Genomic DNA, 72089 nt, shown 5'->3' with positions numbered 1-72089 from the left:
TGGTGATGGACAGGGAAGCCTGGTATGCTGCATTCCATGGCGTCAAAAGGAGTCAGACACAACTGTGTGACAGAACTGAACTGAACTGAACAGATTTAGGTACTTCTAAACTTATTTATAACACAGAAGCAGACTCATAGACTTCAAAAATATAGCCACGGCCTCCAAAGGGGAAAGGTAGGGTAGTGAGGGATAAATTAGGTGTTAGGATTAACATGCACACATTATTATATATAAAACAGATAAGCAACCAAGATCTACTGTATGGCACAGAGAACTATACTCAATATTCTGTAATAAACTATATGGAAAAAGAATCTGAAAAGGAATGATTATATATATATATACACACACACATATACATATGTGTGTGTGAATCACTCTGCTGTACACTTGAAATTAACACAACATTGTAAATCAACTATGTGCATGCTAAGTTGTTTCAAACACGTCAGACTCTTTACAACCCTATGAACTGTAGCCCATCAGGTCCTTCTGTCCATGGAATTCTCCAGGAAAGGATACTTGAGTGGGTTGCCATTTCCTTCTCCAAGGGATCTTCCCAACCCAGGTATTAAACTCGTGTCTCTTGCATTTCCTGCATTGGCAGGCAGGTTCTTTACCACTATTGCCACCTGGGAAGCCACTATACTAAGTAAAGTTAAAAAGAAAAAGCCCAAATACAGCTGGCCAATTCTAAATAAATTGTTTTTCATAATAAAATAAACACACACATGCATACAAAAAGTAGGAACGGGGGTGGGCACAAATCCATAGCATATACTACATATGCCAAGGTCTTCTTGCTGTGAACTGAATACTTTCACCAGAAATTTTTCAGTCTTTAGAATTTTCCCTGACTGCTTTTTTGCCCTTCCCTCATGTTTGTATCTAAAAGGACTTTCCCGGTGGCTTAGACGGTAAAGCATCTGTCTACAATGTGGGAGACCTGGGTTCAATCCCTGGGGCGGGAAGTTCCCTGGAGAAGGAAATGGCAACCCACTCCAGTGCTCTTGCCTAGAAAATCCCATGGACAGAGGAGCCTGGTGTCCATGGGATCACAAAGAGTCAGACACGACTGAGCAACTTCACTTTCACTTTCTTTCTTTAATGTTTGTATCTAAAGGAGTGTAGATGAGGTCTTCATTTTCCTGGGCTGGATGGTACTAATAGTGAGCCTTTCTTTTTCAGTTACAAGAACTGAGTTGTAGTCAGAGGTTAAAAAATTATAGATTCCTGTTTGTCAATTTCTATAGATTTCACTAGGTGTGTAAATGTCTTTTCAAATAATTCAGAACTAGTAACTGCAATTACAATAGATATCAGTTCATATCTTTAACATGCACCTTATTTGAAAACAAAAACAAAAACCAAACAGCCTTCTCCCTACCATTAGCAGGTGTTTTTCTTCTACAATGGTTAAAGGGGAAAATTAGTGTTTTTTTCTCCTTATCCCAGTCTGAGAATAAAATTTACAATATTTGCAATTGATGGCTATATTACAGAAGAATGAGCACAGTTTAAAACAAGAGCATAACAAAATCTTCACTATCTTCCTTCTGTATTTTAATTCATCCCATTCTAGACTTTATAGTGTGCCATTTAGAATGACCTACTCTGAAATCCAATTTCAGTATTATGAAGAGTTTGTGTATTGTGTGATATAAAAATGACTTTTCATCTATATTAACAGTGGAATATATATTTATGTAACAGAATGTTATGCTAATACCTCATCAGGTATGTCTTGATCTGGGAGCTCAAGTAATTATATTAAAGCTTTACCTCTGTATTTTGTGGGTGCCCTTTGAAGTTCTTGCATTGAATTTGATGATAGATGCTCTTTAAATGGCCATCATGAGCTTAATGTTACCCTCTAGATGGAACTCCTAACCTGAAATAGAAATGACCTTTCACAAAGCCTACACATTAATTCCAAGGAATATTTGGGTTATCTTGGCTTGTAATTTTTTCCTACCCTTGTATAAGGGGTTGGGAATGATCTAATTCATGATCTGTTCAAATTACAGAAAGTATTGCCTCTTTATAATTGAGCCTCAGATAAGGTTAGGAAATGTGATTTTTCTGTTTAGTTTTATTGAGGTTTAATTGACATACAAAACTGTGAGCTATTTAAATTGTACATCATGGTGACTTGATATATATTGTCAAAAGATTCTTCCCATCTATTTAATAAGTATATTCATTACTCCACTTTTTTTTTTCTTTCGTGTGTGTGTGTGTGTCAATATTTTAGCAACTAGGAATCAAGAATCACTAGAACAAGGAAAAATATCAAGGCACGAGTCCATAAAAAGGGGGCCAGTGTCTGAATATCTATGTCAGTGGAAATAGCCTTAAAGAGACTGAGAAGGACTGGATCTTTATTTCTTTTAATGTTTAAAATTAATTTTATTGGAATATCGTTGCTTTATAATGTTATGTTCATTTTTATTGAACAGAAAAATGAATCTGCCATACATATGCATATATCCCCTCCCTTTTGGACTTCCTTCCCATTTAGGTTACCACAGAGCAGTAAGTAGAGTTCCCTATGCTGTGCAGTATATTCTCACTAGTCATCTATGTTCTCATTAATCATCTATGTTGCACATCGTATCAGTAGTGTATGTGTGCCAGTGTCAGCCTTCCAATTCATTCCATCCCCTTTTCCCTGTTGGTATCCATGCATTTGTTTTCTTAATTTGTGTCTCCATTTCTGCTATCAAATAAGATAATCTATACCATTTTTCTGGATTCCCCATGCATGCATAAATATACAATATTTGTATTCTTCTTCTGACTTATTTCACTCAGTATGACCTTTGTTAGGTCCATCTATGTCTCCACAAATGATCCAATTCTATTCCTTTTTGTGGCTGTCCATTGTATATATGTACCACATCTTAGTTATCTATTCCTCCATTGGTGGACATTTAGATTGTTTCCACATCCTGACTATTGTAAACAGTGCCTTTAAAATCAAAGGTCTTGCTGTCTAAATCATTGTCAGCACATTTTAGCACTCTGACAATGTCATTCTATTGTCTTCTAGACTCTACTTTTCCTGATTTGAAGTCAGCTGTTAATATTTTGCTCCCAACTCTAAATTATTTTCCTCTTACTATTTTAACTAGTTTCCCTTATTTTTGACTTTTGCCAATTTTACTATGATGTGTATACATATGCATGTTAATTTTCTACTGCTACTGTAACAAATTACCACAAACTTAATGGCTGAAAACAACACAGATCAATTATCTTATAGTTCCTGAGGTTATAGTTTTGAAAGGCATCTTACCAGACTGAAATCAATGTGTGGGTGGTGCTCTGTTCCTTCAGGGGAGAATCTATTTCTTTTTTTTCCAGTTTATGCAATCCATCTGCAGTCCCTGACTTGTGGTTCTTTCTTTCATCTTCAAAGCAGCTCACTCCAGCTTTACTTCCATTGTCATATGCCATTTTTATTTTTATTTAATTATGTTTTAATTGAAGGATAGTTGCTTTACAGAATTTTGTTTTTTTCTGTCAAATTTTAACAGCCATAAATATGCATATGTCCTCTCCCTCTTGAACTTCCCTCCCATCTCTCTCCCCATCCCACCCCTGCAGGTTGATACAGAGCCCCTGTTTGAATTCTCTGAGACATACTGCCAATTCCCACTGGTATCTATTTTGCATATGGTAATGTAAGTTTCCATGTTACACTATCCATAAATCTCATTATTTCGACCCATCAAGCTCCCTCTTATTGTGTAGGGCCATCGTGGATAATGCAGAATAATCTTTATATTTCAAAATTCTTAATTCAAGTACTTCTGCAATCTCTTTTGCCATGTAAAGTAACTTATTAATGGATTCTGGACGTTAAGACATGAACATCTTTGGGGAGTACTATATCTAGAGTGCCACAATGTGGTGTGCTGTTTTTATTTTACTTTGAATTTATTGAGTTCATGGGGCTGTAAATCAATGTTTTAAACAAATCTGGACATTTTTAGTCATTATTATTTTGAGTTTTATTTCCACTCCCCACCCCCACTTTTGAAACCATGATTTCACACAAACTTTGGAACACTTAATATATTCTAACAGATTTGTGAGTTTCCATTCATTTTCTTTTCATCTTTATTTCTTTGTTCTTCAGAGTGATAACTAATCTATAATTAAGTTTACTGCTTCTTTCTTCCACAAACTCAGGTTTCCTTTTGATTCTAACTTGTGAAATTTCCATTGCTATTATTATAACTTTTGTCTCTAGAATTTCCATGTGGTTCTTTCTTAAAGTTTTCTGTTAACTTTTTTTATTTATTAATTCAATAATGGAATAATTTTCTTTCCTTCTTTGAACATAATTGTAATGTTTTCTTCGAAGAAATTTCTTCACTAAATTATTGTCTGGACCCATTTAGAATCAGTTTCTGGTCACTGCTTTTCTTCCATTTATGAGTTTCATATTTCAGTTTTGTTTGAAAAATGCAAATTAAAACTACGGTGAGTAACTGCATTAAACAGGTCAGAATGCCATCGACTCATCAGTCCAGTTTTGATGCAGGATACAGGATGCTTGGGGCTGGTGCACTGGGATGACCCAGAGGTATGGTATGGGAAGGGAGGTGGGAGGGGGGTTCAGGATTGGGAACATGTGTACACCCGTGGTGGATTCATATTGATGCATGGCAAAACCAATACAATATTGTAAAGTACTTAGACTCTAATTAAAATAAATAAATTTTAAAAAAATCTACAAATAACAAGTGCTGGAGAGGGTGTGGAGACGGGAACCCTCCTTCACTGTAGGAGGGAATGTAAGTTGGTACAGCTATTATGGAAAACAGTATGGAGATTCTTTTTTTTTTTTTTGGAGATTCTTCAGAAAACTAAAAATAGAATTACAATATGATACAGCAATCCCACTTCTGGCAGATAAACAAACATAACTATAATCCAAAAAGACATAAGTACACTTATGTTCATAGCAGCACTATTGACAGTACCCGAAACATGGAAACAATCTAAATTCCATTGACAGATAAATGGATAAAGTAGATGTGGTACAAATATACAATGGAATACTGCTCAGCTATAAAAAAGAATGAAATAATGCCATTTATTGAAACATGGATGGACCCAAAGATTGTCATACTGAGTGAAATAAGTCAGAAAGAGAAAGAGAAGTATTATACAATATTACTTATATGTGGAATCTAAAATATGATGCAAATGAACTTATCTGCAAAACAGAAATAGATTCATAGACACAAAGAACAGAATTGTGGTTGCCAAGGGTAGGGGGAAAGGGAGAGGGATGGACTGGGAGTTTGGTATTGGGAATAGATGTGAACTATTACATTTAGAATGGACAAAGAGCAAAGGCCTAACGTGTAGCACTATACTCTCCATCCTGTGATAAACTATAATGGAAAAAAAAATAGTTAAAAAGATTGTATATATATGTATAATTGAGGCACTTTCCTATATAGTACAGGACAATGTACAACGTTGTAAGTCACCTATACATCAATAAAAAAAGAAAAATAATAGAGTATAATTTGCTTCCTACCTTAAAAGGTAAATAATAAAAATATTATGAAATTAAATGTATAAATGAACATTTGGAGTAATGGCATATCTGAGTGCAGATAAATCATCACTAAAATTGAGGTAAGTTATTACAGATTAATATTATTATTGGCTTATTATCCCCTTACATTATTTAAGGAAATGATAATAATATTATCTTTTTTTTAATTTTATTTTTTAACTTTACAATATTGTATTGGTTTTGCCATATATTGAAATGAATCCGCCACAGGTATACATGTGTTCCCCATCCTGAACCCTTCTCCCTCCTCCCTCCACATACTATCCCTCTGGGTCATCCCATTGCACCAGCCCCAAGCATCCAGTATCGGGTATCGAACCTGGACTGGCGACTCGTTTCATATATGATATTATACATATTTCAATGCCGTTCTCCCAAATCATCCCACCCTCCCCCTCTCCCACAGAGCCCAAAAGACTGTTCTATACATCAGTGTCTCTTTTGCTGTCTCATATACAGGGTTATTGTTACCATCTTTCTAAATTCCATATATATGCGTTAGTATATTGTATTGGTGTTTTTCTTTCTGGCTTACTTCACTCTGTATAATAGGCTCAAGTCATTATCTTGATTTCTATTTTATTTTTATTGGACCATTCACTGGGCATTTGTATAGTAAATTTAATAAAGCTCTGATCATTAGCAGTCGTTTGCTTTAGTAACAATAATTTACACTCAGGGTGTCTCTTAAGTAATGAAATAATATAAATTAGACACAGAAACAAGGAAAAACATAACATATCTATAGTGAAATAGTTAGCTTAGAATATCTCAAGCTAAAAAAAATAATAATAATATCTCAAGCTAGCCATTACCAGAACACTATTAGTTTAGCTTATTATTATTATTATTATTGGAATTCCTTTGTTTATCATGCTGGCAAGTGCTGTGACAGCCACAAGTTAGGTTTAGTACTTAAGGACACATGAAAACCCAACAGTGTACAGCAATAGGTTCTCAGAAAAATCTCAGGGGATATCATTTCTAATCATGACTCCATCACTGACAGTTCATCTATTTGATTATGAACAGGTCTGTTTCTCTCCCAATATTTTCTTTTGAAACATTATACATCAGAAGTAATGGTAAACTATAAATAATCACTCCAAGAAAAATCACATATGTTGTTCAACTTGTTTCTACAATTTTTATTTAAACAATTATATTTAAATTGCACAATTAAAACTTACCACAGAATTTGAATCAATGAGAAAAATGGTTACTATATAGTATATAAAATATAAAGAGTATAACCTCTTTCATTTGATTCTCCATAGACATTTTATACACTAATAGAGAGAAGAAATCCCATGATCTATTTTATGCAGTTCCACCAAAGACTTAATTTTAAATTCTCTAAACACTGAGTCCTCAGGGCCTTTTGGAGAGTTTAATTATTTGAGGGACTATATCTGAGATAATTTTACTTGCTCCATTTTACCTCTACAATGAAGAGAAACGAGTACCAGTAAGTATTGCACCTCCCTCTGTGGGATGGCAAATACAAAGTTAAGAAAATAAATTGCCTTCTCTGTGCTATCTGTTGAAGTAATGCTTAATAGTAGGGGGTCTCCCTCTGATCTCTCGTTAACCGCCTTTAGAAACAGTTCACCGCAGTTCTGAAGTGGGGCTCTAGGAATGTTATAATTGGGGCAGAATACAAGGATTCTACTTAGTGTGATAGCTTGAGGAAAACCCAAGAAGATTAGAGTATCAGAGGCTATTTATTATAGGAAAAATAACCAAAAAAGCAGCCCAAATTTATCATATTCTAATACATTTTCCCCTCAGGTATATCATGGATGCAAGCAAACTTCAACAGCAGTTTTTTTTTTTTTTTTTTTTTTTTTTACAATCAGGCTATTATGATTTTCATTTTATTATTCATTTATTTTACATGGAAAGCTGCAAACAAGTTTACTCACAGTTTTTGCATACCCATTAGGCACTGATGAATGATACTGTATTCTTTCCTCACTTTAACCTCAGACCATTTTTCCTCCATAATCAAATCAACTCTGCCACTCATAAATTTGAGAAGAATAATCAGAAAATGATTTTTTTAAAGTACAGGATAAAGAGTTTTGCTCTTAGGTAATAAAATAATTGATATCATATCAATTATTTTTTGCTAGGCTCCTGCTGAGATTTTGAATATACTATTTTTCTCACTTTGAACCTCATTTTCTAGTTTGAGAAAATCATAGCACAAACAAGTTTGACCAGCTATAATTGCCAAATTCAGGTTTTAAAGCTCAATAAGTCTGACTATAAGATTCATATAATTGTAACATTAAACAAATTACTAACAGGATGAAATATTTTATCATGTACCATCATATAATGATGGGCTGACTAAAAATTAGGACCTATCTATGGATCTTTTTATATCTATCTGTATCTCTATAATTTGGAGATATATATATATATATATATATATATATATATATATATAATTTGAAATCTATCTATATTTATAAATTATAGTTACTATAGTTTAAAAAAATAGGGCTTCCTTGATGGCTCAGTCAGTAAAGAATCCACCTGGAAAAAAAAAAACATAATAATACTGGAGTGGATTGCCATGCCTTCCTCCAGGGTATCTTCCCAATCCCGGGATCATACCCAGGTCTCCCGTATTGCAGGCAGATGCTTTACTGTCTGAGCCATCAGGGAAGCTCCTACCTCATTTTAGAAAAAGCATATAGGAGTAACACTGGGATCTAGGGAAAGCATAGATCCTTTTAATCCTCACATTAAACTTGACACAAGAAGTATAGTTTATAAAATTACTGTCATACTGTTCAGTTCAGTTCAGTTGCTCAGGTGTGTCTGAATCTTTGTGACTCCATGAACTGCAGCATGCCAGGCTTCCCTGTCCATCACCAACGGCTGGAGCTTTCTCAAACTCATGGTCACTGAGTCAGTGATGCCATCCAACCATCTTATCCTCTGTCATCCCTTTCTCCTCCTGTCCTCAATCTTACCCAATATCAGGGTCTTTTCCAATGAGTCAGTTCTTCACATCAGGTAATGAAAGTATTGGAGTTTCAGCTTCAGCGTCCTTCCAATGAACACTCAGGACTGATCTTTAGGATGGACTGGTTGGATCTCCTTGATGTCCAAGGGACTCTCAAGAGTCTTCTCTAACACCACAGTTCAAAAGCATCAATCCTTTGGCACTCAGTTTTCTTTATGTTTGAGCTCTCACATCCATATGACTATTGGAAAAAACATAGCTTAGCTTTCACTAGACGGACTTTTGTTGGTAGGGTAATGTCTCTGCTTTTTTTTTTTTTTTAAACTTTACAATATTGTATTAGTTTTGCCAAATATCGAAATGAATCCGCCACAGGTATACCTGTGTTCCCCATCCTAAACCCTCCTCCCTCCTTCCTCCCCATACCCTCCCTCTGGGTCATCCCAGTGCACCAGCTCCAAGCATCCAATGTCTCTGCTTTTTAATATGCTGTGTAGGTTGGTTATGCTTTTCTTCCAAGGAGGAACTGTGTTTTCATTTCATGGTTGCAGTCACATCTGCAGTGATTTTGGACCCCCAAAATTTTATAATTTATATGAGTACTGACAAACTGTACTTCCAACTTAAAAGCATTTGGTCTGTGAAAGTACAGTTAAGAGAATGAAAATATGTGCAAGCTACACTAATAGAAAATATATAAAACTACACATATAATAAAGATAGTATCTATCCTTTGTTAGATTGTGTAAAGTGTTGTCAAAACTCAAGAGGTAAAAATGATCCAATTAGAAAATGAGCAAAGGATAAGAAGGGACATTTCCCCACAGATGATATACAGATGGCAAATGAGTTACATGAAAACATGTTGAACTTTGTTAAACTTTGGGAAAATGCAAATTGAAACCACAACGGATATCACATCTATCTCTAGGGCTTCTAAAAAACAGCTAGCAACAATTCTAAATGTTGGTAAGAACAGACAGCAACTCAAACATTGCTGATAGGAATATGAAACGAGAAGCTTCTAGAAAACAGTTTAGTTTCTTAAATAACTCAGCATGCAACTACCATACAATCCAATAATCGCAATTTTAGACATTAATCCTAGAGAAATAAAAATATGTATCAACATAAAAACTTGAAAATAAATGTTTATAAAAGCTTTAGTCATAACAGTCAAAAACTGGAAACAACTTAGATCTCTCTCAAAGGATAAATAGTTAAACAAAGTGTCCTACAGCGAGTGATGTCAGCATCAAGACAGTATGAGAGCCCCTCCTATCTGCCCCATCATTTAAGAACTAAAATTCAGCATCCATCTATGAACAAAGGTATCTCTGTTGGAGATACTGAATCAAACACCATCTTCCAAGGGACCTGGGAGAAGTAAGGACCGGAGAAGAGTATCACCCACCTGTGCACCAGGCAGACAGAACTCAGTAAAGCAGCAAAACCAGTAGGAATCTGTGAACCTGCTCAATCTTTTTTGGCCACAGTCATGGAAAACTGGAGAGTGCTAACTTGGTCACATACCTGCAGACAAAGGAAACTTTGTAGAAGTCCAAGTTACTAAGGACAGCTTCCAGCACTTCACTGCAATAAGAAAGATATATACAAGTTTGGACACACTGGAGAGGGTAAGAAGAACTTTGTCATCATCACCTGTCCCCCAGGAGGTGCAGTGTGCAGTTGAACTAGTCAATGGTGACTTTTCCCCTGGGAGATGGGAGAGCATAAGTGAGCTCCTGACTTCCCTAGTTTGCAGGACACTGCTATAAAAACTCATTTCTCTCCCATAGCACCAAGTATGAAGGTGGAATCCCCAGGACTAGGAGGAGGAAGGGGTTCCTGAGAGAGGAAGATAAGAATACTATTGTTTGTTAAATGGATGTGGTCCCTCTTGTGTTCTGACCTCTAGCAGGAAACCCATCCATGAGTCACTGGAAAATCCTCACACAAGGATGACCCTTACCAGGCCCGCATGGCAACAGTGATGTGCTAACTGTCAACCCAAACGGCCTCCCACTCTGAGACCAGCTCCTTGTGTTTGCTTCTGTGGGCTGCAGGGAGAACGAGTTTTGGTAGAAAGGGAGTACACACAGAAAAAAGGCCAGGGTCTGTGGTCAAAGAAGAAACATACAAATGAACTGAAGTGCTGCCTTTAAGAAAACAAGAGATAGGTTTTTCAGCAGCTGGTCTGGTAAGTAGTAAGATCTAGAGAAAATATAAAAGCGTTAAGAATTCTGTCACAAGAGGGAGCAAGGAGCATGGAATAGGTGTATCCAAACAAGGTAGGAGAAAGACCTAGATATAAATTGGACCAATGGCAAGTATTAATATCTCCCACCTGAAGAAAACTAGTAAAGATCAGAGAAGGTGTCAGAGAGGACTGAAGGACTTAATGATAAAAGACCCACTTCAACTTTAAAGAAACAGAGAAATAAACCATGCAGACAGAAAAACTTATTCAGTGCTGTTCAACTCATCAAAAATATAACAACTGTAAATATATATACACCCAACATTAGAACACCTGTTTATAGTAAGTAAATATTAATAGAACTGAAACGATAGGCAATGATACATGAATAGAGGGGATTTGAATACCTCCCTTTCAACAATCAATAGATCATCCATACAGAAAATCAACAAGTAAATGTTGGACTCGAACTGTACTTTAAGTGGATCATATATACATCATATATATATTACACATATATGTATATTCATCCAACAGCAGCAGAATACATATTATTCTCAAGTGCACATGGAACAGTCTCCATGATAGATCCTGAGATTGGGCAAAAAAGTCATAGAAAGTTTAGAAATATTAAAATCAAAGCAAGTGTCTTCTCTGATCACAATGGTATGAAACTATAAATCAACATTAAGAGGAAAAGTTGGAAAATTTACAGAATTGAAATGTTGAAATTAAACAACACACATTGAAACTAAACAACACGTTCCTGAAAAACCAGTGGATCAAAGAAGAAATCAAAAAGGGAACTCAGATAATACTGAGAAAGAAATGAAAATGGACACACCACACACCAAAACCTAAGAAACACTGCAAAAGTAGTTCTTAGCAAAAGTTTATAGCAATAAATGCATATATTAAGAAAACAGAGATAACTCAAACCACCTAAGTAAGTTGCTGACTGCTGATCTCCAACCCAGTAGGGCACTGCCTGTGACATTACAGTCATTAAATATCCTGAATACCATTCCTGCACAAACTTTATAACAGAAAGTCCAGATAAATATCTGTGAAGTCTTGTCATTGTCTAAAGTAGAGTCATGGGCTAACTTGACTCACAAAAATACCATAGGTTATGTGGCTTGTAAATAACAGACTTTATTTCTTATAATTCTGGAGGCTAGCAGTCCAGTATCAGGGTGCCAGTATAGTCAGATTCTGGTGAGAACTGAATTCCTGGTTTGTAGAAAGCAGCTTCTAGTTGTAACCTCACAAGGTGGAAGGGAGGAAGGAGATCTTTCAGAATTTACCTACAAAGGTACTATTCAAGCCCTCCTATTCATGAGGGCTTCCCATTCACACCCTAATCAAATCCCAAAGACTTCATTTCCTATAGCATCATCTTGAGGGTTAGGATATCAATATAAGAATTTTGGGAAGACACAAATATTGCAACATGTAGACATGTCCAAAAATAATTACAGTAGTTTTTGGAAAAGATAATAGCAAACCCTGGAAACAAAGAATTATTTATAAAATAACAGATTAATTAAATTACTATGAATTTATATGCTGTTATACTATATAAAAGAAAAAGTCACAGAAAAAAAAAGTAGTGTGATATTTATATGAAAGGCCTTAACATGGAATGCATTCCTTAGAGTATGAAATGGCAACCCACTCCAGTATTCTTGTCTGAGAAATCCCATGGACAGAGGAGCCTGGTGAGCTACAGTCCATGAAGTCACAGAATTGGACACAGCTGAGCTACTGAGGACACAACACGGAATGCAGTCTGATACATTTAAAATTCTACCATGGGTGCCAGTGTCCTCCATCATATGATATTTTTTTCTAAATTAAGAACAACTCTTGATAAAGATTCAGGTCAAAGTACAAACTTTGATAAACTTGATAAAGATTTGATAAAACTTGCTAAAGATTCAGGTCAAAGTACAATGTAAATGCATTCCTGGAAAATTCAGTGAAAAGAATTAAAGCTATGCAAAAGCATGTTTTCATAGGTTATTTCATTAGGATTTATTGTTGTTTCATCACTTCAATCATGTCAGACTCTTTTTAACCCCATGGATTGTAGCCCTCCAGGCATTTTCAAGCCAAGAAGTCTCGAATGAGTTGCCATTTCTTACTCCAGGGGATCTTCCTGATCCAGGGATCAAACCCAAGTGTCTTGCCTCTTCTACATTGGCAGGGGGATTCTTTAACACTGAGATACCAGGGAAGCCCAAATTAAGATTTAGGATCAGAAAATTATAAACTATTTTTCACAAAATATTCATATTTTCTACACAAGTGAATATATGACTCTCCTGATCATTTCAGGAAGGCTAGAGTTAGAACTCCTGGTTCTTGACAACTGACTATCAATAAGGATCCCCAATCATTATAATAACCAAAGGACACCTAACTTTTCCAACATGACCTCAGGTGATTATCAGCTGCAAGGAGGACCACTTCACTAGTTACCAAGTAAAATCTAAGTGATGTAGGTTTTTTTTAATGAACAGAATATGGCAAATAGTGACGCAGCTAGAGTGAAACATTGATAGATGAGTAAAGACCTATGGACAGGCTAAATGTTAGACATCTTTCCTTGGGAAATTTTTATTTTGGGGTTGCCATGGGAATAAAATTGGAGAAAATACTTTATAGTTAAAAAAATATCTTCATAAGCTTGTCTCTCTGAGACTAATTTGTTCTGGGCATTGCTTGACATCCATGGTTTGGTAGCTTGAAATGTAGGCAATAACACATCCTGAAGCTGTTTGAACCAAATCATGTCCTCTCTACTCTATACTATCCTGAGATATAAAGTTGCCAGGATTAATGTCAAGATGAGCACTTCTGGCAACAGCTGGGGTTTCCATCCCCTGGTATCCAGTAAATCTGGTCTAATGGTTCTAAGAAATGGTATGTAGAAGAAGAAACGGGCTCACAATGCATCAGACATGACTGAACGGCTGAACAACAACAGTCTACATTAGAAATGAGACACTTAAATAAAAATATATGGCATTAACTTAGTAGACATCAAATACTTAAATTTGCAAGTGGACAAAGCAATAATCTTTATTGCACTGTAGATAAATATTTTATCAAAACTTAAGTAAACAGAACCATGGTGCTCTGGTCTTAGTGTCGGTTGCTTCTATTCTAGTTTTGGAAATCGTAGAAATAGCTTGTAAACAGAAATGAAAGGAATATGTCTGCTCAGGGTGATCTGTTTTCTACAATCTGGGTACGGTTTGCTGTTTTAAAACCACCTATATCACAAAAAGAAACAATGATAAAGAGGTGCTCATAATGGTGTCATTAACATGAGTGCTCCATGAAATCTTTTAAGCACCTCCACATAGAGTCCTATACCAAGCATCAGGGCCAACACAGCAAAGATCTGAATAGGAGTGTTATTTACCTCAGATGGCCTCAGAAGAGCTACCAGTCAGTTGTTGGTGGTGGTGGCCATAATACTGAGTCCAGTGAATAAAAGACCAGGGTCTTGAGGCTTTAAGGATGTTTAGCATTTGCCTATGATTGCCTGTTTGCAGAACTGCCCTAATTTTGGGGAATTTATTGCCACAGAGATAAAAAGTCTAATCTGAAATATTCTCTGGTTATTCAATCCCTAAAGAAACTCTTGGGCCCTCAAAAATACCACAACAGGATAGAGGCTGTAAAAGCTTTGTAGCCACCAAGACAGGTGTACACTCAACGCCTGCTTCTGTTTTTGCTGTGGAGGTGACTGAGCTATAGATCATCCCAAAAGCAGAATCAAGGTCTCTGGAGAAAGTTGGCAATGAGATTTCTTCCCCCAAAGGAAGCAGGCAGTACCAAATGGGCTAACGAGGAATTATGTCTCCCGCACAGAAAGATCTGTACTATTTCAGCTTGGTGGAATTTGATCAGGGCTGAGGAGCACTGACTGCTGTTTCCCGTAGCAGTCTCCTCCAAATAGGTCTTTTCAGTACAATGTTGATTTTTTAAAAATGTTTATACGTGTTATAGTGATGGGATATGGAACTCAAAATTATGAAAGTGTACTTTTAAATTAAACTACACTTAATAGAAACAAAAAGTCAGACAATTTTCAGTAGCAAATTCCTCGAGAGAATGGAAATCTTAATGTTTTTAATGCAAGTGATTAGATGCCTTATAGAAACTTGTATTTATGTTTTAAATAAAAATTTATTTTTAATTTACTCATTAATCTTGATAGCTCAGATGGTAAAGAATCTGCCTGCAATACAGGAGACCTGAGTTCGATCCCTGGGTCAAAAGGTCCCCTGGAGAGAGAAACAGCAACCCACTCCAGAATTATTACCTGGAGTATTCTCAGGACAGAGAAGCCTGGTAGGATACAATCCATGGAACTGCGAAGAGGTGGACATGACTGAGCAACTTTCATACACATTAACCTTGCAATTTTCAACAAGGTTAAAAATTAATTGGTTGAAAATTACAATAATAACTTGTAATAACTGTATCGACCAATAACATATTTCTCATATTATCTTGGTATTGGAAAAATCCTTACTGCCATTCTACCAAGGACCTATTGTAGTGAAAATTTAAAGTTTTTGACTACAGCAAATATATTTTTAAAACACCATACAGACCTTCCATTATTGCTTCATAAATGGAGACATAGGACCCATCACTTCATGGCAAATAGATGGGGAAACAGTGGAAAACTTAATTTGGGGGACTCCAAAATCACTGCAGATAGAGACTGAAGCCATGAAATTAAAAGATACTTAATCCTTGGAAGGAAAATTATGACCAACTTAGACAGCATATTAAAAAGCAGAGACATCCCTTTGCCAACAAAGGTCCGTCTAGTCAAGGCTATGGTTTTTCCAGTAGTCATGTATGGATATTGCTGCTGCTGCTACGTTGCTTCAGTCATGTCCAACTCTGTGCCACCCTATAGATGGCAGCCCACCAGGCTGCCCCGTCCCTGGGATTCTCCAGGCAAGAACACTGGAGTGGGTTGCCATTTCCTTCTCCAATGCATGAAAGTGAAAAGTGAAAGTGAAGTCGCTCAGTCGTGTCCGACTCCTAGCGACCCCATGGACTGCAGCCTACCAGGCTTCTCCGTCCATGGGATTTTCCAGGCAAGAGTACTGGAGTGGGGTGCCATTGCCTTCTCCAGTATAGATATTAGAGTTGGACTATAAGGAAAGCTGAGCACTGAAGAACTGATGCTTTTGAACTGTGGTGTTGGATAAGACTTTTAAGAGTCCCTTAGACTGCAAGGAGATCCAACCAGTCCATCCTAAAGGTGATCAGACCTGAGTGTTCATTGGAAGGACTGATGTTGAAGCTGAAACTCCAATACTTTGGCCACCTGGTGCAAAGAGCTGACTCATTTGAAAAGACCCTGATGCTGGGAACGATTGAGGGCAGGAGGAAAAGGGGAAGACAGAGAATGAGATCGTTGGATGGCATCACTGACTCGATGGACTTTGTTTGGGTGGACTCTGGGAGTTGGTGATGGACAGGGAGGCCCAGCATGCTGCGGTTCATGGGGTCACAGACAGTCAGACACAACTGAACGATGACTGAACTGAACTGAACTGAACTTAAAAGTTCTCTGTGGGCTTCCCAGGTGGCACATTTGTAAAGAATCTGCCTGCCAATGCAGGAGCCACAGGTTCAATCCCTGGGGAAGATCCTGGAATAGGAAAAGGAAACCAACAGCAGTATTCTTGACTGAACTGAAGACTCCCTGGAATTTCAGGCTCTCCTTGAAGGAATATTGTAGCATATTATAAACTTAAGCATATTATAAAAATATCTTAAACTTTAAGTTGAGGAGCATGAAAAATGAACATTCTCTGGCAACAACCATACTAACCGATTGAAATTTTTATTTCATAGACTCAAAATCTACATTTGTACAAGCTCTTAAGGTTATCATGAGGTCCATTGAAGTTAGAGAATAATCATATTAAAATGTAAAGTCATCTTTTGTTGCTGTTGCTTTTTTTTAATCTGTCATTTCATTTTCTGAAATTAAAATTAAGCACCGTGGCAAACCCCACTTAAGCACCGTAATAAATTCTAGGAGAAGACAGATTGTGCCGACACTTTGCTACTCATATGCTTTGTTTGCCCCTGTGTTTGTATTTGGAGAAGGCAATGGCACCCCACTCCAGAACTCTTGCCTGGAAAATACCATGGATGGAGGAGCCTGGTAGGCTGCAGTCCATGGGGCCGCTAAGAGTCGGACAAGACTGAGCGACTTCACTTTCTCTTTTCACTTTCATGCATTGGAGAAGGAAATGGCAACCCACTCCAGTGTTCTTGCCTGGAGAATCCCAGGGATGGGGCAGCCTGGTGGGCTGCCATCTATGGGGTCACACAGAGTCGAACACGACTGAGGTGACTTAGCAGCAGTAGCAGTGTTTGTATTTCCTCTTCTTTATTTTCTCCCCTCTAGCTGATATTACAGATTTATTAAGAAACATGATGAAAAATAGGATCTAACTTGACTGTAGCTGGAGGAAATCTCTCTCTTCCTAGGGGCATGACAATCTTTACACAACAGGAGTATTTGGAGGTGGCAGCTAAAGATGTAGTGTTTTATATCTTATTTCTCTACTCCTAGTATGTTATGTGTGAATTCCCTCATCAAATTTCTTTTTAAAATATCTTATAGTACCATAAATTGTCATAAAATCTTAAACTTTTCTCTTTTAACATGATTTTTTAACACTGATATATCTTATCTGAATGTTAACGACCTTTAATTTTGGGTCTTTGAGTTAGTTTTAAATTTCATGTTTATATTCTTATTTTTAAACATCTGTTTAATTTATTAAAATATTAATGTGAATAAATTTTATAATTAAAAGGAGCCATACACCCCAATGTTTACTGCAGCACTATTTATGACAGCCATGACATGGAAGCAACGTAAATGTCCATCTAAAGATGAATGGATAAAGATGTGGAATATTACTAGAATATTACTCAGCCACAAAAAAATAATGAAATAATACCATTTGCAGCAACATGAATGGATCTAGAGGTTATCACACTATGTGAAGCAAGCCAGACAGGAAAAGACAAATATCATATGGTACTTTATATATAGAATCTAAAAAATAAATACAAATATCATATGGTACTTTATATATAGAATCTAAAAAAGAAATACAAATGCATTTGTTTATAAAGCAGTAAGAGACCCACAGACATAGAAAACAAACTTGTGGCTAAGTGGAAAGAGGGAGAAGGATAAATTAGGAGTTTGGGATTAACATATACACTCTACTATACACAAAATAGATAAGCAATAAGGACTACCATATAACACAGGGGATTATACTCAATATTTTGTAATTATCTATAAGGGAAAAGAATCTGAAAAATTACATATACACACACACATAAACATATATACACACACACATATATAAAGCTGAATTTCTGTGCTGTACACCTAAAGCTAATCAAACATTGTAAATCAACTATACTTTAATAAAAAGGACTAATGTTTTTATAATTAATGCCATTTCCATCCTACATTTCTTTATCTATAATTTTCCAATACTTTACTATCCACTTCTAATTTAAAAATACTTTTCCATCTTTTATGTTTTCCTTTTATGTGTTTACACTAATTTTTTTTCCATGTTTTATATGTTGCTCTGTTTTTAATAAAGGATAGCAAGGAAGAACATGACAGCAGTTGTTGTGAAGAAGATAGCTGACTGTGAATTAGTCTTCTTACTTCAGGTTTTCTTAGCACACAGCTCTTTGGTTTTTCCCTTGGTTTTTTCAATATACTGAAAAATATCACTATGACTCTGGAGACTCACTGTTCATCCCTGCCCTACTGTACTTCTTGAAATTGTAGCATCTGTTTATTAAGGGTTTTATTTTCAGATATTTCAGCCTGCCTAATCATTACAAATACAGCAACATAGTTAATCTCTATTCTCATTAATAAGGGTAATGAAGATTATAAAGTTGGCAAAATATCTCCAAAAGGGTCTTACAAGCAAGGTATTTTAAAGATATGTTCTATCAGACATTCAATCAAAGATACAACCAGTGTTATTTAAATGATGTTACCTCTTGAGAGGGAGGAGAGACAAGTCTAGACAATTTTGGTGGTTGGTTTTTCTGCCCATTTTTAGTAGTTTAGTGGAGAAACAGTTCAGCAGGTTGAGCTGAATCAAGAAGACATTAGGCTGATTCCAGTTGCTGAGCTCAGGAGAAATATTCATGAAGATATCTCCTGGATCAGGGACTTCCATATTCCCATGACTCCTAGTGTCTCCTACCCCTATCTGCATAAATAAGTGGGATGACTATGAGTGTCTCTCAGTTGGGATATTGGCCATGGTACCTGCAGACCATCTTGTGAGTACTGATAATCTGGGACTTCATGTATGCCCTACCAATTTATTACTAGTAATTTTTTTTTTTTTGGCAAATAAACTCACTCTGTATTTCCATGATGTAGTGCTAGTGGTACTTGTTCTGATGGCCTAAGTAAGCATGTCAGGAAAGCATTACTTTTTACCTTTGCAAGTGATGTTTCTTAAAGACTATTAAGAACTCGGGATGATCCGGCTTACAAATACACAAATATGCACATGCTTACCCACAAAAACAAGCAGTTTTTCATTTATATACAAACCTAAAGAAGTTTCTAAGCTTTCACTGAATTTATACTTATAGGATTACTGGCATTTGTCATTGTCCTAAAAACTGGCTTTTCTAATCATGATATTTATTTTCAACTGAAATATGTGACCTATGGGAACAGTTTACAAGCAATGAGAGTTAGCATTTCCTTTCTCTGCTTTTACTTCTTACAAAAAGTAAAAATATTTGATTCTGTATCCTTATATCCGGGGCTTCCCTGGTGGTTCAGTGATAAAGAATCTGCCTGCCAAGCCAGATACTCAGGTTCAATTCTTGAGTAGGGAAAATCCCCTGTCGAAGGAACTGGCAACTCACTCCAGTATTCTTGCTTGGGAAATCCCATGGACCAAGGACCCTGACAGGCTATAGTCCATGGGGTTGCAAAGAGTCAGACACGACTTAATGACTAAACAACAACAAATTCTCATTTCCACATGTCTATGAAACTGACCTTTGTAAACATATTTTAATTTAACAATGAGAAATTAAATTCAGGTTTATGTTCCGAGATAGTCTGCCTACAGAGTATAAGGGGAACTGTTTATAGCTTATCTGCCCAGTTATATCAATGCAAACAGTTATACAGGATAATTTGTACAATTTTCTCTAATGATATGCAGAAACTCATAAATTCTGCGATCTTGAAATGTTTACAACATGGCCCATTTAAAAAGAGCACCTATATTATAAAGGTCATGATAAATTTAAAAAAATTAAATGAGATAATTTAAATGTATTAAAAGACCCACGTTGCTGTCTATATATCTTAACATAGGTGCTGAACTGAATGACTCCTCTTTTTGTGTGTCACAAATGGCAACCCACTCCAGTGTTCTTGCCTGGAGAATCCCAGTGACGGGGGAGCCTGGTGGGCTGCCATCTATGGGATCGCACAGAGTCGGACACGACTGAAGCGACTTAGCAGCAGCAGCAGCAGCAGCAGAATTTAATGTTAAGATTTGATTTCCATAATGGCTATACATTTGGCCCTCTGTCAAGTTCTCTCTGCAAAAGGTTGTCTGCTTCATTACTAAAAGTAAAAAAAAATGGGCAAAAATATACAATGGAAAAAAGACAATCTCTTTAACCAGTGGTGCTGGGAAAACTGGTCAACCACCTATAGAAGAATGAAACTAGAACACTTTCTAACACCATACACAAAAAATAAACTCAAAATGGATTAAAGATCTAAATGTAAGATTAGAAACTATAAAACTCTTAGAGGAAAACATAGGCAGAACATTCTCTTACATAAAAGACAGCAAAATCTTCTATGACCCACCTCCCAGAGTAATGGAAATAAAAACAAAAACAAACAAATGGGACCTAATTAAACTTAAAAATTTTTACACAGTGAATGAAACTATAAGCAAGGTGAAAAGACAGCCTTTAGAATAAGAGAAAATAATAGCAAATGAAACAACTGACAAAGAATTATTCTCAAAAATATACAAGCAGCTCATGCAGTTCAATACCAGAAAAATAAACGACCCAATCAAAAAGTGGGCCAAAGAACTAAATGTATATTTCTCCAAAGACATACAAATGGATAACAAACAGATGAAAAGATGCTCAACATCACTCATTATCACAGAAATGCAAACCAAAACCACAATGAGGTACCATCTCATGCCTGTCAGAATGGCTGCCATCAAAAAGTTTACAAACAATAAATTCTGGAGAAGGTGTGGAGAAAAGGCAACCCTCTTATACTGTTGTTAGGAATGCAAACTAGTACAGCCACTATGGAGAACAGTGTGGAGATTCCTTTAAAAATTGAAAATAGAACTCCCATACAACCCAGCAATCCCACTGCTGGGCATATACACTGAGGAAAACAGAATTGAAAGAGACACACTGTACTCCAATGTTCATTGAAGCACTGTTTATAATAGCTAGGACATGGAAGCAAGCTAGATGTCAACCAGCAGATGAATGGATAAGGAAGTTGTGATGCATATACACAATGGAATATTCCTCATTGGAACATAAAAAAGAATGCATTTGAATCAGCTCTAATGAGATGGATGAAACTGGGGCCTATTATACAGAGTGAAGTAAGTCAGAAAGAGAAACACCAATATAGTATATTAACACATATATATGGAATTTAGAAAGATGGTAATAACGATCTTATATGCAAGACAGCAAAAGAGACCAGATGCAAACAGACTTTTGGACTATGTGGGAGAAAGCGAGTGCGGGATGATTTGAGAGAATAGCAATGAAACATGTACATTACCATATGTAAAATATGACAAGTTTGATGCATGAAACAGGGCACTCAAAGCCAGTGCTCTGGGACAACCCAGAGGATGGGGTGGGGAGGTAGGTGGGAGGGGTGTTTAGGATGGGAGGACACATATACACCCATAGCTGATTCATGTTGATGTATGGCAAAAACCACTACAATATTGTAAAGTAATTAGCCTCCAATTAAAATAAATAAAATTTAAAAATAACTAGATTACTTTAAGGGCAAAAAGTAAAAGTAACTGTTAGCTGTGGTTTTTCAAATAGCTAGGTTTCCAACTCACAGTGATTGATTACTCAACAAGTGTAAGTGTTTTTATATATTATCCCCCTTTTTGTTAATTTTTCATTGTTTTAATGACAAAAATTAAGGAAAATGTATAAGTAGTGACTTTCAAATCTAAGCTTTAATCAAATGTTTAATCAAGCTAGAGTGAACACAATATAATAATAATCAGGATGAATAACTTATAAGTATAGCCATAGTTATCTTATTTTTATGTAAATTTACATCATATATTTACCAGTCACTCAGTTTTTCCCCACTCTTTGTGACTCCATGGATTGTAGCTCACCAGGCTCCTCTGTCTTTGGATTCTCCAGGCAAAATACTGGAGTGGGTAGCCATTCCCTTCTCCAAGGGATCTTCCCGACCCAAGGATCAAACCTGGGTCTCCTGCTGCTGCTGCTGCTAAGTTGCTTCAGTCGTGTCCAACTCTGTGTGACACCATAGATGGCAGCCCACCAGGCTTCCCCGTCCCTGGGATTCTCCAGGCAGTCCAGGCTGATTCTTAACAGTCTGAGCCACCAGGAGAGCCCATATTTACCAGTAGGAACAACTGAAATTAGCTGTAGTCTGTAATAATAAAATCATATTTAGAGAAAAATCTTACAAATCCTAGGCAGAATTTGCTCTCATAGAGGGAAATTTCATTAAATGTATGAATTTTTTTTAATTAATTTTATTTTATTTTTAAACTTTACATAATTGTATTAGTTTTGCCAAATATCAAAATGAATCCACCACAGGTATACATGTGTTGAATTTTTAACCTGCTCTTCATAAAAAAATAGATTCAGTCCTACACCATTGGCTTATTTGTAAGTACATATTGCAAATACTTATTTTCAGTGATTAAGAAGTTTATCGTTTACATTAGTATTTATCATATACTTCCTTAGCACACTTACCATACTTCGTAAAAGACCTCAGCAAGGTAATTTTTACACCTGAATAGAGGCATCAGGTTTTAACAATGATATTCACTATAGTCAGATATTGAACTGTGTTTATGTTGTGCTGTTACTATCATCATCTTCAGTGCAGCTCTTATTTCAATGTTTTCTCGTGGTCAGTTGTTCCTGCTTTGTGTTCAGGGTAGGGACTGGAGTCCTAGGATTTCTCTCCATTTGACTGCTGCCTGCTCAGCTTTCAGCTATTACTGCTCTCCTGACCACAGGCAGGGTCTCTCTTCATGATGTTGGCCCTCCACCCTGGGTAGCTTCAGGGTTGTTTGTACTTGATGCAAAGTCTGTGATGAGGGCAACAATGTTCTCTATTGACTTGGGTCAGCTACAGTCTTAGAGAGATTCCCATTTTGGGGGGCTGATGTTATTGGAGCCTTCCCTTCCCCCAGTCCATTCTATTTCAATGACATCTCCATCTTTGTAAGACAGGGTATTCCATTGTCCTCTGAAATATGCACTCTGATGTGTTCAAGACAAGGTGAAACCAGAGACAGGCAGGCAAAGAGAAAAGATCACAAGGACACTGCAAGAATGTGGCTGTCTGCCAACGAAAGAGGGAGGCTTCAGAAGAAACCAACCTGACTGACACTTCTATCTGGACTTCTAACTTCCAGAACTGTGAGAAAATACATTTCTGGTATTTAAGCAAAACAAAAACAACAAAAAAGATAAGCTATGTTTTTGTAGGTTACATATTTGTTTCTATAGTCTACAGTTAGCTTATTGGAAGCAACATCATTTACAGTGTTGTATGCCTTAAATCTCTGGTTGCTTTTTAGTTTTTTTTTTCTTTTACTTAAATTCTAGAAATGTGATTATGGTGCATCTTCTTCATGTGGCTTTCTTCATGTTTCTTCATCTTAGAGCTATGTTGAACTTAAGATTCTTTACCATCTGAGCCACCAGAGAAGCCCGTAGGTTTGACAGTCAGCTTAATGAACCCCCAAAGATAGCCAAGTCCAAAGCCACAGAAACTGTTAATATGTTACATGGAAAATGAGAATTAAGATGGCAGATGGAACTAAGGAATTAAGGAAAATAATCTGACTTTAAGGCAAGGACATTATCAATGATGATCCAGAAGGTCCAGTGTAATGTTAACATTAAAAACAAAAGGGAGGACAGATTTAAGAAGTTCCTGAGCAGACAAAATTATTTAAGCTACATAAATGAAACTAAGCTGTTTATTTTATGAAAGTAAATGAAACATTATTTTTGTAAATAATGCTTTTTGATAATCATAAAGGCAATTGTAGTTATCTCCCTAAAAATGGTATGCCATAATCACTTTTAACCAATCCCATGAAATCTGGAAACTCTCTTTATAATAGCCAATCATTATGTATTGTATGGATTAAACTAAAGATCCCACATGTTGCAGCTAAGACCCAACACAGTTAAATACATTGTTGCTATTTAGTCTAAGTCATGACCAACTCTTTGCAATGCCTTGGACAAAAGTACTGAATATAGGCAGGAATACTGAAGTAGGTTGCCATTTACTTCTCCAGGGGAATCTTCCTGACCCATGAATTGAACCCACATCTCCTACATTGGCAGATGGGTTCTTTACCACTGAGTCACCATGGAAGCCCAAAATAAATAAATAAATAGTTAAAAAAAGAACAAAATTCTTCATTTTCACTTTATACTCATTCTGAAGCTTCATGGTCTTGAGCTCCACATCAGTTTTTATTTTCAGAAGTCCCTATTTTTGAACTGATGTTAAATGCACAATAGATCCTTAATAAATCCTACTTATTAAGTTAGTGGTTTTATTTTTCACTATTTCTATATTTTTGAAAGTAATTTTAAGGGTATTTAAAAATGGAAACTGAAAAAAATAAAAATGGAAACTGAAGATAGAAAAGTCATCAGAACGACACAGTATGAGAAATGTTCAGTGGCCAATGATGGCTTTGAAGATGGAAAAGGAGCACCAGCCAAAGAATGAATGCAACTTTTAAGAGCTGGAAAGAGCAAAAAATAACCCAGTTCCTCCCTCACACCTCCACAAGGGAATGTAATACTGCTGACATCTTGATATTAGGCCACTGATACTCAGTTTGGACTTCAGATCATTAGAAATTAAATATAAAACATTTGTGTTATTTTAAGCCACAGACCTGTGATAACTTGCTACAGTAGCAATGAGAAACTAATTCAGCAATTTTTAATTTTTTTCAAAAACAAATGCATTTTTCTTCAAATTGTATGTATGCGTGCATGCTAAGTCGCTTCAGTCATGTCTGCTTCTGTGCAACTCTACAGACTGCAGCCTGCCAGGCTCCTCTGTCCATGGAATTCTCCAGGCCAGAATAGTTGGGTGGGAAGCCATGCCCTTCCCCATAGGATCTTCCTGACCCACCAATAGATCTGAGTCTCTTGTCTCCTGCACCGGCAGGAGGGTTCTTTACCACTAGCGCCACTTGGGAAGCCCTCAAATAGTATAATCGTTATTAATTCAAATATATTTTCCACTTTCCTCCTCCAACTCTTTCTCCTCCTCCTCCAACTGTCATCTTCTTCTGGGAGTCCAAATGTATGATGTTAGACAACTGATTAACCTACAACTCACTGGTGCTCTGTTCACTGTTCCTTTTTCTGTGTTTTAGTCTGTTATTTCTCTGTCATCTATTTGGATAATCTCTTTTGTAATGTCTTTAAGTACAGTAATATATTTTTCTATAATGCCGTTCAGTGTACTTTTCATTTAAGATATATTTTTCACTACTAGTAGTTTCATGTTGCTCCTCCCCAAGTTTTTTGTCTACTTTGTCTATACTCACAATAAGGGTATTATTACCCAAGTCTGTCTTTCCTATCATCTGAATGGTTTCTCTGTCTGTTCCTGTTGACTGATTTTATTCTGCTTATGAGTCTATTTTTATACTTCTGTGGATGACTGGTGACTTTTTTATTTAGTTCTAGCCATCTTAGATTTTACTCTGGTCGGTGCTAAATTTTGTTATACTTCTTAAAATATAAAAAGTTAATTTAATGTATTTGATTCTTTAAAGAGCTCCTTTTAAGCTTTTTTTAGGAGAGGTCCAGAGCATCCTTTACTCGAGTACTGATTTTACACCTCAAGTAAAACAAAAATATTCTATGAGGTGCCACATGACAGGAGGCTTTTCTTTCTGGTTGATTAGAGTATGAACTATCACCAAGTCATGTTAGTTCCAGGGACTCTCCTGCCTACTTGTTTTCTGTTGTTCCTTCCCCAGCTGAGGAGCTTTCTTTCTATTCATGCACAGGTGAGAACTCTGTGCAGGACCCAAATAGACAGTTAAATGCAGATGTCCTGGGCTCCCCTCTTGTCCCAGCATCCTCCTCTCCACTATGTTGTCATCTAAATGTGACATATCTAAGTCTCCTCAGCTCGGCAAGTCCACCAAGCTCTGTGTGAGTTTCCCCTCTCTGTTTTGTAACACGTAGAACTGTGGTGTTGAAGAAGACTCTTGAGAGTCCCTTGGACTGCAAGGAGATTCAAGTAGTTCATTCTAAAGGAGATCAGCCCTGGGTGTTCTTTGGAAGGACTGATGCTAAAGCTGAAACTCCAGTTCTTTGGCCACTTCATGCAACGAGTTGACTCACTGGAAAAGCCTCTGATGCTGGGAGGAATTAGGGGCAGGAGGAAAAGGGGACGACAGAGGATGAGATGGCTGGATGGCATCACTGATTCGATGGATGTGAGTTTGAGTGAACTCGGGGAGTTGGTGATGGACAGGGAGGCCTGGCGTGCTTCGATTCATGGGGTTGCAAAGAGTTGGACACGACTGAGTGACTGAACTGAACTGAACTGAACTGAAACCTGTAAAATCTCTCTAGGCAATAACCTGACCAAAGGAGGATTCACCAACTTCATGTCCTTTTGCTACAGAAACAATTTCCTGTGTTTCCTGGTTTCTAGTACTTGAATCTGTTTATCATAATTTTTTAAAAAACAACTTAAAGGGAAAGGGCAATTCTAGGTCCTGCTATTGGAATTGGCACTAGTGGTAAAAATTTGCCTGCCAGTGCAGGAGCTGAAAGAGATGTGGGTTTAATCCCTGGATTGGAAACCTCCTATAGAGAAGGAAATGGCAACTGTTGGGAAGTGTAGTGCAAAATAGCCATAAAAGGAGAAAGTCCTTGGGAAAATGGCGAAGGGCCAGAAGTACTTAGCTTTGCACTGCGGACAGAAAAACATCTCCTGCCTTTGGTTATGCTCAGTGCCAAGAGTTAATAATAAATAGGGATGTTACTTATGTGAGCGGGTTGTGGGATAAGCCCATGAGTCATTTAGAGCGCACTCTCCTTGAAATGTTTTTACTGATTATGTGTTAACTCCACATGCGCTCTGCTGGCCATATACTTTAAGCTCTTTGTTCCTGCTTCTATGAAAAAGCTTGACTGCAGAAATAAACTTGTCAGTCCTTGCAAGAGACTGTCCGAGTGTCATTCTGTTGCTTCCAAGTCCCGGGGAAAAAATCCCCAACAAGTGGAGCCCGAACAGGGACTTGAGAGGAAGGCTGAACAAAGTGACGAGCCCCTGCAGAAAGAGGTAAGCAGGATGGGACAACATAGCAGTAAAATTCCTTTCATTTCTATAATGCATCAGTTTTTGAAACAAAACAGTGTTAATGTTTCAAGAGATCAGTTGAACGACTGCTATCATATTTTACTGGAACAATTCATGGTTCCCAGAAGAGGGGACACTCAATCTAGATATATAGAAAAAGGTTAAAAGTAATGTTTTGCGAGCATGTCAGCAAGGGTTACCTGGTAACTCATATGGGCTATCATAGAACAAATTGAAGGACATAACATTGATTTGGAAGTAAAAACTATTCAATCTTTACATGAATATGAGCTTTAGGAACAAGATATGCAAGGTGCTTTGAAATATAAGAATGTTATGCTCAATCAGACAGAATCCTTAGAAAAACAACTTAGAGACATATATATACAGGATATGTCAAAACTGAAGCCACTTGGAATGGAGGTCATTTCATTCAATGGACAGCCCAAATCTAAGGTTTTTCCTTCTGCTCTGCCTGTAACAGCAATTGCTAACTTTGCTCATACTAATCATTTCACTCCTCCTCGGGAGATGCCTGCTTGCACTTTCGCTTTCCCAATGCAATTTAATCAACCTGCCCAAGACCAAAATACTTGGGCTAATATAGATTTTGGCATGTTGTCTAGCTTTAAGAAAGCATGCACTCTGCATGGACCTACTTCTCCTTACTGTATAGAATCTCTCAGAGGATGGGCTGACCATTGGATGCCATATGATTTTTTTTTTTTTTTCAAATAGCAAAGATGGTTTTAAATCCTCAACAATTACTGCAATGGCAAATGTGGGTTAATGAGGAGGCCCGACAGCTGATGATTTACAAGCAATCTCATGGTAACCCTGCCAATTTAACCTATGATATACTCACTGGAACAAGAGCCATGGCCGATATGATTGCACAACTAGCTAATATTACCCCTTAGATGTTACATTTCATTAAAGAAACTGCCTGCAGGGCATAAGCAAAGGTTGATAGCACTAACTCTGATGGTTGATTTATTAAGATTATTCAAGGACATGAAGAGGAATATTCTCAATTTATAGGAAAATTAAAGGATGCAATTGAGAAATCTATTAAGGATGTGACTTTACAAAATATTATTTTAAAACAACTTGCTTTTGAAAATGCTAATGAGGAATGTCAATCCATGCTTAGACCAATTCGAGAGACTGGCTCTCTTATGGAATATTTGAAAGCATATAAACATATCAGTCCCATAGAACAAAATTGGTGGCATTGGAAATCTTTAATGTACAAAAGGCTGCTAATGCCAAATGTTTTAACTGTGGGAGGCCCAGCCATATGAAAAAACAATGCCACATGCCAACACAGGCCAGAAAAAATAATACTACTTCTAATAAGAAGAGACCCCTAGGAGTATGTCCAAGATGTAAAAGGGAGTTCCATTGGCTGAATGAATGTCATTCTAAATTTGATAAGGATGGAAACACCTTGAATCCCGATGCACAACAACAACAACAACAAATCAGGGACACTGATAAAGGGGCCATCCTCTAGCCCCACTACAAAAGGAGGATCTAATGTTATGACGCTACAAGCAGCTACATCTAAGAGTGCTTGCATTGATATACCTAGTCCTTATGATATGGAACTAATAGAATTATACAACCCCCACAAAATTCCCACTGGATATTATGGCCCCATTCCACCCGGGACAATAGGACTGATTTGGGGACATAGTAGCTGTACAATGAGAGGTTTAATGGTATTGACCGGTGTTATGGACAAAGATTATGAAGGGGAAATATATATTATGGTAAATGTTGTGAAAATGGGAAATGTATACTTACAAAAAAGGGAACATTTTGCACAATTATTACTTTTAACATATGTCAAACCAATGAAGGCATCTGATAAAATTCAACAAGGAGGCTTTGGCAATACCAACCTTACTGCTGCACTATCTGCCTTATTAAAGGAACATCGGAAACCCATGCTTACTTTATGCATACGGGGAAAAAATTTCACAGGCATGTTAGAAACCGGAGCTGACATTTCAATCATTAGAGCTGCAGAATGGCCCCTTGATTGGGGTAAGGTTATGGCTCCTTCTAGACTATTAGGAATAAATAAAGCTGATGCCACACAAACTTTTGTCAGTGCATCCTATTTACAAGTGTATGGCCCTAATCAAATTGTAGCTTATCTTAAACCATATATTACTAATATCCCAATCAATTTATGGCGACAAGATTTTCTTGAACAAACGAAAGCCACAACTTCTTTAAATGAACCTTTTAATGGGAGCCATTGAGTTAACAACGCTGCTCCTCGATTGGGAATCTAATACCCCAGTATGGACACCTCAATGGCCCCTAACTAAAGAAAAATTGGCAGCTCTTATGCAATTAGTTACTGAACAGTTACAAAAAGCTCATATAAAACCTTCATTTTCCCCGTGGAATTCCCCTATTTTTATAATAAAAAAGAAATCAAGAAAATGACAAATGTCGATAGATTTAAGAAATGTTAAAAATACCATGTTACCTAGGGGGCCCTTATAACCCAGATTGCCCTCCCCTTCTATGGTACCAAAAGGGTGGTCTATAGTTATTATTGACTTACAAGACTGCTTTTTTACTATACCTTTGCACCCTAAAGATAGAAAATATTTTGCCTTTTCAGTTCCTTCTATAAATCACATGGCTCCTGTTAAAAGATTACAGTGGAAGGTGCTACCTCAGGGAATGATGAACTCCCCTACCATTTGCCAATATCTCATATTTGTTTTATTACAACCCATTAGAGATAAATATCCTACTGTGTTTATAATTCATTACATGGATGATATACTTCTTTCTATGGAATCTGAATTCTGTTTGAAACAGTTATATAATGAAGTACTACTACTTTTCAAAATCATGGTCTGCTTGTAGCACCAGATAAAATTCAATGGAAAGCACCCTTTAATTATTTAGGACATGTTATAGAATAATCTAAAATCAAACTTAAAAAATTCAAATTTCTGTGCAATCTCTATGCACGCTGAATGATTTTCAAAAATTGCTAGGAGATATTAATTGGCTACGGCCATCTGTCAGCATCCCCACCTATGCCTTACAAAATCTATTTAAAATTTTAAAGGCATCCCCCAACCCTAATAGCCCTAGGCAGCTAACAAAAAAGGCCAAAGAACTGGCCTTAATGGAGAAACACATTCAACAATCTTTTTCAACTTGGCTAGATTATGATCAACCAGTTTCTTTAGATATATATCTTTAGATATATTCCCCATTGAACATTCACCCACTGCAATTATAGCTCAACGTAGCCCAATAGAATGGGTATATTTACACACTAAACAGTTAAAAAAAAAATTGTAGCATATATTGAGAAAATAGGGCACTTAATTGTGTCAGGAAGAAGCCATGTACAAACTTTGACTGGATTTGATGCATATGCAATACACGTTCCCTTGACAAAAAAGGAATTGCAAATTGCCTTACAGTGTAACCTGACCATGCAAATGGCATTAAGTGATTTTCAGAATGTTATCTCATTTCATTTACTGAAAGGAAAATTATAGGACTTTCTACAATGTAATAAATTCATTGTAACTAATATCATTGCATCCCAGCGTATTATCAATGCACCCACCTATTTCATTGATGGCAACAAGAAAGGCATAGCAGGGATTGTCAGCCCTGATATCAAAGAGAAATTACCCACTACCTATTCTTCAGTACAAAGAGTTGAGTTATATGCTTTATATGCTCTTTTGTCGCTTCAACCATTATCCTTCAATGTATATACTGATTCCAAATACCTTGCTTCCCTTTTTCCTGATTTTGTTACTGCCCTTTTATACAACCTAGATGAAGAATTATATACTCTCTTTTCACAGACTCAAGCTTTAATTCGCTCATGTATGGAACCTTTCTTTATTAAATATATACATGCTCATTCAGGTTTACCTGGCCTTCTGGTCGCAAGAAATGATGCTTTTAACAGGCTCATAGCTCCTATTTTTACGTCTGCCAATGATGAACATGCTAATCTTCATACCAATGCTAACAGATTGCACTCTAAATACCATATTCCTCTCACTGAAACATGGCATATTATTAAAACCTGTGATGTCTGCGCCCCTCTGCACTTATGAACTACGATTTCAGGAGTTAATCTCCGGGGGCAACAACCTAATTCCCTTTAGCAATCTGACTTCACTCACTGCTCCTTAAAGAAAATTTTCTTTGCTTTTTGTCTCAATAGATACATTTTCCAACTTTATCTGGACAGTACCTGTCTCTTCAGAATCCAGTAAACACACCATTTCCGCACTCTTACTCACCTTCCCCGTTATGGGGATTCCTTCTGTCTTGAAAACAGACAATGGACCTGCATTCACCTTGCATTCATTTCATTCATTTTTATCAGAATGGAACATAACACATATTATAGGAATACCCTATAATCCTCAGGGTCAAGCCATTATTGAAAGAGCCCACCACACCCTAAAAACTCATTTATTAAAACAGAAAGGGGGAATATGGAAGAGGAGATACACTTCTTATCCCATGAACCCTCAATTACTATTATCTTTAACTCTTTATTCCATGAATTTTTTAAACTTAACAAAAAATAATTCTGATACTCGTGCAGATAGACATTTTGCAGAAGACAAAAACAGCAAATTAGAAATCAATACACCAATATGATATAAGCAATTTAATCAGTGGCTGCCAGGAATCTTACGACTCCTAGGCAAGGGTTATGGTCTTGTCATTGAAGATGGAGAGGAAATCTGGGTTCCCCTTCGCCATGTCTGCTACCGAGAAGGACTCCAAGACCGGACTCCCTTGGGAAGTGATGAAGTTGATGCGAAGGGTCTCGTCAATGACCCTGGAGGAGCCAATGAGGAAACACCGTCGTCTGAATCCTTACCCAACATGGGCTCAAGTGAAAACCTGACTCGTCAGGCTGAGCAGACACTGAAGAGTACTGGAACTCCTATGACTCCAAATAAGCTGTTTCTGGCAATGTAAACTGTCCTGAAGAGCAGGAGGAACATCATAATTGCTCCTGGTTTAATAGATCAAGCAGTGGAGGCTTTCATAAATCTAAGGCAAGTTTCTGGACTGATAAGGACATATTGCTGAATTGGTATAACGGGGGCTTATCATCCCTATGACCCAGGATTGTTGTCCCCATTGTGGGTCCAAAGCAATGGCATACTTGGAAAATTCCAGCAGCTTTAGAGCACTTTCCTAATGTTTATGGGACTACGGGTGTGTTTCTTCCTTCTAATTATACCTTCCTATACAATAGTACTGGCTATATTCAATCGTGTGTTCACCTTCCGTACTTGTTTATTGTAGGGCATTTTGATATTGACTTATCAGCCAAGATTGTCAATTGTACTGCATGTGCATTGTATACCTGCCTTAATCACATCATTTCATATCACAATGCTAGCATTGCACTAGTTAAACAAAGATCTGAGTTATGGCTTCCCATAAACTTAACTGAGCCTTGGACTGATTCTGTATTTCTTTCTGTACTGTTGAAAACTGGGTTTAGGCAATCTAAGTGCATCCTTTGGTGGATTATTGCAGGCATCTTAAGCCTTATCTCCATTGTGACTGTAGGAACTTTGTCTGGTATGGCTTTACATAATTCTATACAAAATTATGATTTTATCACTGCTTGGCACAAAGACTCTCATGATCTGTGGACTTGACAAGCTCAAACAGATCAGCAATTACAAACACGAATTAATGAGTTACAAACTGTGGTTATCTACTTAGAAGATCAAATGCAGCAACTGACTTTCTGAATATATATACACTGTCACTGGAATTTTACTTCTTTTTGTCTGACTAACATGCCCTATACTAGTACTGAATATCCTTGGAAAAAGGTTACGGCGCATTTGCAGGATCTCACAAATAACTCAAGTTTAGACATCAATTTGTTGAAACAACAAGTTGCTAATTTTCAAGTTAGGGTACCTAAGGAATTGTATAGTACTCAATTCTATGATACTTTAACCAAAACCCTATCGTCTCTAGACCCTCGAGCTTGGCTTTCAGGAAGCAATATTTTTATATATGTATTAATCACCCTGCTCTTTTTGTCATTGATTATAGGATACAGAAATCTCTACTCAAGACTCCACGCCTCCCACAATGGAGTCCAACTAGCAGCCGCCATGCTTAATTTAAAAACAAAAGGAGGATATGTTGGGAAGCCTAGAGCAAAATAGCCGTAAAAGGAGAAAGTCCTTGGGAAAATGGCGAAGGGCCAGAAGTACTCGGCTTTGCACTGCCGACAGAAAAACAGAAAAATCTCCTGCCTTTGGTTATACTCAGCGCTAAGAGTTAATAATAAATAGGGATGTTACTTATGAGAGCGGGTTGTGGGATAAGCCCATGAGTCATTTAGAGCGTGCTCTCCTTGAAATGTTTTTACTGATTATGTGTTAACTCCACATGTGCTCTGCTGGCCGTATACTTTAAGCTTTTTGTTCCCGCTTCTATAAAGAAGCTTGACTGCAGAAATAAACTTGTCAGTCCTTACAAGAGACTGTCCAAGTGTCATTCTTTCAGGTTCGTCACTTCCAAGTCCCGGGGAAAAAATCCCCAACAGCAACCCACTCCAGTATTCTTGCCTGAGAAATCCCATGGACAGAGGAGCTTGGTGGGCTACAGTCCATGGGGCTGCAAAGAACTGGACATGACTGAGCACTGTTGGAATTGCATGGTGGCCAGAAACACAAATGCAGATTTTTCTTTTATTGTTCATTCAGGAAGTATACACTAGTTTCAAGCAGCCTAAATAGAATGAAATTAAAATAACAAATCTAAATGTTACCAAAAGTCTTAATATATATTAAATCCAATATAATTTCATTTTTTATAAAAGCCTAGATTAGAAACTGGAAAAAAATGTACCACTCTAGAATAACACATATATGCTAACTTATGTTACAGAATATATTAATAAGCCCCAAGAGTACATCTATTTCCCAAGAAGAGCAGAAATGATATACAATTACACATTAAAAAACACTGAATTATGAATGAATGAAGAGTTCATTTAAGAGTTCACTTATTCTCCAAATAATTTAAGCCATGTCTACATAAATAGAAAAAATTTATTAATTTTGATCTATCTAAAAGTATCAAAAAGTAAGATATCTAGTGGGGCCAGTCAGCACAAGTGTATTATTTTGCAATTTTAATTACCATTGTGTATAAGATTAACCTATTACAATAGCTATTTTTACATTATAATAATAACCATATGAATAAAATAAACATCAATTGTAAATTGTGTTCCAAACATCAATTGTAAAACTTTTTCCATTTATAAGGCTATTTTTTTGTTTTTTAGGAATAGGGGGGCAAATTAACTACTTAAGAGATATCATTAACAAATAAAGTTAAAAGAAGAACTAAGCATTAGTTTTTAAGTTACATTAAAGACAATTATTGGGGGCTTATCTGGTAGCTCAGCTGGTAAAAAATCCACCTGCAATGCAGGAGACCCCAGTTCAGTTCCTGGGTTGGGAAGATCTGTTGGAGAAGGGATAGGCTCTCCACTCCAGTATTCTTGGGCTTTCCTGTTGGCTCAGCTAGTAACAAATCTACCTGCAATGTGGGAGACCTGGGTTTGATCCCCAGGAGAAGGGAATGGCTACCCATTCCAATATAATTATTTTGACAAAGGTAGTAATCTACCAGTAAGATAATCTTACAAAAATGACACATAAGTTTGTAGTTATCTCCTATCTTATCTGACTTGCATAATTATAAGGCTATATAAATTTATAAGCTCAGAAATTAGCAGTGCAGACATAACTGTATATGGGATATTTTTCTAAGAATATTAATATATAAATTGTATCTAAAGATAAAAACATTAAATTGTTTGAATCTCTCTATACTCTTCATGATGACTATTATATGAAGCAAACTGAAGAGATGATCAAATTAACTCACTGGGATTTTAAATCATACTACTTTCTAGCCGCTGGAACTAAAGTAGAGCCAGCTGATTGACTCTTTGAGTAAAAAAAAACAAAGAACCATGGAATATAATGAAACAAAGTGAATATTTTTTCTGTAAAGGATTCCAATGTTTTGGCAGTATCTATACCTTTGTCTCGGAGAAGGCAATGGCACCCCACTCCAGTACACTTGCCTGGAAAATCCCATGGATGGAGGAGCGTGGTAGGCTGCAGTCCATGGGGTCACTAAGAGTCGGACACGACTGAGCGACTTCACTTTCACTTTTTACTTTCCTGCATGGAGAAGGAAATGGCAACCCACTCCAGTGTTCTTGCCTGGAGAATCCCAGGGACGGGGGAGCCTGGTGAGCTGCCATCTATGGGGTCACACAGAGTCAGACACTACTGAAGCAACTTAGCAGCAGCAGCAAAGGGAAACATGCAATATGTAGTGGGGCTTAAAATAAAATAAAATAAAATAAGTAAACATCATGTTTTGAATGTTTCATCCAGTTTGTTGGATGTAGCTGGAGATTAACCATTTCCATTACTGTGTGTTGCTGCTAGATCATAGAGTCTGCCTACTTGTAACATCAATAGATATTGCAAAATGCAGATTACACCATGAAAAGTAATGTTTTTGCTTTATGTTTGCCTTAGAAAACCATAAATACTAGAGTGGAAATGAGAATGATAAAAGAGTACTCAAGGAATATTGGGCAAGGAATAGTAGTTATGTATTTGTGATCAAGTGGAAACTTTATTTTACTTTGCAAATATTCCCTTTGTTAAACCCAGCACCTTTATAGACTATCAAATTTTAAGCATAATTTCAAGATATATGTGTTGTTAATATTCACAAAAGTAACCACCTTTTCTATCTGAGTTTATTTAAATGCATTAACTCTCATACGATTTATAATCACACACTTCTTCCTTTTTTCAGCAGTATTAATACCAAAATAAAATTTTCTTCTAAGAAAGACTTAAAATTCTGAGCATAGTAATCTCAGTTTCTGTAATAAATCTAATGATGTCTGTTAATTTTAAGGTTTTCAGAAGCAGTCTGAATTAATTGCCCTTCATCTCCCCTGGAATTCTTAGCCAAGGAAGTAAATTTTAACATAACCAAGAGAGTATTTAGAGAAACTAGGTGATTATGTGAGATTTATTGTTTATCATTTAATTATTGTTTGAATTTAATGACTATTGTTGATATTAATCAGTGTTTAAAATTAAAATACACAGATTTAAAATACTTTTTTTTAAATTTTATTTTATTTTTAAACTTTACATAATTGTATTAGTTTTGCCAAATATCAAAATGATCCACCACAGGTATACACGTGTTCCCCATCCTGAACCTTCCTCCCTCCTCCCTCCCCATACCATCCCTCTGGGTCATCCCAGTGCACCAGCCCCAAGCATCCAGTATCGTGCATCGAACCTGGACTGGCAACTCGTTTCTTACATGATATTTTACATGTTTCAATGCCATTCTCCCAAATCTTCCCACCCTCTCCCTCTCCCACAGAGTCCATAAGACTGTTCTATACATCAGTGTCTCTTTTGCTGTCTTGTACACCGGGTTATTGTTACCATCTTTCTAAATTCCATATATATGCGTTAGTATACTGTATAGGTGTTTTTCCTTCTGGCTTATTTCACTCTGTATAATAGGCTCCAGTTTCATCCACCTCATTAGAACTGATTCAAATGTATTCTTTTTAATGGTTGAGTAATAATCCATTGAGAATATGTACCACAGCTTTCTTATCCATTGATCAAAGTCAATTTTCATAGAATATTATAGGAAATATAAAATATGTAAATCACATTTAAAAACATATTTAATAATTTCCTCTATCAGATCATAAATTTGTTATCAGTTACGACTTTCATCTCAAACTTAGTTAGAATTGGGCTGCTGAAGAAATAATTGTGGATAAAACACATAAATAAAGCAGTGTTCTATGCCATATACAATAATAATGCTTCTTTGAATTATTAGAAGCATTCACAAGATTCTACAAAGTAAATGTGTGAAGGATACTTCAGTTCAGTCACTTAGTCATGTCCAACTCTTTGCAGCCTCATAAACCACAGCACGCCAGGCCTCCCTGTCCATCACCAACTCCCAGAGTCCACCCAAACCCATGCCCATTGAGTCAGTGATGCCATCCAACCATCTCATCCTCCGTCATCCCCTTCTTCTCCTGCCCTCAATCTTCCCCAGGATCAGGGGCTTTTCAAATGCGTCAGGTCTTCACAACAGGTGGCTAAAGTATTGGAGTTTAAGCTTCAACATCAGTCCTTCCTATGAACACCCAGGACTGATCTCCTTTAGAATGGACTGGCTGGATCTCCTAGCAGTCCAAGGGACTCTCAAGAGTCTTCTCCAACACCACAGTTCAAAAGCATCAATTCTTCGCTGCTCAGCTTTCTTTATAGTCCAACTCTCACATCCATACATGACTACTAGAAAAACCATAGCCTTGACTAGACAGACCCTTGTTGACAAAGTAATGTCTCTGATTTTTAACATGCTGTCTAGGTTGGTTATAACTTTCCTTCCAAGGAGCAAGCGTCTTTTAATTTCATGGCTGCAATCACCATCTGCAGTGATTTTGGAGCCCAGAAAAATAAAGTCAGCCACTGTTTCCACTGTTTCCACTTCCTCCACTTTAGTAAGCATACTTACTAAATTAAAAATTTTAATTAAAAATATCATACACCAAAATATTTTAACAATTATAAATTGATATTAACTCAGTTCTTATGGGGGTGCAATGAAGTGTCTCTTGCTTTACATAAATTAGTTCATATATTTAAAACAACACTGATTCAGTTTGTATCATTCCCACTTTAGACAGTTATAGTAGTTTATCAAAGATTATACAGTTAGTAAGTTAGAAGTGTGACCTACATGTAATTTACATTGAAATTCCTCAACCTTAGATACTTTATGTCCATATTTCTTAAAATGCTTCTGAAAATGAATTTATTTCTTTACCAATGTATTTTTAATCTGTGTAAAGTCATCAATGGCTTGAAAAAAACTTTGTTAAACTGCATTTTATTTTAAATGTAAAAACAAATGTCCTTTTTAGTTTGTGGATTTCTATTGCTCTTAGTTGTTAAACACATCACAGTGTCACAAAAGCTACCTAACCTATGTACCAAAATAAAATGCATGGTGACATCTAGTGACTTCTACATTTTAGGAAGCTGCAGTTTTTTTTTTTTAAAACTGGAACATAGTGTATGTATTAAAGTACATAATTATTTTTTTATTTTTATTTTATTTTTAAACTTTACAGTATTGTGTTAGTTTTGCCAAATATCAAAATTAATTATGTATGTAAAGTACATAATTATTTTTGAAACCATAACATTTAGTAGAATATTTTCTTAACTGATTGTGACTGTTTTAGAGAACTTTTTCTTTCTTTTTCTTTTTTTTTAATAAAAACTCATTGTGACTGAAATGGGACATTGCACATAGCACAGTTAACTGGTAGCACTACTAGGGTGGTGATACCCCAAAAGAAGTGTGTATCTCCAGATACACACTGGAGAAGCTTAATGCATTTGGAAACCAGAAAGCAAGCTGGTTCTCCACTGATATTTATACTAAGAGTGGACAAACTGAATGAAGAACAAAAGCAAAATGTCAACCTTTATATCATGTTTTCTGATCCTCTCTTGATTTAAAGAGATACAGTGTACCAGTTTTGTGTAATCTTTTCTCTTCATTGTACTTATCCTCTTTATCTCAGCTTGTGTGTGCTTAGTTGCTCAGTCATGTCCAACTCTTTTCTAGCTTGCCTGACAGGTTTATCTAGACTCTTGCAGCTACGCATGTGATTGTTCACAAGCTCCCCACTGTGAGAGACGAGGAAAGCCTAAAACATTCTAAAAATATGTAGCCTTTCAAAGGTTTAAAAACTATTAGAGTAGTGCTGATGTAGGATTTCATTGTTAAGCCAATGCTTGCTGCCAAGTTCCCATACCCCCTATCCATTGTGCACCTGGGAGTGCATTAGTTAACATAGTTGGAATGTAAGAAAAACAAGTAGTAGCCTTGGAATTAACCACATCAGACCTATGAGCTAATTGGTTCTTTCTTTGTTGTAACTCACTGCACTTTTGCTCCGTGAGAATGTAACTCTGTTTAGCACTTTCTGAGGCTGACATAGATTAGAAATATAAAGAAAAAACACTTCAAGGGAAAATAAGTTTTCTGGTTGAGTAGCCTTTATCAAAAAAGGGTCATAAAATGTCCACAGGCCTCCAAGGCCAGAAGATTATGTACACAACATTGTTTATGGGAAAGGTATGCATAAAAAAATCCTGGTTTCGATAAAGACAAAACAGATGTAATGTTTGGGCTGACTCTGTATGACTTTATATCTTTCATTTCCCTGTATGTACAAATCAGGGTATAAAAGTTCCTTTTGAAAATAAAGTTATGGGCCTTGCTCACTGAAGCTTGGTCTCCCTGTGTCATTCTTTTTTCCTTTTCTCTCTTTTTCTCTCTCTGTTTTTCTTTCAGGATGATTCCTTGGAACACAGGAGCTTTATTAGCTTTGTGTGTAAACCAAGGAAGATCAAGTCTCTGTTCTCTCCACTTTGCTATCCTTTCGCCTATGCCGTCATCCTGAGGGTACCGCTGGATCCTGCTGGGGCTGGACCCCGGCAAGGGGAAGAGAACGTATTTTCTCATCTAGTTCAATCTCATTCTGATATGCATCTTTTGAAAAAGAAGGAGTTGCATACACACACACAAAAAGTCTTCCTTTTAAAATGTGTTGCATAATCAGTGTCAGTGGATTCATGGGACTTGGTTGGGACTGTTAAGAATATCTTTGGAAAAAAAAAAAAATATCCTTGAAGTTCATTAATTTTCAAGGAGCCGTTCAAGTGCTACATGAAGACCTGGGGACCTTGGTGGCCGACTTAACAAAAAGCTGGTATGAAGGGACCACTCAGTTTCCTAGTGAAGCAAAACAGAACTGCTCAGAGGGCAGGATATGCTTATCAAGAGCTGGAGAAAGGAAGAAGAAGAAGATGCTGTACTAAGTTGCTTCAGTCATGTCCAACTCTTTGTGACACTATGGGCTGTAGTCTACCAGGCTCCTCTCTCCATGGGATACTTCAGGAAGGAATACTGGAGTGGGTCGCTTTGCCCTCTTCCAGGGGATCTTCCAGACCCAGGGTTCAAACTTCCATCTTTTAGTCTGCTGCATTGTCAGGAGGGTTCTTTACCACTGGAACCCCCTGGAAAGTCTAAGAAGAAGATACTGTGTTCATGTATAGAGACTAATCATAGTGTGATGTGCTCTGTTAATTATAAACTGGAAAGAAAACTGTTCTGGAAACAATATCCCAGTCCTTCTAAACTTGGCAAATGTGAGAAATATGATTTATTTTCTCTCTTCTTAAACAATTTGTATTGGGTCAAAAATTTAAAGTGAGATATTGAATCAAAACTAAGTACTCTTTAGTCTATACATATGCACATTTAGACAATATGTGGAATGACTAAAAAGATATCAAATTAGGAAATACTATTCTTGGGACTTACTTGCTCCTTGAAACTGTATTTTTTAAATAATATTAGTTCTATAAAAAATAAAAGGTGTGAGGGGTATTTTTTTGCAAAGCAAATTACTTCCATCCTTCATGTTTCTGAAATTTAAACTTAGTTTTCACTGGCATAAACATTTAGGGAAAGAATATCATTAAGGTATGGATATGACTGGTGATAGAAGCAAGGTCTGATGCTGTAAAGAACAATATTGCATAGGAACCTGGAATGTCAGGTCCATGAATAAAGGCAAAATGGAAGTAGTCAAACAAGAGATGGCAAGAGTAAATGTTGACATTCTAGGAATCAGTGAACTAAAATGGACTGGAATGGGTGAATGTAACTCAGATGATCGTTATATCTGCTACTGCGGGCAGGAATCCCTCAGAAGAAATGCAGTAGCCATCATGGTCAACAAAACAGTCTGAAATGCAGTACTTGGATGCAATCTCAAAAAAGACAGCAGGATCTCTGTTTGTTTCCAAGGCAAACCATTAAATATCGCAATAATCCAAGTCTATGCCCCAACCAGTAACGCTGAAGAAGCTGAAGTTGAAAGGTTCTATGAAGACCTACAAGACCTTTTAGAACTAACACCAAAAAAAGATGTCCTTTTCATTATAGGGGACTGGAATGCAAAAGTAGGAAGTCAAGAAATACCTGGAGTAACAGGCAAATTGGCCTTGGAATACGGAATGAAGCAGGGCAAAAACTAATAGAGTTTTGCCAAGAAAATGCACTGGTCATAATAAATGCCCTCCTCCAACAACACAAGAGAAGACTCTACACATGGACATCACCAGATGGTCAACACCGAAAGCAGATTGATTATATTCTTTGCAGCCAAAGATTGAGAAGCTCTATACAGTCAACAAAAACAATGCCAGGAGCTGACTGTGGCTCAGATCATGAACTCCTTATTACCAAATTTAGACTTAAATTGAAGAAAGTAGGGAAAACCAATAGACCATTCAGGTATGATCTAAATCAAATCCCTTATGATTATACAGTGGAAGTGAGAAATAGTTTTAAGGACCTAGATCTGATAGATAGAGTACCTGATGAACTGTGGAATGAGGTTCAAGACATTGTACAGGAGACAGGGATCAAGACCATCCCCATGGAAAAGAAATGCAAAAGAGCAAAATGGTTGTCTGTGGAGGCCTTACAAGTAGCTATGAAAAGAAGAGAAGTGAAAAGCAAAGGAAAGATGTAAACATCTTAATGCAGAGTTCCAAAGAATATCAAGAAGAGATAAGAAAGCCTTCCTCAGTGATCAATGATAAGAAATAGAGGAAAACAACAGAATGGGAAAGACTAGAGATCTCTTCAAGAAAATTAGAGATACCAAGGGAACATTTCATGCAAAGATGGGCTCGATAAAGGACAGAAATGGTATGGACCTAACAGAAGCAGAAGATGTCAAGAAGAGGTGGCAAGAATACACAGAAGAACTGTCCAAAAATATCTTCATGACCCAGATAATCATGATGATGTGATCACTGACCTAGAACCAGACATCCTGGAAAGTGAAGTCAAGTGGGCTTAGAAAGCATAACTACGAACAAAGCTAGTGGAGGTGATGGAATTCCAGTTAAGCTATTTCAAATCCTGAAAGATGATGCTGTGAAAGTGCTGCACTCAATATACCAGCAAATTTGGAAAACTCAGCAGTGGCCACAGGACTGGAAAAGGTCAGTTTTCATTCCAATCCCAAAGAAAGGCAAAGCAAAAGAATGCTTAAACTACTGCACAATTGCACTCATCTCACATGCTAGTGAAGTAATGCTCAAAATTCTCCAAGCCAGGCTTCAGCAATACGTGAACCGTGAACTTCCTGATGTTCAAGCTGGTTTTAGAAAAGGCAGAGGAGCCAGAGATAAAATTGCCAACATCCACTGCATAATGGAAAAAGCAAGAGAGTTCCAGAAAACCATCTATTTCTGCTTTATTGACTATGCCAAAGCCTTTGACTTTGTGGATCACAATAAACTGTAGAAAATTCCTAAAGAGATGGGAATACTAGACCACCTGACCTGCCTCTTGAGAAATTTGTATGCAGGTCAGGAGGTAACAGTTAGAACTGGACATGGAACCACAGACTGGTTCCAAATAGGAAAAGGAGTATGTCAAGGCTGTATATTGTCACCCTGCTTATTTAACTTATACGCAGAATACATCATGAGAAATGCTGGACTGGATGAAACACAAGCTGGAATAAAGATTGCTGGGAGAAATATCAGTAACCTCAGAATATGCAGATGACACCATCCTTATGGCAGAAAGTGAAGAGGAACTCAAAAGCCTCTTGATGAAAGTGAAAGAGGAGAGTGAAAAAGTTGGCTTAAAGCTCAACATTCAGAAAACGAAGATCATGGCATCCGGTCCCATCACTTCATGGGAAATAGATGGGGAAACAGTGGAAACAGTGTCAGAATTTATTTTTTTGGGCTCCAAGATCACTGCAGATGGTGACTGCAGCCATGAAATTAAAAGACGCTTACTCCTTGGAAGGAAGGTTATGACCAACCTAGATAGCATATTCAAAAGCAGAAACATTACTTTGCCAACAAAGGTCCATCTAGTCAAGGCTATGGTTTTTCCTGTGGTCATGTATGGATGTGAGAATTGGTCTGTGAAGAAGGCTGAGCACCGAAGAATTGATGCTTTTGAACAGTGGTGTTGGAGAAGACTCTTGAGAGTCCCTTGGACTGCAAGGAGATCCAACCGGTCCATTCTGAAGGATATCAGCCCTGGGATTTCTTTGGAAGGAATGATGCTGAAGCTGAACTCCAGTACTTTGGCCACCTCATGCGAAGAGTTGACTCATTGGAAAAGATTCTGATGCTGGGAGGGATTGGGGGCAGGAGGAGAAGGGAATGACAGAGGATGATATAGCTGGATGGCATCACTGACTCGATGGACGTGAGTCTGAGTGAACTTCGGGAGCTGGTGATGGACAGGGAGGCCTGGCGTGCTGCGATTCATGGGGTCTCAAAGATTTGGACCTGACTAAGCGACTGAACTGAACTGAACAATGGTATTGGCCCAAAGGACAATTTTTGAGGAATGATAAATTCAGAGTATTAATATTTTTGAGAGAAGTGTTAAGAGTTATGTGGTCCTGTTCACACTCATGCCATCTTCTCTTCTATTATGTCTCCTGAAGTTTGTTATTTAGCTTCTACTTGAGGGCTTTCAAAATGCAGTAGTTTACAATACAGCACATTTCATAATTATTCTTTTCAGAAAATAAAGTTAACATGAAACAGTGTGTAACAGTCTTAATAACTGACCAGAATGCTCTGTTTTTCCAAATCCCATTACCCCATCTGGATGTAAATAACTGCATTTTTTTGACAATGTACATCCTCCATATAGGAACACAGTATATCTTTCCATTTGCTCCATTTCTATTTTATATTTTTAAATAAAATTTAATATATTCCTTATATAATTCTTGTACTTTCTGATTATTTTTTTCTGGAGCTGTTAGGGGAAGCTCATCAATTGAAACCGTCCACCCTGACCAGGCACCACAGAAACCATTTGCATGAGTTACTTTACAACAGGAGGTCCTGGTAAGGAACACAGAACTAATAAGCCACCACCAACCAGAAGAGTCTGGGAAAGGTAAAAAGGAAACCACATATCCAACCACCTCCCAGATCTCCTCGCTGGCAACCATCTTGGCTGAGCAATGCGTGTGCCACCAGGAAGGACTCTGAGTCAGAATGATTGGCCAAAGACAACCAGAAACTAATCCCATTACCATAAAACCCAAGACTGCAAGCTATGTGGCAAAGCAGTTCTTCTGGATTCTCTTACCCTACTGCTCCCTGCCCAGGTGCCCTTTTCAAATACACCTCTTGCTTGGCAACATGTGTGTTTCCTAGAAAATCCATTTCTTAGTGTTAGACAGGAGCCTACTCTTGGGCCCTAGAAAGGGCCCCCTAACAACTTCCTGCAACAGAGCTTTTATATTGTATTTTTGTTTTGTTTTTTTCATTATTGTGAACAAGACTCTCTCCATTCTTATTAACAACAACAACAACACAAAATAGGCATTTAAAAATATTAAATGCTTATAATATAATTTCACAATCTAGTGGAAGAACCCTTTCTTCAGTAGCCTCACATGTATACATTGGGTCTGTGTTTATTCATGACAAGGGTGTTTGTACTTTATAAGGTGAAGGGCCCAGTGTGTAAAATGAATATATCCATTCAATATATTCATTCTATAAATGATTTAAACAACTTTAAAATATAAAACACCGTGTGAGACAATGGCATGTTAAAAAAAAAAAAAAGTTACTCATCCTAGCAGTAATTTTGCTTTTAATAGGACTAAGAAATACTTACAGAAGCAAAAGAAAAACAAAATATTGCTACAGGTCACATGGGTGAAGCAAACACCTTATAATTTTAAAGGAGGAACTTGGGGACCAAATCAACCAAAATGCACTATAACACCCCGGGTATCTACAATAAGACTACAAAATGGGGATCACCACCCCAAATCTAGAAACATTCATGGAACTCTGCTGCTGCTACTACTGCTAAGTCACTTCAGTCGTGTCCGACTCTGTGTGACCCCATAGATGACAGCCCATCAGGCTCCCCTGTCCCTGGGATTCTTCAGGCAAGAACACTGGAGTGGGTTGCCACTTCCTCCTCCAATGCATGAAAGTGAAAAGTGAAAGTGAAGTCACTCAGTCGTGTCCGACCCTCAGCGACCCCATGGACTGCAGCCCACCAGGCTCCTCCATCCATGGGATTTTCCAGGCAGGAGTACTGGAATGGGATGCCATTGTCTTCTCCGTTCATGGAACTCTAGACAAACCCAAATCTAGAAACATTAATGGAAGCCTAGACAACACAGACAACTACAGCTAGACTGTGATTCCAGACCTCACAAACTAACCGAAGAAAGTACCATGGTGGAAATTAACCTTATATAGTAGACAAGATTAAGGTATATATAGAGAAATTGGGAACATGTGATTTTATATACAACTGTAATGACATCAATAAATCAATTATTTACTAATTTAATTACAATTTTACTGAGTCTTCCATATATATATGTGTGCATGCTGAGTCACTTCAGTTGTGTCTGACCCTTTGTGGCTCTATGGACTATAGCCCACCAGGCTTCTCTGTCTATGGGATACTCCAGGAAAGAATACTGGAGTGGGTTGCTATTTTCTTTTGCTGGGTATCTTCCCAAACCAGGGATTGAGCCCATATCTCTTGCATCGCAGAAAGATTCTTTATCACTGAGCCAGCTGGGAAGCCCTATGTGTGTGTGTGTGTGTGTGTGTGATATTTCTTTTTGCCTTTTCATAAATCATTGTGATTGGTGACTGCAGCCATGAAATTAAAAGGTACTTGGAAGAAAAGTTATGACAAACCTAGACAGCATATCACTTTAGATATCACTAAAATGTTTCTTAGAAAAAGCGGACATATCACTTACTAACAAAGGTCCATATAGTCAAAGCTATGATTTTTCCAGTAGTCACATATAGATATGACATTAAGAAGGCTGAGTGCTAAAAAATTGATGTTACTGAATTTTGATACTGGACAAGATTCTTGAGAGTCCCTTGGACAGCAAGGAGATCAAACCAGTCAGTCCTAAAGAAAATCAACCCTGAATAGTCATTGAAAGTACTGATGCTAAAGCTCCAATACTTTGGCCACTTGATGCGATGAGCCAACTCACTGGAAAGGACCTGATTCTGGGAAAGACTGAAGGCAAGAAGAGATGGAGTCAACACAGAATGAGATGTTTGGATGGCATCACCAAGTCAATGGACATGAGTTTGAGCAAACTCAGGGAGAAAGTGAAGGACAGGGGACCTGTCGTTTTTCAATTCATGGGGTTGCAGAGAGTCAGACATAACTTGGCAACTGGACAACAGAAAATGTTTCTACTGTCTGTTAAGATCATGTGGTTGATCCTGTGAATAGTGGAGGAAAAATAACTTCTAATATTATGATTTCCAAAAATTTGCCACACTTTTCTCATAGATCCTAATCCTATCAAGGAAAATTCTCATTAAATACTTGCTGAGTGACTGCCTGAACTCACTTGACTGAATAAAGTGAAATGAAAGGAAATAAATAAGTTTGCTAAATGTGGTAGGAGTAGGATGTATAGGAAATAGTGAGGTCACAAAGGAGAAATTAGTCATTTCACTTGAAGACTTCAGGAAAGCAAGAAAATGAGTTGGATGCTAATGGATGATTGGTTGCTAGTTAGTAAATAAAGGCTGGTTGGGTTCAGTCTCTGTGGGGTCTTTGGGTCCTGGTGCACACAGGTTTTGTTTGAGCCCTCCAAGAGTCTCTGGCAGGTTTGGGGTTTGAGTGTTTGAGTGTCTCCTTTGAGCGTTTGAGTGTCTTCTCCTATGGAGACATGCGTCAGCAGTGGCCTGCCATGGGGGCAGAGTCTCTGGCTGCAGCATACCTGGAAGGCACAATGTGTGTTGTAAGTCCTCTTGGAGGAGGTTGGCATTAGCCCCACCATAGAGCCACCAAGAAGACAACCCACAGACTAGAGAACAATTATACCAAGGAAGCTTTCACACTGTTATAAATGTTCTAAGACCCACAACAGATTTCCCAACCTGGGGATCCAGCAAAAGGACTTAAAACCCCAGGGAATTTGACTTTGAAGGCCAGTGGGATTTGATTACTGGACTTCCACAGGACTGGAGAAACAATGCTTGGAAGGCACAAACAAAACCTTGTGTGCACCAGGACACAAGAGAAAGGAGCAGTGACCCCACAAATGACTGAGCCAGACTGGACTGTGAGTGTCCAAGAGTCTTGGATGGAGATGTGGATTGACAGTGGCTTGCCACAGGGTCAAGGGCACTGAATACAACAGTGCTTGCATAAGTCTTTTGAAAGAGGTCACCATTACTGTGATTACCCATACAAGAGGTTGGCCTCAGGCAAACAACAGCGAGGCAAAACTGTTAACAGAAAACTGGATTAAAAATTACTGAGCATGGCCTTGCTTACCAGAGCAAGACCCAGATTCCCCCACAGCCAGTTCCTTCCAACAGCCTCTTATCCTTATCCATCAGAGGGCGGGCAGAATAAAAACCCAATCACAGAAAACTAACCAAACTAATCTCATGGATTGCAGCCTTGTCTAACTCAGTGAAAATATGAGCTGTGCCCTGTAGGGCCACCCAAGATGGGCGGGTCATGGTGGACAGGTCTGACAAAATGTCCACTGGAGAGGACAATGACAAACCACTTCAGTATTTTTGCCTTGATAATCCCATGAGCAGTATGAAAAGGGAAAAAGATATGACACTGAAAGATGAACTCCCCAGGTCAGTAGGTGCCCAATATGCTACTGGAGATCAGTAGAGAAATAACTCCAGAAGGAATGGAGAGACGGAGGCAAAGCAAAAACAATACCCAGGTGTGGATGTGACTGGTGATGGAGGTAAAGTCCAATGCTGTAAAAGAATAATATTGCACAGGAACCTGGAGTATTAGGCCTGTGAATCAAGGTATTGGAAGTGGTCAAACCGGAGACGGCAAGAGTGAGCATCGACATTTTAGAAATCAGTGAATTAAAATGGATTGAAATGGCAAATTTAATTCAGGTGATAATTATATGTACTACTGTGGGCAAGAATTCCTTAGAAGAAATGGAGTAGCCCTCATAGTCAACAAAAGAGTCTACAATTTAGTACTTGAGTGCAATCTCAAAAATGACAGAATTGATCTCTGTACATTTCCAAGGCAAACAATTCAATATCACAGTAATCCAAGTCTATGAGGCAAACACTAATACTAAATAGGGTGCAGATGAATTGCTCTATGATGACCCACAAGATCTTCTAGAACTAACAACAAAAAAGATTGTCCATTTCATCATAGGGGACATGAATGCAAAAGTAGGAAGTCAAGAGTTACCTAGATAAACAGGCAAGTTTGGCCTTAGAGTACAAAATGAAGTAAGGAAAAGGCTAACAGAGTATTGCCAAGAGAACACATTGGTCATAGCAAACACCCTTTTCTAACAACACAAGAGATGACTCAATACATGGAAATCACCAGATGGTCAAAACCAAAATCAGTTCTAGAAAGTTCCAGAGAGTTCCAGAAAAAACATATACTTCTGCTTTATTGACTATGCTAAAGCCTTTGACCATATGAATCACAAGAAACTGCAGAAAATTCTTCAAGAGATGAGAATACTAGACTACCTTACCTGCCTCCTGAGAAAACTGTATGCAGGTAAAGAAGCAACAGTTAGAATCAGACATGGAAGAACAGACTAGTTCCAGATTGGGAAAAGAGTATGGCAAGACCGTATTTTGTCATCCTGCTTATTTATCTTGTATGTAGAGTACATCATGCAAAATACCAGGTGGGATAAGTACCAGCTAGAGTCAAGATGGCAGGGATAAATATAAAAAACCTCAGATATTCAGATGACACTAACCTTATGGCAAAAATCAAAGAGGAACCAAAGAGTCTCTTGATGAAAGTGAAAGAGGAGAGTGAAAAAGCTGGCTTAAAACTCAACATGCAAAAAACTAAAATCATAGCACCCAGTCCCATCACTTCATGGCAAATAGATGGGGAAACAATGGAAACATTGACAGACTATTTTCTTGGTCTCCAAAATCTGCAGATGATGACTGCAACCATGAAATTAAAAGATGCTTGCTCCTTGGAAGAAAAGCTATAACCAGTATAGACAGCATATTAAAAAGCAGAGACATTTCTTTGCCAGCAAAGGTCCTTCTAGTGAAAATTATGTTTTTTCTTTTCTTTTTCTTTGTTTTTTTCTCGTTTCATACATGATATTTTACATGTTTCAATGCCATTCTCCCAAATCTTCCCACCCTCTCCCTCTCCCACAGTCCATAAGACTGTTCTGGATGTGAGAGTTGGACCATAAAGAAATCTGAGCACCGAAGTCCTGATGCTTTTGAACTGCAGTGTTGGAGAAGACTCTTGAGAGTCCCTTGGTCTGCAATGATTTCAAGCTGGTCAATCCTAAAGAAGATCAGTCCTGAATATTCATTGGAGGGACTGATGCTGAAGCTGAAACTCCAATACTTTGGCTACCTAATGTGAAGTACTGATTCATTAAAAAAGACCATGATGCAGGGAAATATTGAAGGCAGGAGGAGAAGGGGTCAACAGAGGATGAGATAGCTGGATAGCATTACCAACTCTATGAACATGACTTTGTGAAGGCCCCGGGAGTTGGTGATGGACAAGAAAGCCTGGCGTGGTGCAGTCCCTAGGGTTGCAAGGAGTTGGACACGATTGAGTGACTGAACTAGTAAATAAAGTCTGTTTTGAAATTAAAGATAACCCAAAAAATGCACCCCAGCCATAATTATGGTGCCCTGAAGAACTATAAGTATTTTTATTTCATTGAATTGGAGAGGATTGGGGTAAAGCAAGGAAGGTCCTGGGTTCTTGGAACACCCACATCATGGAGAGTACAATGTACGCGTAATTTTGAGTTTTATACTGTATGAAATTACGACCCACTAGAGAGTTTTTCAGCAATGAAGTAATATGGTAAATCGTGAATTTTAGGAAGATTACTCTGGTATCTATAGCGGACACATGGAGAAATTTAAGAGGCTGGAGAACAATTTTGGAAAATATGACAATAGTTGGGAGAATCTGAACTAAGTCATTAACTGTGGCATTGCAACTGAACAAATGAACAAAAGGTATAAAAATATAAACCTTATTTAGAACCTGTGTGAAAGGGGTAAAGGAAAGTTTAAAAGACAGCTCCTAAGCATATTTCCTGAATGTCTTTATAGAGAAAAGCATTTGCCATCAAGAAAAGAAATATAGGAATAGTAGAAAGATATCTATGCATTTTTTTTTGGGGGGGGGGTTGTCAAGTAAGTACTCTAATATACAGGACAAAACTTTTGAAGATTATTTGGGCTAAATAAATAACCTAAAATCACCTACATTGAAAGTATTTGACATCATGGAAGAAATAAGTTCAAAAGTGAAGGGTGCATCAGAACAAGATAAGAAACAGATTTTTAAGGGAACGTGGGTGTAGCAATATATAAGAAGTAAGCAAAGGAAGTATATTCTGTTACATTTTCAATGTAGGACTCTAAATTAATGACAAGAGAGACAGTAGAAGATAAGGCAGAATATGATGCAGTAATACCAGAAGCCAAAGGCAGTGCTATATATATATATATATTTAATTAAGAGATAATTGCTTTGAAGAAATTTGTTGTTTTCTGTCAAAGATCAACATGAATCATCCATAGGTGTACATATGTCCCCTGCCACTTGAACCTCCCTCCCATCTCCTTCCCCACCGCACCCCTCTAGGTTGATACAGAGCCCCTATTTGAGTTCCCTAAGAGGTACAGCAAATTCCCATTGCCTATCTATTTTACATATGGTAATGTAAAGTTTCCATGTTACTCTCTCCATACATCTCATCTTCTCCTCCCCTCTCCCCATGTCCATAAATCTGTTCTCTATGTCTGTTTCTTCATTGCTGCCTTGCAAATAAATTTATCACTACCATCTTTCTAGATTACGATATTTATTTCTAGTATATGATATTTATCTGTCTCTTTCTGACTTACTTCAGTCTGTATAACAGGCTTTAGGTTAATCCACCTCCTTAGAACTGACTCAAATGTGTTCCTTTCTATGGCTGAGTAAGATTCCATTGTACATATGTACCACAATTCTTTATCCATTCAACTGTCAATGGACATCTAGGTTTCTTCCATGTTCTAGCTATTGTAAACAGTACTGCAATGAACATTGGGGTACATGTGTCTTTTTCAGTTTTGGTTTCCTCAGGGTATATGCTGAGGTGTGGAATTGCTGGGTCATATGGTGGTTTTATTCCTAGTTTGTCTAAGGAATCTCCATACCATCTTCTACAGTGGCTGTATCAATTTACATTCCCACCAACAGTGCAAGAGGTGTCCATTTTCTCCTTCTTCAGCATTTATTGTTTGTAAAATTGTTGATGATGGCCATTCTGACTAGATTGAGGTGATAGTTTATTGTAGTTTTGATTGTCATTTCTCTAATAATGAGTGATCTTAAGCATCTTTTCATGTGTTCATTAGCCATCTGTATGTTTTCTTTGGAGAAATGTCTGTTTAGGCTTTTTTTTTAACCACTTTTTCCCACTTGTTTGTTTTCCTGGTATTGAGTTGTATGAGCTGCTTGTATATTTTGAAAATTGATCCTTTATCAGTGTTTCATTTGATATTATTTTCTTCCATTCTGAGCATTGTATTTTCAAAAGGCAGTGCTTTAGAAGTAAAATGTAAAGCCTCTCAAAGAGTCTATTGAGCAAACTATAAGAAGTAATGATGCCTGTTGTTAAGACATCTGAAAGTGAAATTTTGTCTGAAGCGTATGCTTGCAATCTTTTATTTAGCCTAGAATCCTCTAACATCTCATTGACTTGCTAAGTTCCTCTGAGATTAAATCCATCCCTTTGATCATCATAAAGTAGAATAAAAGAAGAGACTCCATCATTGCAAATGCTTAACTTATAATCTGGTTCGGTAATATGATTAGCAGTTTCTTACAAAAAAGAAAATAATGTAATGTGACTAAATGTCAAGACAGATTACATAAGTGCTGTGGAAATCTGAGGGCCTGAGAAGTCAATTTTAGATGGATCAGACTGAATAAAAAGAAGAAGTGGATGGCTTGAGAGCAGTGTTCAATAGAATTATCGGGTAGATTTCTGGTATTTGTGGGTAGAAAAATGAAGATGAGTTAGTTGAATGGATGTTTGGAATTGACACTATGTTTTGCAACATTTTGGTGATGAAATAATGAAGAAAGATGGTATAGTAATATCACAAGCCAATTCAGAACTAAGATTTTTCTGATACAGCAATTTTGTATATGACTGTGAGCTGAACAGAAGAAAACAGTGGGAAAGAAAACATGGAAATAATAGGAGGAAAATGTTCTGAATAATATGTCTCAGCTTTAAGTACTAGCTATAGAGCCTGGTAGGCTGCACTCTATGGGGTCGCTAAGAGTCGGACACTACTGAGCGACTTCACTTTCACTTTTCACTTTAATGCATTGGAGAAGGAAATGGCAACCCACTCCAGTGTTCTTGCCTGGAGAATGCCAGGGACAGGGGAGCCTGATGGGCTGCCGTCTATGGGGTTGCACAGAGTCGGACACGACTGAAGTGACTTAGCAGCAGCAGCAGCATAGGTCCCTACAGTCAAAGTTATGTTTTTTTCCAGTGGTCATGTATTGATGTGAGAGTTGGACCTTAAAGAAGGCTGAGCACTTAAGAATTCATGCTTCTGAAGTGTGGTGTTGGAGAAGACTTTTGAGAGTCCTTTGGACAGCAAGGAGATCAAACCAGTCAATCCTAAAGATATTAACTCTGAATATTCATTGTAAGGACTGATGCTGAAGCTAAAGCTCCAATACATTGGCCACCTGATGCGAAGAGCCAACTCACTGGAGAAGACCCTGATGCTGGGGAAGATGGAGGGCAGGAGGAGAAGGGATCAATAGAGGATAATATGGGTGGATGGCATCACCAAGTCAACGGATATGAGTTTGAGCAAATTCGGGGAGACAGTGAAGGACAGAGAAGCCTGCTGTGCTGCAGTTCGTGGTGTCACAAAGATTGAACATAACTTCACAACTGAACAACAGCACCTATCAGATCTTATCTACATTGATATGACTCATGCTTTGTGCAAAAAAGGGTGGAAATCCTCTCAGATGCTTGAAACTAGATACATTTTTGTATACATCAACTAATTCTCCAGAAATAATGTCAAGACTGATTCACAATTCACCCTCTTGATAAAGTGCAATGCCCAAGAAAACTATTGATTGGAAATACTTTGTAAGAATTGTACTGATACAGAAGTTCAGCGGTGTGGTTAGGTGGTGAGAATAGACAAACCACAGGTAAATGTAGGAACAAGACTCTAATTTATTTATACTGTAGAAAAGACACACTTCCACAATCAATGGTCCTGGATGAAGAAGGATTTACCTGGTGACTCCCCAGCAGGAAGCTGATAGAGGACAATGGGAGAGGTTTTCTTCCTTAGATGAATGGGACCATGGACCCAGAGGAAAACAAGGCTTTCACACAGTTACATTCTGCTAGGGAAAGACCTTATGAAAGAAAGCTTTATGCAGAAACTGGTCACAGCCTAGAGTTCTACACAAGAGGAAGAAATATAAACTTCTCCCTATAAATAGGAATAGGTAAATATATATATATATATATATATATATATATATGTGTGTGTGTGTGTGTGTGTGTGTGTGTGTGTAAATTTATATTCATATAAATATAAATAGGTAAATTTATCCAAATCTTCAAACTGCTGTGCCATACAAATTTTTATCAGGTTACTTAGACCCTTGCAAAAGCAACAAATAAAAAATGTTAAATATCCTAACCAGAAATGAGGGTATTACTCTTAAATCTTACTTTCTAATAAACTACAAAAGATGCTGTGATTCTGTGACAGAAATACAGGACATGGTCATCAAGCACCTTCAATATAGATATAATTGCCTAATAGTCAATCTGTTCCAGTCTTACTGTCTTATAATACATCCAGCATAAAAGCAAAGCAAAAGTTTCTTAAGCATTAAGAATTGTACATAAAAGGTCTTAATGACCCAGATAAGCACAATGGGATGGCAACTCACCTAAAGCCAGATATCCTGGAGTGTGAAAGCTAATGGGATGATGAAATTCCAGCTGAACTATTTCAAATTCTAAAAGAAGATGCTGTTAAAGTGCTGCACTCAATATGCCAGCAAATTTGTAAAACTCAACACTGGCCACAGTACTAGAAAAGGTCAATTTCATTCCAAACACAAAGAAAGACAATGCCAAATAATATTCAAACTACTGCACAATTGCACTCATTTTACATGCTGGCAAGGTCATGTTCAAATCCTTTATGCTAGGCTTCCACAATACATAAACCAAGAACTTCCAGATTGCAAATGGGATTTACAAAAGGAAGAGGAACCAAATTGCCAACATCTGCTGTATCATAGAAAAAGCAAGAGAATTCCAGAAATTTCTGCTTCATTGACTTTGCTAAAGCCTTTGACTATGTGGATCACAATAAACTGTGGAAAATTCTTCAAGAGATGGGAATACCAGACCACCTTACTTGCCTCCTGAGAAACCTATATGCAGGTCAGAAAGCAACAGTTAGAACTGGACATGAAACAACAGACAGGTTCAAAATTGGAAAAGGGGTATGTCAAGGCTGTATATCGTCACCCTGCTTATATAACTTATATACGGAATACATCATATGAAATACCATACTAGATGACTCACAAGCTGGAATCAAGATTGTCAAGGGAAATATCAACAAAATCAGATATCCAGATGACACCATTTTAATGGCAGAATGTGAAAATGAACTGAAGAGACTCTTGATGAAGGTGAAAGAAGAGAGTGAAAGAGGTGGCTTCAAACTCAACATTCAAAAAACTAAGATCATGGCACCCAGTCTCATCACTTCATGGCACCCAGTCTCATCACTTCATGGCAAATAGGGGAAAATTGGCAACAGTGACATATTTCATTTTCTTGGGCTCCAAAATCACTGCAGATGATGACTGGAGCCACAAAATTTAAAAACATTTGCTCCTTGGAAGGAAAGCTATGACAAACCTAGACAGCTTATTAAAATGCAGACATCACTTTGGCAGCAAAGATCCAACTACTCAAAGCTATGTTTTTTCCAGTAGTCATGTACAGATGTGAGAGTTGTATCACAGAGAAGGCTGAGAGCCAAATAATTGATGCTTCAAATTGTGGTGTTGGAGAAGATTCTTGAGAGTTTCTTGGACAGGAAGGATATCATACCAGCCAATCCTAAAGGAAATCAGTCCTGAATATTCATTGAAAGGACCGATGCTGAAGCTGCAGCTCCAATACTTTGGCCACCTGATGCGAAGGACTGACTTATTATAAAAGACCCTGATGCTGGGAAAGATTTCAGGCAGGAGGAGATGGAGACGACAGAGGGTGAGATTGTTGGATGGTATCACCAGCTCGACGGACATGAGTTTGAGCAATCTCTGGCATTTGGTGATGGACAGGGAGGCCTGGAGTGCTGCAGTGCATGTAGTCGCAAAGTCGAACACAACTGAATGACTGAACTGATAAGGACTTACCTACCATGTAGCACAGGGAACTCTACTTAGTACTCTGTAATGTCCTCTATGGAAAAAGAATCTAAAAAGCAGTGGATATATGTATATGTATAACTGATTCACTTTGCTGTACACCTGAACCTAAAACAACATCATAAATCAATGATACTCCAATTAAAAGACATATTAATAATAAAAAAGTTACCTAGTATCCTTTTAATAAACATCTATTCTGCTCTAGTAACAACCTTAAGTGATATGTTGCATAAATTTTTAGCAGCCACCTGAAATACCTAAAGACTGTTTCAAGGCCCTGCAAAGGTAGCTACTGCACACACACAAAAATACTATTTTTTGTCCACAGACAAATATTTAAAATTTGAATTACAGTCTTAATATATGAATCTCATCTTCTGCATTGTAAAAGAAAAAGAGTAGTTAGCCCATAGGATTTTAACAGACAGACTTCTTTCCACATTTTAATAATGTGATATAAAAAATGAAAAGTTCTTTTCATGTATTAAAAGAAGTCTCAGATTCGATGCAAAATTACTACTTGCCTACTGTAAAAGTTATGATGAAGAAGAAAATTAATTACAACATTTTCAGGAAATATTAATATATTGTTAATTAAAATGAAGGATAATTAAATTATGCATTGTGGTAAAGAATATATCAATTAAGATAAAAAATATCTGTATTTTATCTCAAAGTTAAAGATCAAGGGAAAATTATCTTGTGTATGTCAGGAGTTCAAAACTTTAGCTTACTGCTTTGTATATACAGAGGATATAACAATATAAAACACCATGAAATTATCAAATCTAAATATACAAAAAAAATAAATAAATATACAAAATATGGTAAACATGGTAAACATCCAAAATATGTATTCGTGCTACTGATCTTTTTTCCCTAACCTTGAACAAATGATTCATAAACTGAGAAAAAAAGGTAGCTTAAAATTTTAAGCATGATAACGAAAATAATTCCAATTAGCAAATGCTATTTAGTGCAAGAGTTTGTTCCTGGGAAATAAAATTTGATCACTTTAATAAAATATTCAGAAATTCTCACTGTTGTGTACTTTAAAGAAATCTAATTAAAACTTTAGGAGAAAATTAATTAAGTAATATTTACATCATCATATCCACACTGACAAATTTTTAACAGAAATGGTCAGAATTTTAATTTTATAAACTATATATGCTGTTAAATCAGAAATTCCAAAATTAATGTAATCTTCTAACTCCCATTGCTTTAAACTAAACCGTTTCAAAACATGATCTTTAAAAATGATCACATGTATTTATCTAAAGAAGACAAGAATATATGAGACAACATTCAGGAGTGGACCCTTGTAATACAAAACAAGATACACATAAGAGAGGATTATGTTTCCCTTCCCTAGGCCCTACTGAAAAAAGTTATAAGGCCAGTGTACCTTTAAGCTTAGAAGAATCACTTAAAGTTTCTATTACATATGCATATATAAGAAGACTCTTGAGAGTCCCATGGACTGCAAGGAGATCCAACCCCCATTCTAAAGGAGATCAGTCCTGGGTGTACTTTGAAAGGAATGACGCTAAAGCTGAAACTCCAGTACTTTGGCCACCTCATGCGAAGAGTTGACTCATTGGAAAAGACTCCGATGCTGGGAAGGATTGGGGGCAGGAGGAGAAGGGGACGACAGAGGATGAGATGGCTGGATGGCATCACTGACTCAATGGACATGAGTTTGAGTGAACTCCGGGATTTGGTGATGGACAGGGAGGCCTGGCGTGTTGTGATTCATGCGGTCGCAAAGAGTCGGACACGACTGAGTGACTGAACTGAACTGAACTGATATTAACTTCTTCCTTAGAATTTTTAGTTATGTTACAAATTGACTGTGTTATTTTATTTACTATGGCTTAAGAAAATGCATAAGGCAAATTTTGAGTTTGCCTTATGAATAGTGCTAATTCAAATTTAAGAAACTTCTTGATTAAATTTATCATTCTAATTGGATTAGTCCTCTTCAATGTTAATAAATTCAACTAAAATTTTCAATTATTTATTGAAATGATAAGCTGTAGACTCATTTAAATTGACCAAAATATTGAAGTAAAGCTTTAAATTCTTAAATTCATCAAAAATGTTCTATCTAAAACAATACTCAATAGTAAACTTCTGTTGTTCTGTTAGGGGAAGCACACTGACTAAAACTGCGCACCCTGGCCAGACACCATAGTAACCATTTGCATGAGCTGTTTCACGACAGAAGGTCCTGGTAAGGAACATGGAAGTAATAAGCCACCACCAACCAGAAGAGTTCAGCAAAGGTCAAAAGGAGACACCACATGTCCGACCACCTCTCAGAATCCTCTCTGACATCCATCTTGGCTGAACAAGGCTTGCACCACCAAAAGGACTCTGGATGAGAATGATTGGCAAAGAGCAACCCGGAAACTAATCCCATCACCATTAAACCCTAGACTGTGAGCCATGTGGCAGAGCTGTTCTCCTGCTTTCCCTTACCTACTGCTCTCCACCCGAGTGCCTCTTCCTAATAAAATGTCCTGCTTTGTCATCACATGTGTATTCTTAGACAATTCATTTCTGAGTGTTAGACAACAGCCCAGTTTCGGGCCCTGGAAGGGGTTACCCTTCCTGCAACAGTTCAGTCGCTAAGTTGTATCTGACTCTTTGTGACCCCATGGACTGCAGCATGCCAGATTTCCCTGTCCTTCACCATCTCCCAGAGTTTGCTCAAACTCAAGTCCTTTGAATCAGTGATGCCATCCAACCATCTTGTCATCTGTCTCCTCCTGCCTTCAGTTTTTCCCAGCATCAGGGTCTTTTCCAATGAATCTGTTCTTTGCATCAGGTGGCCCAAGTGTTGAAGCTTCATCATCAGTCCTTCCAATGAATATTCAGGGTTGATTTCCTTTAGGACTGAATGGTTTGCCATTTTAAATTTATTTTTGAATAGAGACACTTAACTCAAAATGGATTAAAGATCTAAACATAAGACCAGAAACTATTAAACTTCTAGAGGAAACATAGGCAAAACATTCTCTGACATAAAACACAGCAGGATCCTCTATGACCCACCTCCCAGAATATTGCAAACAAAAGCAAAAATAAATAAATGGAACTTAATTAAAATTAAAAGCTTTTGCACAATAAAGGAAACTATAAGCAAGGTGCAAAACAGCATTCAGAATGGGAGAAAATAATAGCAAATGAAGCAACGGACAAAGAATTAATCTCAAAAATATACAAGAAACTCCTGCAGCTCAATTCTAGAAAAATAAACAAACCAATCAAAAAATGGGCCAAAGAACTAAACAGACATTTCTCCAAAGAAGACATATAGATGGCTAACAAACACATGAAAAGATGCTCAACATCACTCATTATCAGAGAAATCCAAACCAAAACCACAATGAGGTACAATTTCACGCCAGTCAGAATGGCTGCTATCCAAAGGTCTACAAGCAATAAATGCTGGAGAGGGGGTGGAGAAAAGGGAACCCTCTTACACTATTGGTGGGAATAGTACAAAGCAAACTAGTACAGCCACTATGGAGAACAGTGTGGAGATTCCTTACAAAACTGGAAATAGAACTGCCATATGACCCAGCAATCCCACTGCTGAGCATACACTGAGGAAACCAGAATGAAAGAGACACGTGTACCCCAATGTTCATCGCAATACTGTTTATAATAGCCAGGACATGGAAGCAACCTAGATATCCATCAGCAGATGAATGGATAAGAAAGCTGTGGTACATATACACAATGGAATATTACTCAGCCATTAGAAATAATATATTTGAATCAGTTCTAATGAGGTGGATAAAACTGGAGCCTATTATACAGAGTGAAGTAAGCCAGAAAGAAAAACACCAAATACAGTATACTAATGCATATATATGGAATTTAGAAAGAAGGTAGCGATAACACTGTATGCAAGATAGCAAAAGAGACACAGATATATTGAACAGTCTTTTGGACTCTGTGGGAGAGGGCAAGGGTGGGATGATATGGGAGAATGGCATTGAAACATGTAAAGTATCATATGTGAAACAAATCACCAGTCCAGGTTTGATGCATGATACAGGGTGCCTGGGGCTGGTGCACTGGGATGACCCAGAGAGATGGGATGAGGATGGAGGTGGGAGGGGGGTTCATGATGGGGAACACATGTACACTCATGGCCAATTCAAGTCAATGTATGGCAAAATCAATACAATATTGTAAAGTAAAATTAATTAATTAATTAATTAAAATAAAATAAAGAGAATCTAAAAGAAATTTAAAAAATAAAGTAATAAAATTATAGGTGGCATGTTATTACACCCACAGATTACATTTCAGTTTGTTAGATAAAAGAAAATGCTAGAAATGATCAGTGCATAATTTCCTTTAATAATCTTCCCAAACTCAATGCACTAAAAATTTTCCAGGTGCTTTATTTAGAAATTGTGGCTTATGAGACAATAGGGTCTCTGAGCTAGAGACTTCATTATTTACCTGCCTCAGCATGAGGTATTACAGATGTAATTAACACCTCCACTCCTGGGAGAAACCTGGGAGGAAGTTGCCGAAATTCTCATTAATTTTAGGAGGTGAAAATTGTGACAATCTGAATAAATAATTAGTGTTAATTGCATTTTTACACATGCTACACTTTACTACCAAGAAAAAAGGATGAGTTTAAGGGGAAAAGTTTACAAAACTTCTCATGCTAAATTGATCCAGTTTTATTACAAATTATTTCTCAACCAAAAAAGTACGAACAGGTACACAATCAGAAGGAAGTGAACATTAGAGAAAATATTATTCAAATAACTGATAAACCCAGAAATACATAATCCATTTTATTTGCATCAAATCAGCCTGAAGGAAAATTTATGAGTATTTCAGCATAGTTGTATTTATTGAATCCTGAAATAAAACTAGTCTCTAACCATCTCAAGCATAAAAATGAAGGCTCATGTACCATGTACCTAAATATTTAAAGTACATAAATCAAGACAAAGCGTTATATGAGATATGTTCTAGCATTCTACAAAGAAAATTATACTTTCATTACAACCTGAAAGGCAAGGATGGAGTTTGGAATTCTTGGACCCGTTTTATATCATAATTGGAGACACAAAAAGAAACAACCAAGGTGGACATATGTGTAACTCCAAAGATTACTCATCCATGGGGACCAGTAGGGCCAGAGAGAAATCCTTTAAATGATAAGATTGCACCTAAAAGTTGATGTTTAACAGTTAAATAATTTAGTTCAGAACTATGTGAGAGACAGTAACAATTATACTTCAAAAGGGTTTACTAATGGGTTAAAAAGCAAGGAGTCATTTCTAATTTTGGTAACATGACTCTGGTTTATAATTCTATCATTCTAACTCTACTAGAGAAGCCTCTAGAAAATTTTGAAGGGGTATTGTCAAAATTTTAAAAGCCAATTATGGGTGGCAGGATGCAGAAAGCATAGAGATTAATACCTTGAGAAATGGAGATAAAAGAACAACTCAAAATAGATGTGACTACATCTAAATAAAAATAGATTTAACAGCACAAAAGAAAGGTATGAATTGCAGGTCTAATCAGGCAGTGAAAACAGTGCCAAATAAGACAAAGATACTAGCAGAAAGGCTCCACAACTTGACTCTAGTGTTAAGGAGAAGTAAAGGAATATTTATCCTTAATCAAACTTCTTGAAATATTAATTGAAACCATGCACGCAGCTAGAGACAAAAGAGCATCTTCCTGAGGTTATTGTATAGTGATTACTGATTTGAGAATGTTTCCAGGTCTTAAAAACTAGTTATTAAGATTTTTAAAACATAAGGTGTAAATTATGACTTTAGCAGCACTAAAATGACACTAGATCCACACTCCTTCAGGTGCAAGTTTACTAGCAGGAATTTTAAGCTGCAAGTCTCTGGACCTTTTAGCTTTCTTCTGTTAACATGACCTTCTCTTGTGTTACTCTGCTCTCTGTTCTGCAACATTCTTGAAAATTATTGTTGGGAAAATCTAATGTTAACTTGCTTGACAATCTGAAACTGAACAGTGATTTTCTAGCTACTCCACTGTTGCTTGGGGAAAAATCATTAAGAGAGAAGTTTCACCTTTCAATAAATGTGGCATCACCAATGCTCTTGATGACACAGAAAAGTGTATCTATAGCAAAGTATTGTAATCAGCAGCACCATCGACTCAACAGATATGAGTCTGAGCACACTCCAGGAGATAGTGAAGAACAGAGGGGCCTGGCGTGCAGCACTCCATGGGGTCACAAAGAATCACACATGACTTAGTGACTGAATAACAAATCAGTCAGAAAGTTATTTGAAAGAGATGGACTTTGTGCATGTCTTTTAGAAACACTTAATTTATGTATATTTTCTTTTATTTTTTCAGAAAACCCTGAATAACTCAAATAAAAGACCACATCCATTGTGTACAAAATAAGGAAAATACATGAGTAGTGAAAAAGCATTATTACATCGCTCAAGTGGAGACATGTTTCCTTCTGTAATGTACAGGGAATAATGGCACATCCTAAAATTGGCTTCATTTTAGAGTTAATGAAATGTAATATGTTCTCTATACAAGCATTATTGGAATGCCTTGCTCTTTGAAGACTATGATTATTAGCAATGAGTTGTTGACCATAACCTCTTCTAGAAAGACAGGTAAAAACATAACCTGCTTATAAAATTATGTCATGAGTTTCAACACTGCATTCTTTAGATGTTTGCATAAGTTTTCTGCCCTCCTTTCAATCTTGACACATTTTTAATTCACTGTCTGGGACAATGTGAATCAGTTAGACTTACAGAAAATCTGACTAACCTTGTATCAAAGAACAATGGTGTAGTTACAAATGGACCTTAAGTTGCCATATTAGAAAGATGAAAATCAATATTAAGATGAATATAAATGATGTAAAATAGCTTTAATTTTTTTAGATTAATGCAAATGTTATTAATAAATATTTGAAACTAGTGGTAAAGAGTCAAATGCCTATGCAGGAGACATAAAAGATACGGGTTCAGTCCCTGGGTTGGGAAGATCCTCTAGAGGACAGCATGCAACCCACTCCACTATTCTTGCCTGGAAAGTCCTCATGGAAAGAGAAGGCTGGCAGGCTACAGTCCATAGAGTCACAAAGAGTCAGACACAACTAAAGTGACAGCACACTTATCCCATATTGTTAAGATCATGTTATCTCAAGGTTATAAATTATCTTGCTTTTCATAGAGAAAAAATATAAGATTTTTAATGTAAGGTTGTCAGTTTTCATTCCAATCCCAAAGAAAGGCAATGCCAAAGAATGCTCAAACTACTGCAGAATTGCACTCATCTCACACGCTAGTAAAGTAATGTCAAAATTCTCCAAACCAGGCTTCAGCAATATGTGAACCGTGAACTTCCTGATGTTCAAGCTGGTTTTAGAAAAGGCAGAGGAACCAGAGATCAAATTGCCAACATCCACTGCATAATGGAAAAAGCAAGTGAGTTCCAGAAAGGCATCTATTTCTGCTTTATTGACTATGCCAAAACCTTTGACTGTGTGGATCACAATAAACTGTGGAAAATTCTGAAAGAGATGGGAATACCAGACCACCTGACCTGCCTCCTGAGAAATTTGTATGCAGGTCAGGAAGCAACAGTTAGAACTGGACATGGAACAACAGACTGGTCCCAAATAGGAAAAGGAGTTTGTCAAGGCTGTATATTGTCACCCTGCTTATTTAACTTATATGCAGAGTACAACATGAGAAACACTGGACTGGAAGAAGCACAAGCTGGAATCAAGATTGCCGGGAGAGATATCAATAACCTCAGATATGCAGATGACACCACCCTTATGGCAGAAAGTGAAGAGGAACTAAAAAGCCTCTTGATGAAAGTGAAAGTGGAGAGTGAAAAACTTGGCTTATAGCTCAAAATTCAAAAAACGAAGATCATGGCATCCAGTCCCATCACTTCACGGCAAATAGATGGGGAAACAGTATCAGACTTTATTTTTCTGGGCTCCACAATCACTACAGATGGTGACTGCAGCCATGAAATTAAAAGATGCTTACTCCGTGGAAGGAAAGTTATGACCAACCTAGATAGCATATTCAAAAGCAGAGACATTACTTTGCCAACAAAGGTTCATCTAGTCAAGGCTCTGGTTTTTCCTGTGGTCATGTATGGATGTGAGAGTTGGACTGTGAAGCAGGCTGAGTGCTGAAGAATTGATGCTTTTGAACTGTGGTGTTGGAGAAGACTCTTGAGAGTCCCTTGGACTGCAAGGAGATCCAACCAGTCCATTCTGAAGGAGATCAGCCCTGGGATTTCTTTGGAAGGAATGATGCTAAAGCTGAAACTCCAGTACTTTGGCCACCTCATGCGAAGAGTTGACTCATTGGAAAAGACTCTGATGCTGGGAGGGATTGGGGGCAAGAGGAGAAGGGGACGACAGAGGATGAGATGGCTGGATGGCATCACTGACTCGATGGACGTGAGTCTGAGTGAACTCTGGGAGTTGGTGATGGACAGGGAGGCCTGGCGTGCTGTGATTCATGGTGTCGCAAAGAGTTGGACACAACTGAGCGACTGATCTGATCTGTCTACTCTAAATGGAAATTAAAAAACAAACAAACAAACAACACTACCATTTGTTAACTAGGGATGGTATGGGGAGGGAGGAGGGAGGAGGATTCAGGATGGGGAACACATGTATACCTGTGGTGGATTCATGTTGATATATGGCAAAACCAATACAATATTGTAAAGTTAAATAATAAAATAAAAATAAAAACTAATGATAATCATAACCTAAAAGTTAAGCGTTGTGTTTTTTTCAGTGGAAATTTTTCAGACATAAGCCTGGAGGCAGCATTTCAAGTAGCCCTGAGAGAACTCTCCCAATTCAGAGATTGAACCCTAATGTCCTGCATTGTAGACAGATTCTTTACCATCTGAGTTATCAGGGAAGCCATTTCTTTGTATAGGAAGATGCAAGGGTCTAGGCTCACTGAAATCATTCCTTTCATATCATCTCAGCTATCTGGGCCAGTATCCTGTGTTTGCACAGCCTGAGCTTCCTCGGGGCTCCTGGGTAGGGAGTGACTGAAGCCCGATGACTGCTGATCACAGAGATTCTTCTCCTTCTTGAGGGTCCTGGAGGGCTGGAATCGCTGATGATTGGGACATCCTTGCTTATTGATATGGCAGGAAATATTCCATTTATCATATTTCATGGCTTTTTTTGCTACTTTATTATCTTAAATTTATAACCCCTTATGTGCATGCCTGTTTTTAAAAAGTTACTTCAGTAGTGTCTGACTCTTTGCAATCCAGTGGACTATAGCCAGCCAGGCTCCTCCGTCCATGAGATTCTCCTGGCAAGAGTACTGGAGTGGGTTGCTATTTCTTTCTCCAGGGGATCTTCCCTACCCATGGATGGAACCCGAGTGTCTTATGTCTCCTGCATTGGCAGGTAGGTTCCTTACCATCAGAACCATCTGGGAAGCCCTAAGCAAGTACATGTCAGGTGGCTCAGTGGTAAAGAATGTGCCTGTCAGTGCAAGAATCACAAAAGACACAGTTCTATCCCTGAATCATGAAGATCCTATGGAGTAGGAAATGGCAACCCACTCCAGTATTTTTACCTGGGAAATCCTATGGACAGAGGAGCCTGGTGGGCTATACTCCATGGGGTCACAAAGAGTTAGACATGACTGAGTGACAGAGTTTGAACACACAAGTCTATGTATTCAAATAGTATCTCTCTTGATCTAAAAGAGAAAGCTCCTAGCTATTAATTTGATTTTTCTATAATACACTAATATTCTTTAAAATGATATTTTCATGGCCTTCAGATTTTAAAACCATGAAATTTACCACTGTTACATTAATTTGCAAATGCATTCACTCAAACAAAAAGGTATAATTCTCCATACAGTTTAATTATCTGTATACTGTAAATGTATAAAATATTTAGAACTAGGTCATATATGAAAGTAATGACAGAATGATCAAAGCATATAAATTGTCTTTTCAATTCTTAGGCATTCCTTGCTATAAGTGACTGTGGTATGAGCATTTGTTTCATGTTGATTTACTTGGATCATTTAGGATTAACTGTCAGCTGGAATAATGACAATTTTTGTGGTCAATGTAGAAAATCACAGAAAAAGCATTTTATCTTGACTCATTGTTGTATACCAATCATCATAGTATATTAATTTGAACTTATAGGAATACTGCAATAGGAACAGAACAGAAGCTACAACTCCAGCTGCTAATTAGTTTTCAGCATTTCATCAAATTTTCCTAGATTTTGCCATAGGCAAACTGGGGAATTAAATATGGAAGCAATGGGGATAATAATATCCACATCTCAAACATACCAATGTGATCCAAGCTTTCACTAATTTCATAAGCTCTGCTATCCCCATTGCTTCCATATTTGCTCAGTCATGTCCGACTCTTTGCGACACCATGAATCGTAGCATGCCAGGCCTCCCTGTCCATCACTATCTCCCGGAGTTCACTCAAACTCACGTCCATTGAATCGGTGATGCCATCCAGCCACCTCATCCTCTGTCATCCCCTTTTCCTCCTGCCCAAATCCCTCCCAGCATCAGAGTCTTTTTCAATGAGTCAACTCTTCGCATGAGGTGGCCAAAGTCCTGGAGTTTCAGCTTTAGCATCATTCCTTCCAAAGAACACCCAGGGCTGATCTCCTTTAGAATGGACTGGTTGGATCTCCTTGCAGTCCAAGGGACTCTCAAGAGTCTTCGTTATCTCCCCAATTTGCTCAGATTCATCTCCACTGAGTTGGTGATGCTAGTGGGTAGTGGTTACAGGTACTGTTCTTGGCTCAGCTCTTAGTGTTGCTCCCTTTAATCCTCTCAGAACCTTCTTTCCCCAGCTCTCATCCCATGCAGGTGAGATCAATTGCCTACAGAAGAAACCTCCCCAGATCTCTTGGGTTCTCCCTTTGCACAGCTCTCTCCTTTCTGATATTCTGTTTTATGAATTCCAGCCATCTCAGCTCTGTCCCCTCAGCTCATGAAACCAATCTGAGCTTCACTTGGATCTCCTCCTCCATAAATTCTTAGCAAAATGAAAAGACAACTCATGGAATGGGAGAAATATTTGCAAACAATGTAAGCAACACAGGATTAATTTCCAAAATAGACAAACAACTCAATATTAAAAAAAAAAACAAAACAAAACAAAACTAATTTTCTAGTCCTTTGTGACCTCTTGGACTATAGCCCACCAGGTACCTCTGTCTATAAGCTTCCATTCTTTCAGGGCTTAATTTCCTATGTTGACTGATGGCTGGCATCTGAAATGCCAACGTTTTGAATATTTCATTGTTTACTTTGGTTTTAGGTCAAAGGTAAAACTCATCACTGCTGGTCCATGAGAGCTAGAAATGTCAGCCTTGACAGTATTCATGCAACTCTTGATTTCACCTCTTTGATAGTACATACCCATGAGAAGAAAGTGAATTATGAAAAATATTTTTATTAATAATATTTTAGATGAATAGGAGCATCTTACACTAAATACATAAGCAGTAAATCCATTATAATAATATGTTATGAAAAAAGTATATGTGCATCTAGATTTCCTTGCAAAGACAAAACTTCAAAACACATTTAAAGTAGAATAAATTTTAAAATGGATATATTAATTTGTAAAATGTCATTAAACTTCATGGAAATGTTGCCACTGATATTTTATTCAATCTGCAGATATTTCATGCAATCCATTTTGCATGTTTCCTGATAAAGGCAACTGGAAAAGAGAGAAAAGATGGTCATAATGTTTTTATGATGTATGATATTAATGATTTTACATGGAATCATCTAGAAGAGGATCATTGAAGTGGAGGAGAGGACATTCATCATTGGAAGTAAACCTAAGAGATCAATAAACTGGGGAATGGTTAGATCCTCTATGTGGATTTTTAAATTCCCACAAGTGGTAACAACTATTAATACTGGTGAGAGTGATCATAAGCCACATGCTGTGAATTAGAGGCATCAATCATAATGAATGCCTGGAACATGAGTCCAACACCTTCCTCCTCCCAATACTGTACATCAAAGAAATATCTGGAAATGATAATGCAGATGAAAAAAGACATCCACCCTTATCCAAGACTAGAGATTATGGGAAATAATATAAAATTACATTATTGAGTGAGTCACAGGGATATTGGATTGCAAAAAAGAGTGGGAATGGAGAAGAAAGCCTAATTTTGGAAAGAGCAAAAGAGTCAAAGGGATGATTCTACAAAGTGGGTGATGTTATTAGAAAAGTTGGCTTTTGACACACGTTCAATTTTAGAGGGGATGAATTTTCACAGGTTTCAGTGCATGACAATTTGTCCTGAAACCAGTGTTCTCCTAGACACCCAGAGAGAACTGTCTAGTGGATGGAGAGATTTTGTAGTCTGGTGAGGTTGAAGAGATTGGTCCTGGTGGTTTTTAGTAGTAGATATAAAACCAGCTCTAAATAAACCATTTAGAGGGGACTGGGTCCTAAAGCAGTTTGTGTTTGCAAGCTGGAAGGAGCTGATGAATAAAACGGCTATTGGGTTATAAGCAATGCCTGACATCCAACTATATGCTAAGGTGGGGCCTACATACCAAGCCCACTGGGGGCATTGTTGGATATATAACCAGGTTTCCTACAGTATAAGCATAAACAACTTAGATATATTAAGCACATTTTCATAGAGCACTTAGAGAAAAATTGTCAGTCATATCAAAGTCAGTTCAAACCACTGAAATTATATTTTGTATGCACCCCTCAAGGCATTCAGCAACCAATAAAGATCTCTTCATTCTGGAATTTCTCTACATATTTATTTCTGAAGTGTTGCCAGAAGAAATCATAATGATTTGGACTCATTGTCCTTGTGAATGCCCCAGGTTAATATTTCAAAAGTCCTATGAGTTATTTCCTCAACTGCGTAAAAGAAGTAGGCTATAATGTTGAAAATTATAAGGAAATTATATAGTGTAACATTTTAACAAAATGAAGAATTACGCCATAAAGGGTATTGCTTTTATTTTTTACAGGTTTATTCACTAGCATGCCATATATTTTTTTCTGATGTATAAATAATTGCATTTAAAGAAGTTCTCAAGGGAAAAAAAACAATTCATTTTTAAAACTGTTACTCTTTCTTTCATTCAAGACTTTTTTTTTAAGTTTCTACTATATCAATTGATGATTGTATTAGCAATAATACAGAATCCTGATTTTTAGTTTTTACTTGCAAATCAGTTAATAGATCAATAGACATATCAACTAAAGAAAAAAAATATCACATTCTGAAAGTAGAGAGATATTGTATTTTGGTGGCAAGGTTAAGGAATCTAAATCTGAGAAGTAGCATCTCAGTAGCCCTAGGAAAACTGCTACAAGGAGGCAGGAGAGGGAGTCAAGCTATATACTAGTGTAACAAAAGGGGCAGGCAGTCTGAGCATCAAAGATTATTGTTAAACAGTAAAGAAAACCAGATATCAAACTAAGGAATTTAGCACTCTACATTGTATGGGAAAATGCAAGCCTATGGGTTTACTAAATTTACCCCTTTCATATACACCTCAGTTATCTGGAGCCAAATCCTGTTTTATGTCACCATAAGGGGTGGCAGGTGTGGTGGATGGTTGCTTCTTGCATCCCCCAGTCCCACCCATGAGCTCCTCAGTATCACCATGGAGTGTAGTGGCATCTGCTGTATCACCTGCATTGTGTTCCCTTTTGCAAGCCCTCATTCACATTAGAAGGTCAGAAATCACTGGTGACTGTGACATTTTTTGCCCACCTATATGGCAGAAGATACTTCATTTCAAAGACAGATGAAAAGAATGTAAGTTAAAACCTGGATGATAGACATTAACTACAGGGTATGACAGGACTCTCTCAAAATGAAGTTCAGTCAATGACTTGGCACTCAGGAAAAGTTGAAATTAGAAGGATAATTAGATGTTATTCTGGGGAAGAGATGGGAAAGGGGACTATATCTATAGGGTTTCATAAGAGGGAGCTTCTTGTACAAAGCCACGGATTCATAAAAGAATAAGGCAGATTCACATAAAGACAGGCTTTAATGTCTAGTGCTTAATATAAAAAGTAAAGTAACTAAATGAAAATAGTAGGTTAAATGTGATCTAGGTTACAAATGGCTTTGTAGCCAATGCTATCAAGGTGACAATTTCCTATCAAGTCTACTGTGAATTATTTTCCACCAAGGGGATTCCCTGGTAGCTTAAACAGTGAAGGGGTCTCAAAGAGTTGGACATAGCTGAGAGACTAATATTTTCACTTTACTTTTTGAATCTGCTATATGGGGAGGAATTTTCTATATATATATACATGTTATTTCTCCTTTGTGCCTATTTAACCCACATCAAGGACTCTATATTTCACTGGTTTTTATAAGAAATCTTACCTGTAAAACATCCATTAGGTCCGTTCAGTTGCTCAGTTGTGTCCGACTTTTTGAGACACTGAGGACTGCAGCACACCAGGCATCCCTGTCCATCACCAACTCCCAGAGCTTGCTCAAACTCATGTCCATGGAGTCGGTGGTGCCATACAACCATCTCATCCTCTGTCATCCCCTTCTCCTCCTGCCTTCAATCTTTCCCAGCATCAGGGTCTTTTCCAATGAGTCAGTTCTTCTCATCAGGTAGCCAAAGTATTGGAGTTTCAACTTCAGCATCAGTCCTTCCAACGAATATTCAAGATTGATTTCTTTTAGGATTGACTGATTTGATCTCTTTGCAGTCCAAGGGGCTCTCAAGAGTCTTCTCCAACACCACAATTCAAAAGCATCAATTCTTCATCACTCAGCTTTCTTTATGGTCCAACTCTCACATCCATACATGACTACTGGAAAAACCATAGCTTTGACTAGATGGACCTTTGTCAGCAAAGTAATGTCTCTGCTTTTTAATATGCTGTCTAGATTGGTCATATCTTTTCTTCCAAGGAACAAGTGTCTTTTAATTTCATGGCCTCAGTATCACCATCTTCAGTGATATTCCTCACTTATTATAGATTTTTATTGAAATTTTGGGAGAAACAGGAAGGGCTGAATTCCCCCGTGTAACAGCTTTCTGACACTTTATTTCTCCTTTCTCTCTTCCTCTCCAGATTTCTTTCCCTCATTGTACAAATTAGTTTCCCTTGAAATGATCCAGTCCTTCCAGAATTCAAAAACTTGATAACTAAGGAGACTAAGATATGTACTCTCAAACGTGCATTTCTGCTTAAACTAAAGAATTTGAGATGCCTGCTCAGAGAATTCTTCCTGGTCTAACTTATTGCATACTGTTCTGATGAGAACATATACTACTCAGATTCATTGTGGAAAAATCTACCCAGTCTTGTTACTTCTAAAATTCATATATTAGATTTTGGTGAGATTAAAAAATGCATAATAAATTTTTAGTAGTTACTTCTTTAAAATAAAATCAAAGAGCCACTTATCTGGCAGAAAGAAATTCAAAAGTTAAAGAAATTTAACTTTGGACCTAGCAAACTACACTCTTGTTTAAACTCACAAAATGATTGTACCAATGAAACATTAAAATGAGACTGTTTTATTTAAAAAACTTCCATGCCCACAGACATGACTTTTCAACTTCAGTGTACTATCTACTGTTACTTAATTTCAGAGCCTTGATTTGTAATAATATTTATGTTTATAGGAATTATTTATAAGCTTTATACAGTGTCTAAAAGAGGGGATATTTAATAC

At 37.3% G+C, this 72089-nt stretch overlaps 1 long non-coding RNA gene across 1 annotated transcript; it reads left to right on the top strand.

The window, feature by feature from the left end:
• Nucleotides 1-27158: 27158 nt before the first annotated feature.
• Nucleotides 27159-34071, top strand: LOC113906374. Its single transcript, XR_003514861.1, has 2 exons — nt 27159-27511; nt 33638-34071. It is a non-coding gene; the product is annotated as an uncharacterized LOC113906374 (long non-coding RNA).
• The last annotated feature ends 38018 nt before the right edge of the window (nt 34072-72089 follow it).

Source organism: Bos indicus x Bos taurus, chromosome 16, assembly GCF_003369695.1.
Source record: "Bos indicus x Bos taurus breed Angus x Brahman F1 hybrid chromosome 16, Bos_hybrid_MaternalHap_v2.0, whole genome shotgun sequence".
In the NCBI taxonomy this organism is placed as follows: domain Eukaryota; kingdom Metazoa; phylum Chordata; class Mammalia; order Artiodactyla; family Bovidae; genus Bos; species Bos indicus x Bos taurus.
The sequence above is the reverse complement of the archived record's forward strand: the minus strand, read 5'-3'. Positions and strand labels throughout refer to the sequence as shown.